A 51,790-nucleotide genomic window follows, 5' to 3' on the forward strand; every position below is an offset into this window, starting at 1 on the left:
TCTTGTTGAGTTTATTAAGTTCAGGACTTAATGTTGAAACTTTAGTTTCAAGAGCAACACATTTTTGACATGAGGAAGAAGTGGGTTTTTAAATATATTTCTTTAGAACTTTGTTATGGCTTTCCAAAATAAAAATTTCATTTTTCTGTTTTAGGAAAAGTTTGGAAAGNAGCTTAGCATATTTTTGATGTAAATTATTGAAAGCATTTTGTAACTCATCATATGAAAAAGTATCATTTGGTTCAGAGTTACTAACCTCCTATTCGTCATTTGAATTGTGTGAAACCATCAATGAAATATGTGATTGCTCCTTAATTCTGAGTTCTGCATTTGAACCATCATCTTTATCTTCTGATATAACATTTGTTCTTCTACGCTTCTTGTCCTTCTTTCTTTTGAAAGTATGATACTTTTGTAGGGTTGGACAAGCACATTTTAGATGATCTGGTTTTCTACATATTGAACATGTAGATTTTTGCTTTGATGTTGATGCTTCACTATTTGTTGTAGACCTTTGTACTTCTTTGGCTCCTGTATCCTTTCTAGAGTGTCCCAAATTTCTTTCAACATTTTTCAACTTGACACTCTAAGGAATTCTTTTTCTTCTAGAGCCGACACAAGAATGTTTTTGGCTTTAAGGTCGTATTGCACTTTCTTCTTGTCTTCATCATTCCATGAAGATTTAGACTTTATTTTCCTTACACTGTTGACAACAGTGAAGGGTATATATGGTCCTTCTTCCATGGCATTCCATATGTCCAAGTCTTGAGATTCAATAAAGATCCTCATTCTAATTTTCAAGAAATTATAGCACTCTCCAATAAAAGCTTGGAGGGCGGTTGATGTTGGAACGTTCTCCTAGGAATGATCTTGAGGCCATCTTGATATAGGATCAGACTTGAGAATATCTTACTCAAATATAGCTATGACGCCAATTGTAAGAACGAGGTTGCAACTAAGAGAGGGGGGTGAATTAGTTGTACACGATTACCGTTACTCGATAAACAAAGAGAAAACACAAACTTATACACCGTTTAATCAATTAAACACAAATATAATCGATTAACTCATTTTGTTATTAATCGATTAACTAAACACCTTAATTGATTATCTAGTTCTTGTTCAATGAACACAATTTTCTTTCAATCTCCAAGATTACCAAGATTCAACTGAACTTATATGCACTTATTCTAGAAGATTAAGAACATTAAATTCACAATACAGAATATGCAATTAATACAGAATTATATGCATGTCAAGTTAAGTAAATCATATAATGCGGAATGTAAAATATAAGGGAAAAGAAGAATGAGACACAACTTCTATCTTGGTTCGTTTGCGGGTCCACTTGCAAACTACATCCAGGCCTTCCCTTCTGATCTTGGGAGATTTTTCTTCACTATGGAATCTTTAATATACTTTTACAAACAAGCTTCCAATATAAGACACAAGATGCTACTTTCTTGATCTCTATGAACATGACAACCTCAGTTTGACCTCTCTCTCACCTACTAAGATCTCCTATCTTTTCGCAATTAGGCCATAACAAGGTATCGCTCAATACCAAGAGCTTTTGCTTCTCGTTAAGACACACCTAACAACAGTTAGGATTTTTCCCAAACCTATTCTCTATAAATAGCGATAACAATCACACCAAGAGAATATATTGTTTCTTTGTCTAACAATTCTTTCAAGTTATGTGTGCACCTCAATGTGCAGATTTAACCACTCTTCTTAGAATCTAAGAACCTTTCTAAAAGATCTCACAATTACATAACATAATGTGATATGCAAGGTTTCTTTAACTAAAGATTTGACAATTAAGCTCAATGGGTATCTTGTAAAGATTCACCCTTTTCTGTTTCTCAAAAAATCACTTTGAAAATCTCTCTAAAGATATGAAAGTTAGAGCTTAAGATTTTCTGAACAAAATGTGTAATTTGTTTATTTCAAATATATGCTCTAACTCTATGAATCAATATTCACCTCAAAAATTGAAGTAATATGAAAAACATGGATTTATATACCATTTTGTTTTAAGCTGTAGTTAATCGATTATACGTAAACTTAATCGATTAACGGGTTCTTGAAAATACCATAAAATAGAAACAATAACAACCCTTAATCGATTAAACCATTGCTTAATAGATTAACGGGTTCCCAAGAAATCAATACTTAATCGATTAAAATATCTCTTAATCGATTAACGGTTTTCTAAAAAGATATTTCAATGACGAATGAACCTCCTACATGATTTATAAAAGTATGATGCATGTCTTTGAATGATGTATGATTTAAAAACTCTTTTTAAATTCATTCAAAAACAAATGATCATGTATGTATGTATCTGCAATGAAATCATGTATTTATGCATATAAGTCTCATTTTAGTTATGATTGATTTTAACTTGTGAGACTTCCATTGGGGTTCATCCTAGCCTACACTCTTTATATGCAAACATCTTAAGACCTAATAAAGATATAAAATACTTAGCCTCTATATCTTCTTTTGAATACTTTGCCTTGTACGAACTTGATTCTTGACTTTATTTGATACTTGTTGTTTGTTGATTTGCTTATCCCTTCAAGCTTGTCGTTGATCATTAATCATGTTGCCGATCCTTGTCTATATTTAACTTTGTCTTCCTTTCTCTTCATCAAAATATATGTGATGCACACTTGCACACATACTCTTTCTCATTCATGCATGTTTGCATCTTCATCAGTATGGTAGTAGTATCTCCAAGAGGTTGGGCAAATGTCTTTCAAACAACTCTTGGCGTACGACTTTTCCATAGGGGTATGTCGAAAATCTCATTATATTACAATATGATCACTGTCCTATGTTGCTTAGGTGTGGCGTCCAGATTGATAACATTCACAATCATCCCTTCAGATTTTAAGCAACCTAGTCTACTTATGCGGATTACTTCAGTGTTGTCCAAGAGGTGTGGTTATAAGTTGATAATGGTGTTGTAGACGGACTTTCCAGAGTTAGAGGACTCCATCATGTTTAACAAGGAGATCATTGGTAATGTCTTCTGCTGGAAAAGAAGAGTAGAGGCTAGAATTAGGGGTGTTCATAGGTGTCTTGAGGATTTTGATGATAATGATCAAGCCAGACCAGAGATAAAACTTAGGTGGGAGTATAATATCATTTTGCGGCAAGAGGAACTGTTATGGTTTCAAAAATCTAGAGAACATTGGGTCTAGTTTGGTAACAAGAATACAAATTTTTTTCACACCCAAACCATCGTTCGATAGAAGCGTAACAAAATCCATGGTATTTTTTTGGATGATGGCACCTGGTGCACGAATTTTGATTTGATGCGGGAGGAATCAAAGAGGTACTTTGAGAAGCTCTTTTGTGAGAACATTCAGGCCATTAGTGAGAATTGTCAAGTTCATATCCCTTTTATTTCTCAAAGGGGGTTGAAGCACTAACAACACTAGTAACGAAGGAGGAGGTCACTAATGCTATTATGAGCATGAGGTCCTATAAAGCTCCTGGTCCGGATGGCTTCCAGCCTATATTTTTTAAGAAATATTGGCAGTGAGCGGGTATATTTGGAAGGTTGTCTCTGATGCTTTCAATTTTGGTTTCTCTACTACTTGTGTTGTGGAAACTCTCATTGTTCTTATCCCCAAGGTTAGTAATCCCACCTCGCTGAAGGAATTTCAGCCTATTAGTCTTTGTAATGTTGTTTACAAGATTATTATAAAGGTCATGATGAATAGGTTGTGCCCTTTCTAGGATGACCTTGTTGGTCCTTTACATAGTAGCTTCATTCTTGGCAAGGGATCCTATGTCACCGTACTTGTTTGTCCTTTGTATGAAATAGTTGGCTCTTCTTATCTCTCACAAGGTGGTTAGTTGCATGTGGCATTCTATCCAACTTTCTAGGGGTGGTCCTTCTATCACCCTCTCCTTTTTAATGATGATGTTTTTTTTTGTTTTGAAGGCTTCCAATTCCCAAGTAAGGGTAGTTTATTCCACCCTCTAGGATTTCTGCCATGCCATAAGCTTCAAAGTAAATGTGGAGAAGATGAAGTTTACTTGTTCAAAAAAATTAATAATAGGAGGAAGAAAATTTTTATGTGTTTATGTTCTATGTGGGTGGTTAGCAATCTTGGGAAGTATCTAGGGATTACGCTTATTTAGGGGAAGGTTAGTAAAGAGGTTTTTGATCCAATTTTGGAGAAGATCTAGAGGCGCATGGCTAAGTCTGTCATTTCTTCTATTACTGTCTATGCTATGTAGGTTATGTGGCTACCCCAATCTGTCTGCAATAAAATAGATAGGATGACGAGGAATTTTGTGTGGGGTAGTGATGTTAATAAGAGAAGTATGAATTTGGTTCGGTGGGAGGTTCTCACAAAACCTAGGAGAGATGTTGGGCTTTGGTATAAGAGATTCTAGATCTGCAAAAATTTCCCTTCTTGGCAAGTTGTACTGGAACATGGTTAGCAACAACAATAAGTTGTGGTGTAGTGTTCTGCATGAGAAATAATTGGGCGAGACTTCCTTGTTTCATGCTCCTCTGAAAGCTGTAGTGTCTTATATTTGGCGAAGCATTATGAAGGCTTCCAATGCTCTAAAGGAGGGTTTTACTTTGTCTTTGGGGAGTAGGAACAATCTTTCTGGTATGATAATTGGTCTGGAACAAGTAGAATTTGCAACCTTGTCAAATTTGTTCACATATCAGATACTGATCTCCAAGTTAAGGATCTTTGGTTTGAGGGTACTTGGGACTTCTCTTGTTTTTACATTATGGTTCATTCGGAGGTCACTGATTTTATTAGGGGTTTCTACTCGTCTAGTAGTCTTGATGATATTGAAGGCTAGATTTGGGAGGGTTCTGCTACGGGTTCTTATACAACTAGGTCTAGCTACTAGTGGCTTAATAAAACTAAAAATTTAGATGAGTCCTTGTCAGACGTTTGGCGACTGGTGTGGCAGTTAAGGACTTTGGAAAAGGTTAAGTTTATGTGTTGGCATGGTCTTCATGAGGCTCTTCCTTCTAATGATTTACGTTTCAGAAGGCATATGACTTCAAACCCTATTTGCCCGAGGTGCCTTACTTGCGATGAGGAGATATCATGCATCTTTTTCGGGACTATCAGGAGTCTTCTTCTTTATGGACTCGCCTTGGTTTTACCTCTAATGCATTCTGGGGGCATCAATCCTTTCAGGGTTGGATGAGGCGAATTTCCACCACAGTCATGGTCTCCTCTTTTTGGCTGGCCTTTGGTGGGTATGGAGATGGAGGAACAATTCCATTCTTGGTGATGCTTAATAGAATGTTAATTATATGGCTTGTAATACACATCATGACTTGTGGGAGTGGCGCAATTTAGGGTGTTCGGTGACTTTGGAGGACAACCCCCTCCGACTAGTTGGAGGAATCTAGAGATGGATTAAATCAAGCTTAATGTCGATGGTAGCTGTATCAAAAGCTCTTGTATTATGGGTGGGGGTGGTGTCTTTCGAGATCACGCTGGTCGTTGGCTGGTTGGTTTTTCAGCAAACTTCAGAGAGGGTTCTTCCCTATTAGTAGAGCTTTTTAGCTATGGAACAAGGGTTTTCTCTAGCTTGGAACATGGGTTATATGAACTCATCATGGAGAGTGACTGTCTCGAAACTATTCATATTTTCTCAGAGGGGACTCAGATAAAGATTACTTGCATTTTGACAATGGTCAATTGTGTTCAATCTTGGTTGGGCCATGACTGTGTAGTTGAAATGTATGTTGTTGGAGAGGTTAACTCGATGGGGGACTGCTTGGCTAAAACGAGTTCTCACTATTATGTTGAGTTCAAGACCTGAATGCTGTTCTGGCTGCTTGTCAACCTATGTTGATACATATTTCTCCTTTGTTTTTTAGTTTTGTTTTTTTGTTTCCAATGCATTAAAAAAAAGTGAGAGTATACAATTGTGAACTAAGGTGATATTAGGTAGAGAAAAAATGTATGTAATGATAGTGTATGAGTTTTATAACTGTCATTGTATCATTTACGATTCATATTTAATTATTATTGACTGTTAAAAATTTAAATAAATGTTGGATGATGTAGTAGTATATAGATATTACACTCTATTAGTTTTATGAAAAAAAGGGGAATGATACAATTTTTTGGGAAAGTGAATAAAGAGTGTGACACAAAAACAAAGGCAAAATTGAAGAAAAAAATAGGTAAATGATGAAGATATTATAAATATTGAATGTAATATACATGTATTATTAATGTAAAAATTTATTCATAGTCATTATATCATCCATTTATATTTTTTTTTGAAAAGTCATCATTCATTAAATATCAGTAGTTGATAATATAGTGACAATGCATAACTCTTATACATTATCAGATGTATAAATTTTTTCTTAAAAAATATTTTTATTAGAAGATAAACTTCTCCTATATTTTTTTTAGAGAATCCATTTTTATCCAAAACCTAACCAAACGATTATAAAAATATCAAGTAATTTTTTTTAATTACATATCTCTATTCTAAGAAAAAAAAATCTAAACCAAGTGCATTCTAGCTTAAGCATCGCATTTTTTAAAACAAATATTATAAAATTGTTTTTCAAACAAAGTTGAGTATTTTTGCTCCAAAATATTACCATACAATAAGACCGAACAACGAATCCTGTGTCTTACAACCTCACCTCATTTTTGCGGCCATGACTTCACTAACTTGTCTCCACCCAACTCACCCTCTCTTTCTTTATAGCGGTCCTCTCCTCTGCGAACAGCCCCCGCTCACCATTCCCAGCCGCTTTTATAATCTTCCTTCCTCCCCCAACTCGGTTCTCTCATCCGCGAACCGCCCCAGGCCTCTTTTAGCTCCTCCGCGCGCAGCTGCCAAGTTTGGTTCTTCACCCGCACGTGATGAACTCGCTTCTCGTAAGTTCATCACTCCATGGAACCCTATGTTTCCAATTCACCACCGCTTTACTCTATCACTTTTTCTTAACTCAAAGTTCACATTAGTTTGGAAAACGATATACGGAATTTTATGGTTACCACGGAATTAATAATTTGGGTAATTTGGGGATGCCTGCTCCTCATAGCAAGTGTCGACCTTTGGTCTTTCTGGGTTAGCTGAACCTTATGAAACTAGACCAACTAATTGTCATAAATCATTTAAGGAATTTATTTGGCTTTTGAGAATAACTTGTTTTTTCTTTTGTAATATTTTAATTTATTTCAATAAGCTTAGAAGAAAAGCTTATGAAAGTAATTTCTTATTAGCTTATTTCAAAAAATAAAAATTATTGAAGAAGCCATTAATTAAGTTAGTTTACCAAACATGTTCCTTTTTATTAACTTTTTTGTTATTTTTTGGTGGATTTTTAAGCTGGTGATCTCGAATTTGAGGCGCCTTTGAAAATTGTGGAATATCCAGATCCAAAACTGAGGGCAAAAAATAAGCGCATAGCTACATTCGATGATAATCTGAAGAAGCTTGTCCACGAAATGTTCGACATAATGTACAAGTACGCTTTTTCAATGTTCAAGTGTTATTTATCCTCCTTTAGCCCTTTGGCTTTGTTTGGTTTTATAGAGTAGGGTTAATGTGTCTTTCTTGCTATACAGAGTAGAAATTTAGTATTAGCAATTTGTTCACTACAATGTAGAACACATTGTTGGCCATTAAGGACTAACACTTATAATAAGTCGCCTCTTTGTTCATTGTCTTGACTCTGATTTTGAAAAGGATGATACTATGGTGTTGTTTAGGGTTGGAGAGTTTTCATTGGTGATTTATCTGTTGTCCCATTAATCAGGACAAGGGAGGTTGGAAAGGCCATTGTAGAGGAGGAAATTTTCAAGATTTTGTTTAGTTTGGGGAGACCGGGAGAGATAAAGCTCTTATTCTTGATGGCTTTACTATTTTTTGGTTTGTTTCTTAATTGTTAGGATGTCATCAAACCTGACTTTTAGGGCATTTGATGAATTTTCCATAATGGTTAAATTGAATTTTCCATGAACTCTACTTTTACCTCTCGTTCCCAAAAAGGATAGGTCAGATAGATTTAAGGATTTCCATCCTATTAATTTGCTCTCTAGTGTTTAGAAGATCATACGAAAGTGCTAGCTTGCAGGTTAAGTGAGATACTTTTTGATAAATCTCTGATAATCAAACTGTTTTTATTCCTGGTAAGAAAATCCTTGATGCTCCTCCCATTGCTAACGACGTGCTGGATGACGCTAGATCCTAGAGAAAACATGGCCTTGGCTTTAAGTTAGACTTCGATAAAATTTATCATCATGTTAGTTGGTTTTTTTGTTGCTAAAGTTAGAGATAGCAAAGAGTTTGGTGCGAGATGGTGGAATTAGGTCATGAAGTGTTTATCTTCTTCCACATTTGCGGTTATTGTGATTGGGGAACCTAAGTTATGGTTTAAGAATTTAGAGAGAGAGGTTTGAGCAAGGAGATCCTCTATCTCATTTTATCTTTGTTCTTGTGGTTCATGTGCTTAGTGGTTTAGTATCTAGAGTTGTCCACAACAATTTATCTCCTTTTACATTTTAACTCGACTTTCTCAAAACCACCTTACAAAAATTGAATATTTTTTAATAGCTGTATCTTTGAAGGTGTCTAAGCTACTTAGGGGTGTCAGCTAACTGTCGGAGTCATGTCCCACAGTTGTCCAAGCCGACAAAAAATGGTTTTTAATTGGACATTGAGAGAGGGGTGTCTGACATGTTGTAACTTGTACCAGTGTCGGAGGAGTGTTGTGTTGTAGACATGTAGAACATCAGACACCTCAGTAAGCAGTGGTGTCTGTACATCCTAGTTGGACCATCTCAAAGCAATTAGAAAGCTAGGCTGTAAAGCTATTGGTGTATCCATTCCGTAGAAAATCACAGAGTGGGAGATAATGAAGAGAGTCCCAAGGTCGGTGGAGCTCAACATTAGAAGTTAGTAGCAAAATTGATATACCTGGAACATACTCGATCCAATTGGGCATATGATGTTAGTGTTGTTAGTCAGTTCATCCATGTTCCAAGGGTAATACCTGGAGGGTGTCGATAGAATTCTAAATTATCTTAATGCTACCCTTTGACAAAGATTATTGTCCAAAAGTGGTGGAAATCTATCCATGGGAGTATACACTAATCAGAGTCAGTCGTCTACCCTTTACTTATTACATGTTCTTGGGTTGAAATTTAGTAACATAGAGGAGCAACAAAACCATCTGAAGTTGCTCCATGACCATGATTCTGCCATTAGTATAGCTCATAACCTGGTGCAACATGACAGACGAAAGCAATTGAGATAAACTTTGATTTAATCAGCAAGAAACTGGTTGGTGGATTGATTGCCATATCATATGTTTCTATAGGTCTTTAACCAGCAGATATGTTAATGAAGGTGTTATGTCCTGAGAGATTTTATGATCTTACTAGCAAGCTGAAATGATAGATATCCATTCAACAACTTGGGGGAAGTGTTGTTATATCTAAGTTAAATTTACAATATTTCGTAATTATTATATATTGTGTAGTACTGTAGTTATTCGGAATGTTATCCCCTTCCTTATTTTCTACTATTTTGTTGGGATTAGTTGTTTATTCTCTATTGCCTATATAGTTATATCCTTTGTAAGATTACATTCATTCAAAATGATATCCATATTTTTTTCTTTGAAGATTTTATGTAGAGATTAGAAGGTTGGGACTTGGGAATCTCAATGAAATATTGAAATCATTATGGTTTATCGTGTTCAAAATGAATTAAAAATAAAACCTAACCTAGAATAACTATAATTAGGCACTTATAAAGAATCCTTCCCATTTACTAGAATGTTAACAATATTGACTGCCTCCCTTTTCCACAGAACTGATGGGATTGGTCTCTCAGCACCTCAAGTAGGAATTAATGTTCAACTTATGGTATTCAATCCAGTGGGTGAACGTGGTGAAGGAGAGGAAATTGTTCTTGTAAACCCAAGAGTTAGCAAATACTCAAAGAAACTTTCGTTCTTTTATGAAGGATGCTTATCTTTCCCTGGAATTTATGCTGATGTAAAGGTATCAAACAGAAATCCTTTTTTATTTTATTGCATTATCTTAACTTTAGGTTTAGGGTGAGTCTTGACACAACAGTAAGGTTGCTACTTAGTAGCCAAAAGGTTATGGGTTCAAATCCTGGAAACATCCTTTTCACTTGCAGGGGTAAGACTGCGTATATCTACCCTCCCCAGACCCCACTAGGTAGGATCCTCTTGTGCCGAGTCACCCTTTTATCTTAACTTCAGCTTTTCTTTCCTGCTAGTTAGCCACATTTGAGTTTTACTGCCTTTACTCAGTTTGAAATGGTTGAAATATCATCACAGAGATCTCATTCTTATTTGGTTTATTTATGTTGTATCCTTTCCTTTCCTAGTTTCCTTAATTAAGTTTAGGTCACTGATTCTGTTATGATGAATCTAAATTCCTATTCGAATCATTCATGTAAATCAAGTTACTCTCTATCTAGATTCAAGTTGGTACCAGAACTAACAATGAGGGATTGCATTTTTATTGTATTCGAACCCAAAGTTGATCAAAGTTTTAGTAATTCTCTCAAACCCTTCAGTCCATAAGTAACCTTATTCAGCATGCATACCAATGTTTTATCCTTAATCTCAAATCTAGGAGGTTGCAGCATGTAAATCGATTTATTGAATTGAACCGTTCTTTTTCTTTCCTCTATTTCCTCCTTTATCAAACAAAACCTTAACCATTTCATTTGGTGCATGTGAATTTTTGTTTCCAGTTTCCTTATTATGCAAATCAAGGTTAGACACTTAAGTGCTTGTATTGATGTGCTTCACTGTTGATATTTTGAGCAATGCTCTATCCTCCTTCTTGAGAAAGTAAATACTAACAACTGTACTGCTGATGGTGTTTTCAGTATTTATACTCTTTTATCTTACTTAAAAAGTCTCATTATTGTGGCTTAGCGACCAGAGTCTGTGAAGATTGACGCAAGAGATATCAATGGGACAAGGTTTTCGGTCAATTTGTCTGGCCTTCCTGCCCGGGTATTCCAGCATGAGTTTGATCATCTACAGGTCTGTTTTTCAACATGGATAATTAAAGCGTTTCTGTTTTTCATTGAATTTCTTTATTCATATCTCCAGTTCATTTAGTTAGTGCATCTCATTATTCATCAACCTTCTCTTTCTTGGTTCTATAAATTTCTTCATTTAATGGTATAGCAGAGTTTTTTAATGGCAAAACTTTTAACTAATTTCATGTCACTACCTGCTGGTTATCCACATGGTTAGATTTAAATCATTGTATCTGCAGGGAATTCTTTTCTTTGACAGAATGACAGAAGAAGTTCTTGATAGTATTCGTGAACAGCTACAGGTTAGGAAAAACACCCATTTTTGTCATTCTGTAGCTAGTTAAAATTCCTGATATGCGATGATTTGATTATTTCAATTATGTTTAGTAATGCACTATGAGGTGAAGGAGATCAAATCTGAAGTAATTGCTTCCTATAGTCTAATTTCTACTAATGGCACCTCTTTTTTTTTCTGGATAGAAAACCATTGATAGCAACATCTCTCTTACTTAGCTGGAGTTACCTCCATTTTCTACTCAGTAAAAAATATAAATAGGAAAGAAGACTGCTCTTTGAAGAACAGTATTCCTTAACTTTCCATTTTTACAATTTCCTATTGACATACTGTTACTCTGGTAGGAGATCTAAGGATGTTAGTCTTAGTGTTAGTGGGATTGGGATTGGGCTTGTACACCATGTTATTACTTATTGGATTTAAATTACACCCCTACATTTAATGTCTCACACCCCTGATAGGACAAGGGTAGTGAAACCCCCTATCAAACACGTGTATGTTAGAAGTAAGAAGGGAATGAGTTAGTTTTTTGGTTTTAGAAGTTAGTTAGTTAGTTAGAAAGGGAGGGAAATCCTATAAATAGGATTAGCCTTGTGTTTTGAAGTAGTTTTTCAGTTAGTTGAGTGGTAGAGAACTGATTTAGGAAATCAGTTACTCAAGGGATAGTTCTCCATTGTAATTCAAGCTTCAAGCTTCAAACTTTCATATTCAAGGAAATAAACACAGAATTCATTCAAGATCCCATTTTCAGATTTTGAACTTCATTGTTTACCTAAATTCTACAATTTCTTCACTCTTTCTTTCTTTCTAAATTACCAATTCTAACACTGGTATCAAAGCACCATCCTCGTGCCCTGGAAAACATGATTCTGCTACACTATTGGCTTATGGTATCAACAAAGAGGAATGGCTAGATCAGCGGAGGATTGGATCCAAGAACGAGAAGAGATAAGGCGTGAAAGGGAGGAACAACGAATCAGGCTGGAAGTGAATGAAGCAAGAACCAAGAGATTGGAAGAGGTAATTGCTCAACTTACTACGAGAACTAGGGTTCCCAATTTCTAGGAAGAAGGGAGTGGAACAGGGGGGAACATGAACTGCCTGAATTTCGTGGAAGAGAGAGATGGAGGAAGTTGGAGATTCCAATCTTCTCGGGGGATGAGGCGTTTGAATGGGTTCAACGATTGGAAAGATATTTCCTCCTCAAGAATGTCACGGAGGAAGAAAAAATGCAAGCTACTTTGATGGCGTTAGAAGGAAAAGCACTCAGCTGGTACTATTGGTGGAGTAGATGCAATCCCCATTCATCTTGGGAGGGATTTAAGATAGCTGTAGTGAGAAGGTTTCAACCTTCAATGGTTCAAAACCCTTTTGAACAGTTGCTGGCCTTGAAGCAAGTGAGGTCTGTGGTAGACTATATTGAGAAATTTGAGAAGTAGGTAGGAGCTCTGAGGGAAATTGACCCTAAGTTTGTCGAAGGAATCTTCCTAAATGGTCTAAAAGAGAAGGTTAGAGCTGAAGTCAGGCTATATGAACATTCAACTCTCTCTGAGGTAATCCAAAAATCCCTTATGATTGAAGAAAAAAATGTAGTTTTACAAGAGAAGCAAAATCCTAATTTCTATTCTAGAAATCCTAGCTACTCTAGGAGCACTTACCCCAGCAGGTTAGTCACTATTGAAACCAAGCTTGGGAGGAAAAGAAGGCTGAACCACCTTCTAGTAGTAGGGCCTCTGTTAATGCACCTTCTCTAGCTAGTTCTAAAAATAGAGGGGAAGTGTTCAAACATCTAACAGGAGCTGAATTGAAGGAGAAGAGGGAAAAGGGTTTTTGCTTTAGGTGCGATGAACCCTACATCAGGGAGCATAGGTGTAAGAATAGACAATTCAGAATGATCTTGTTAGAGGAGGAAGAAGATGGTGATGAGTTGGATCTAGGGGATGTGATGGTGACCAATTTGCAATCTTTGCAACTATCCTTATGTGCCATGGTTGGATTGACTTCTACAAAATCCTGGAAGGTAGCTGGGAGATTGGAGGATAGGGAAGTTGTGATTTTGATTGACTGTGGAGCCTCCCATAACTTCATCTCCTCACAGTTAGTGAGTAGTTTGAATTTAGTAGTGCAACCTACTCTCAAGTACATAGTTGAGGTGGGGGATGGTCATAAGATTCAGTGTCGAGGCAAGTGTGCAACATTGAAGTTGTTTGTGCAAGGGCTAGAGGTAGTCCAAGAATTTTATTTGTTTGGGTTGAAAAGAATAGATGTGGTGCTGGGTTTGGAATGGTTGGCCAGTTTAGGGGAAGTCCAAGCAGATTTTGGGAAATTTGAGCTAACTTTGAGGAAGGGGAGCACCATCCATCAGATCAAGGGGGATCCTGCTTTGACTAAGACTCAGTTGTCTCTAGGAGCCTTTATGCAAGTCTTCAAGGAAGAGGGAGAAGGGTTGATGATACATTGCAGAGAACCAGATAGGGCCAATGTTCCTTAAACATTTATTCCTACTGAAATTATAGAAATGTTGAACCAGTTTGAAGTATTGTTTGAGGACCCTAAGGGTCTTTCTCCCAGGAGAAGGCATAATCATGCCATCCATCTGAAAGAGGGGGAAAACATCCCAAATTGGAGGCCCTATAAATATCCTTACTACCAAAAGACTGAGATTGAAAGGTTGGTATTAGATATGCTAATGGCAGGGGTTATAAGACCTAGCATTAGCCGTTATTCTAGCCCTATCATTTTAGTCAAGCAAAAAAGATGGTGAGTGGAGGTTTTGTGTAGACTACAGGGCTTTAAATAAGGTTACCATCCCAAATAAGTTCCTCATTCTTATTATTGAGGAACTACTAGATGAGTTGGGGGTGCTCAAGTTCTCTCTAAGCTTGACTTGAAATCTGGGTACCATCAGATAAGGATGAGGGATGAGGATATTGAAAAGATTGCTTTCAGAACTCATGAGGGGCATTATGAGTTTGTTGTAATGCCTTTTAGCCTCACTAATGCCCCTTCTACTTTCCAAGCCATGATGAATGAGGTGTTGTAGAAGTTTTTGAGGAAATTTGTGTTAGTCTTCTTTGATGACATCCTGGTTTTCAGTAGGGATCTTCCCTCACATGTGAGGCACTTGCAGCAGGTATTGGAGGTCTTAGAAACTATCTCTCTTAAGGCAAACAGAAAGAAACACTTTTGCTCAAAAGATGTTAGACTATTTAGGCCATATTATCTCTAGCCAAGGGGTGGAGGCTGATCCTTCTAAGGTAGAGGCTTAGTTCTTGGCCTAGACCTAAAGACATCAAGGGATTAAGGTTTTTTTTGGGTTTGATTGGATATTACAGGAGGTTTGTAAGAGATTATAGCAAAATAGCAAGACCCTTGACTGATTTGTTGAAGAAAGATAACTATAGTTGGACAGAGCAGGCCATTCAAGCATTGGAAGCATTGAAAGCAGCTATGACTAATCTACCTCTACTAGCTGTTCTAGATTTTTCTCAAGTGTTTGTAGTAGAAACTGATGCATCCAGTAAAGGCCTAAGGGCAGTCTTGATGCAAGGGGGAAGCCTTTGGCTTTTTGGAGTCAAGGGTTATCCATCAGGGCTTAACAGAGGTCTGTCTATGAGAGGGAGTTGATGGCAGTGGTGTAAGTTGTGCAGAAGTGGAGGCACTACTTATTAGGGAGACATTTCATAATAAGAACTGATCAAAAAAGCCTCAAGTTTCTCAATGATCAGAAGTTATTCACAGTAGAGCAGTTTAAATGGGCTGTAAAACTGTTAGGGATGGATTTTGAGATCCAATACAAGCCTGGGAAAGAGAATTCTGCAGCTGATGCCCTCTCAAGAAAAGAGATGTATTCAACTATCTCCTTTGTATCAATGGCTGATTTGGAAGGGTGGAATCAAGAAGGGGAACAAGATCCCAAGTTGAAGCAAATTATTCAGGAACTCCTTATATCTCTAGATAGTCATGAAGGGTTTGAATTTAAGGGAGGAGTACTGTTATACAAGGGCAAGCTTGTGATCTCCAAGGATTCCAATAGAATTCCTTTGATTCTGAAGGAAAGTCAGGAGACTCCTTTTGGAGGACACTCAGGATTCTTCAGAACTTATAAGAGAATAGTTGGTTGTGTCTATTGGAAGGGAATGAAGGCAAAGATAAAAAAAATTGTTGAGAGGTGTGACATTTGTCAAAGGAACAAGTACTCTACTTTGACTCCAGGAGGATTGTTGCAACCACTCCCTATTCCAACAGAAGTATGGATGGATATATCAATGGATTTTGTGGGTGGATTACCTAGAACCCAAGGTAAGGATACCATTTTTGTGGTTGTTGAAAGACTCACAAAATATGCTCATTTCTATGCATTGGGTCATCCTTATTTTGCAAAGGAAGTTGCTATGGTGTTTATGAATGAAGTAGTGATGTTGCATGGTTTCCCTACCTCTATCATATCAGACAGAGATCCTATTTTTATAAGTCAATTCTGGAAAGAGTTGTTCTGATTGGTTGGAACACAGTTGAAGCTCAGTATCTCTTACCATCCCCAAACAGATGGTCAAACAGAGGTGATCAGTAGGTGTTTAGAGAATTATCTGAGATGTTTTACTGTGCCAAAACCCAAACAGTGACTGCACTTGTTGTCATGGGCATAATTTTGGTACAATACCACCTATCATGGGTCTACTGGTATGACACTTTTCAAGGCTCTTTATGGAAGGGACCCTCCTATGTTGATGAAAGCTGGGGAATTCCCATCCAAAATTGAAGATGTTAACTAGATGATGCACCAAAGGGACCTCATTTTAGGGGAGCTCAAGCAAAATTTGCTAAAAGCACAGGATCAAATGAAGAGACAAGCTGATAAACATAAAAGAGTTGTAGAATTTCAAGAAGGGGATTGAGTGTACTTGAAGATACAACCCTATAAACTTAAATCTTTGGCTTCTAGACCATGTGCAAAGTTAGCAACTAGGTATTATGGACCTTATCAAATTGAAAGTAGAGTAGGTCTTGTAGCCTACAAGTTGGATCTCCCTAAAGAAGCTAAGATACATCCTGTTTTCCATGTATCTTTGCTAAAAAAAGCCCTAAAATCTAACCAGCAACCTCAGCCTCTTCCCCCATTGCTGAATGAAGAGTATGAGTTAGTGGTAGAACCAGAATCTGTGGTGAATGGGAGAGAAGATTAGCAAGGGCAGGTTGAAGTGCTAATCAAGTGGGATCAGTTGCCAAGCTGTGACAACTCATGGGAATCTGCTGCTGTGATTCAAGAGAAATTTCCTTCTTTTCACCTTGAGGACAAGGTGATTCTTTTAGGGTGTATTGATAGGACAAGGGTAGTGAAACCCCTTATCAAACACGTGTATGTTAGAAGAAGTAAGAAGGGAATGAGTTAGTTTTCTATTTTTAGAAGTTAGTTAGTTAGAAAGGGAGGGAAATCCTATAAATAGGATTAGCCTTGTGTTTTGAAGTAGTTTTTCAGTTAGTTGAGTGGTAGAGAACTGATTTAGGAAATCAGTTACTCAAGGGATAGTTCTCCATTGTAATTCAAGCTTCAAGCTTTCATATTCAAGGAAATAAACACAGAATTCATTCAAGATCCCATTTTCAGATCTTGAACTTCATTCCTTACCTAAATTCTACAATTTCTTCACTCTTTCTTTCTTTCTAAATTACCAGTTCTAACAACCCCACTCATTTTCCTAAATTCTCAGATCCTAATTCACTCACAAGATACTCTTCACTGACCTATCTTACTTTGCTTCCATTCATTCTTTTGTCAGGATTCATGTTATTTTTTTGCTTGTCTGTTTCAACGCGTGACTAAAGTCATGGAAGAAGGAAAATTTCTATGTAGATATGAAATACAAAAGCTACATACATGAATATAGTCACGGAAGAAGAATGTGGTCATGTATGTGGATTTGAATTTTCAAAACAATCACCAAAGAAGAAAAATTTCCTCCTTCCGTTCGTATGTAGTTTTGAAAGTGAAATCGACATATGTGACCGAAGTCACAGAAGATGGAAATCTGTATTCATGAAAACAAACAGATAGAAAATAGTTATGGCTCATTGATGTTTGCTTCAATCATAATGTTCATAAGGATGGGTAAGGGGTTTATGAGATTAAAAATAAGAATGGAGTGTGAAATGTAAGTTTAGGGCTGTCAATATTTTCTCGTCTAGTATAAATGGTATTTGGTTAGTGTTTTATATCACATTTTTAACCTATCCATAATATTATTGGTTTATTGATTCGGTGTCGCACTGCAATTGCGGCGGTCACTGCAACCACAATATTGCGGCCGTATCACCTATTGTGGTCCGCAATTTGAATCACTGCCATAACTATTTTCAAGGCTTAGAAATACGTTCTTCCTTGTACTCCTTATATACAAGAAGTTTAGCTTCGGATCCTTGGCTGTTAAAAAATTTGCACTCTCATTCTTGTTAACATGGGGGTGTTATATGCTAATGCAGCAAAGGGAATCTGAAATGCGGTGCCAGTTGTCATGTATCCTATATACTCCATGAGGCTCTAAACCAGTCCAGATTAAAACTTATCAATTGTATATCTCTTTTTCTTTTGTCAACTTGGCTTCGTGTGTTTTCTATACCAACCCCAACTCCAGTTTTTTCAAATCTCTTTTTTATGAACACATGAGTCCATTTTTAGAAAAAGTGGTTATTAAAGGTTTTCCTCAATGATTACAGGCCTTAGAAATGAAGTATGAAGAAATTACTGGATTTGGAAGCCCTGAAAAGATAGAAAATCACAGGAGAAGAAAAGTTGCTGCTGGCTTTGGGAAATCATGATCAAACCTGCTTCAGTCTGTGCATCAAGGTTTTTCTGATGATAAATTTCTCTATTTCCCATTTGCGTTTATTAATGTATGCATTGAGTTGAAAACTGATTCTCACTTATTTTGCAGGTCAATCTTTATGCAATTTCTAATTTGAAGTCTTCCATAAAAAAACATGAAAGTAGATTGTTACAGGTGCTGCATATGGTTGTGGATATGTTATATGTTTGAGATGTATAGAAATGGCAATAGAATCAGAACCCATGGGCACCGCCCAAACTGATCCGGATTTGATGGGGAAAATCCGTTTTGACTGAGTTCGAGTTTTTTCCCCAATATGTATGGGTTCAGTTTGTATTGATCTGGTTTGTATTGGTGATAACCGAACCCACCCCACTTATATATTTATATATTAGTAAAGGTAGGATTATATACATAAGGGTTTTATGAAACTATATACCCTTATGTATTTGGATTCGGAACCCGAAACCTGATGGGATGGGGATGAGTTCATTTTTTCAACCCCAAAGTGTTCATGTCCGGGATTAAGGAAGGTACAACCTCTTGCCATTCCTAGAGACGTATCATATATAAAAGTGAACTTTAATCACTCTCTAATAGGTCTCATTTATTTGTTAACTGTGGTTTAATTTATTGTTTCATCCATATGCTACATATGTATTTCTGGGTGAACTAATCCTTTATATTTATTGTGCATCAATTCTTTGTGAGGTCCCTTTTGTTACATATGCTTCCAGGTTGATTATGAGTGACATGTAGGTCGTTATTTGTGTGGAAATGGTCATGCCATTTGTTGTAAAATCATGAGCTCAAGATGTATTTGATTTGTAAATTTTAGTTAATAAGAAAATAAGCTATGAAACATTTATGGGAGATAAGGATAGGAGACATAGGATGCCACAATACTGATAGATTCTTAAAATTTTAAGATATGTGACTTAAGATAAAACAAATTTATCAACTATTATTAAATAAATTTCCAACTAGATGTTTCATAAGTTTAACATTAATCCTTTATAGAGATGGTTGTTTCTCGATTTTTGGTTATGCGATCTCTTTACGAGTCGCTACTATGTCATTTGCGGTTTAAATGTGAAAAATTCAATTTAAGTCCAAATTAGGATAAAATGGTCTTCTCTATTAGAGTTTGAGTTCCGGAGTCGATTAAGGATCGTGAAGGTATTAGCATCTCGTCTATCCATACTAAAATGGTAACCTAGCTAATTTTGCATGGATTAAATACCCTTAATTTATTAAAATTAGATTACTTAAAATAAATATTTTAATTTTTTTATTTTTGTGTCTTACAAGAGTTAATCTTGTTCTTACGTATCCCTAGGTGCAATACGGAAATTAAAGCTACGTAGTTCTAGTTTTAAAAATAGGTAAGTTGGTTTGACTAAAATTTAAAAATTTATTTGAATTTAATCGAAGTGGAACCAATAGACAAAGAGTCAGCATTGATTGTTTATCATCTTCTCACTTGAATAGATAGCAGAAGTAGTACAAGTGACTGTGGTTGACTCGAAGTGAGGAGAAAAAATCAATATGAGTTGTACCCTTGCTATTGAATCCCATAATAATTAAAACATTTATTATTATTATTTTTTCAAAATGAAGCTTAGAAATTTGTTTGAAGTGAAATTAATAGACGAAGAATCAACATTGATTACTTACTTCCTTCTCATTTCGATAGATAGCAGAAATAGTATAAGTCACTGCGACTGGTTCTCGGCTCGAAGCGAGAAGAAAGATACAATAAGTTGTAACTTCATTGCTAAATTCTAAAATAATAATTTACTAAGAATATTTCAAACATTTACTTAATAATTTTTTTCTTTAAAATGTAAGTCATGGTTATTATTTTCAAAATAAAATTTATAATCATTTTAATTACAATGCCATTAGAGAAATCCTTTAATTCCTATTACTTAAAACAAATAATATGCTAATGTAATTATAAAATAGTATTATTACTGTAATAGTTAATATGGGCATACTCAGGTGAATGAGTTTGTTAGATTTATAAAAACCATTTTTGGGCATCTACTTAATAGCTAAAGCTTATAAGAAAGTTGGTCTTTTTGACATATACTAACAGGCCCTAGTCTATCAAGCATGTATACCAAAATAAGCATCAAACAATGACACATTAAGCTTAAAAGCCCAGTGTTAAAGAAAATGTTATTATATAAAAAAATCAAACATAACTTCACTATCAATTTAGCATGTGGAGCAAATATTCTTGAATATGTCAAAGTAAACTCAATGGCGTGGAGCAATGTTTACTGTTAGGTACTCGTGAGGTAAGAATACACCTAGAGGAGGGGGGTGAATAGGTGTAGCGGATCACTAATCCCGCTTTTCCGATATTTGCTCATAACACAAAGCTGCTGTAGTTAATTGATTATCAACATGGTTAATCGATTAAAGATAGTTGTGTTAATCGATTATATAGGTTGTTTACTCTTTGAAAAATCGATTTTCTTTCTTTGAAAACAGTGATGAGTCTTGATCTTTACTATCCTAATATTGATTAGTGATTATCAACAGATTAACATCAATTAGTAATTAATCACAAAATGCAAATAAACTCAGAAAGCAAGTAAAGACAAAAACATAAAGAGATAGGGAAAGAGAAAATGTGCTCGAGGATTTTATCCTAGTTCGTTTGCGGGTCCACTTGCAAACTATATTTAGGTCTCCTGGTTGATCTGGAAGATTTTTCATCACTATCAGAAATGTTATTCAATTATAATCACACTTCCAATAATCCTACCAGAAACTTCTTTCTTGAAACCGATGAGCCACCAAGCTCGGTTTGACCACTATCTATGCCTACTTGGATACAACACCGTTCGCACAATTTGGCCCCAGCCGAAACTATTGCTCGAATCAAGACACCCTGTCTTATGAAGACGACCGATTCTCAACTTGTGATGATACCACACACCATGAGAATTATCCTCAAATTACAGAAAATTTGCCGAGTTACTTTGTCGACAAAATTGTGCGGATATAGACTATGAAACTGGCTTTATAATCCTCGACAAAAGATCTCACAAACTGCCCTAAAAACTAGATGTAGAAATCATGCAATGTCTTTCAACTGAATGAAAATGTTAAGCCCAATTGAAAGGACTTTCTCTCTTTTCTCTCTTAAGAATGTATGCAAGAAAAATTTCTCAAAGAATCAACAACATAGCTTCGAAAACTTAAGCACAATGAATCTTTTCTTTTTTCTTTTTTTTTGTTCTTTTTCTTTGTTTTTTGAAAGTATGAAAAACTTCTCTTTAAAAACTCACTTGTTCAGTTTCAAACTAACAACTTTTGTTCAAAACTGACTCAACTGATATTAATCGATTAAATGGCAAGTTAATTGATTAACATGTTTCTTGAAAACAAATTTTCAGTTATGACTTAATCCTTTATAAACTTGCTTAATCGATTAATAAGCAGAAACCCTGGGAGGTTAGCTACTGTAACTCCATTTAATCGATTATGCCTTTTCTTAATCGATTAATGAATTTCACTAGGACTTAACCGATTATCAAATGAGTTGATCGATTAATATTGTTTAAAAATGGCTTTTCCTAACTATATGGTAAATATCCTACATGATGAATGAACATGCAACATGATTTTAGAAATGATTAAATCCTTTATGCACAAAACCATGTATGCTTAATGCAAATGCATAAATATTACTTATCATATATATGTTTATAGATGTGATGCCTCATCCTATATGATTTTCATTTTATATTTTTTGTGAGACACTTCCATCTTGGGTTTACCTAACCCATACTTAATACTAGGCAAACATCTTAGGAATCTAGAATATAAAAAATAATCCTAAGTTCTATGACGTTGACCTTGAGTTTTCGGTATGTTGATTGATGTGATGTCCAAGTCTTCAAGCTTCCATATAGCATTTTGTCTTCATCAAAACTTAGTAGGTTGGTTATAATGGCATCCTTTGACTATTTGCCATTTCAATCTCCCCCTTTTTGATGTTGACAACACTGAAATAGTTCCTCTGTTTGATGACTTGAAGCTGGACATAATATGTTTGCAAAAGTTGAATCAGAATGCGCTGCTCCTCCTCACTTTGTTCTCCTCCTCAAACCATGTAAGAGATAATGCTAGGATAGCAACATGATTATTTGCGGATGCTCACTTCAACCTGCAAAACTGCTCAAACAACACCTTTCTCCCCCTTTGGCATGATCAAAAAGCTATGACCGATTATGATATTAAAAGCCAAAAGCAAGGAAAAATTTGTACAAAGTTTACTGGTCTTTATCGATTAAGTAATCAAGGATAATTGATGAAGCAATCTAAAAAATACTTGATCATGTGCACAAAGTTTAGCATTAATCAATTATTATATGGAGTTAATCGATTATTCAATAATAAAAAACAGACTATGATAGTAATTTATTGCGAGATATACCTATTTGTGTAAGTTTGACATGAATTTCATAAAATGATAAATGATTGTGATTAAGACAATATTCAGATCATATTAACCATTCAATAGTAGATATACACATGTAGATACAATCAAAGGCTCACACAATAATTGAAAACATAATCCACATTAATAACAAAGATTTACGAAACATAATAAGAATAAGTGTAACAAGTACATAAAAGTTCAACAGAAAAGACAGCAAAATACAACCAAAATACAACCAACATCAAAAGATAATCTCCAAAGCAAACACACACACACACCCTAACACTCTAGAAAATCCTATCTAGGCTAATCTTGAGGAGGTGGTGGTTGGGATGAGCCATGTGTAGCACGCACAATGGAGATGATGCGTTCAAGGTCTTCGGACAATCTCTATTGCCATGTAATTCCTCCTAGTATGAAAATGTTCATCAATACGCGCATTGAGGCGTTGTTCCATAACATCCAGGTGAGCAAGCCCAAAACATGGTTCGTGAGGCTCAACGTATGCCTCGGTTGGTTGTTTCTCGGGGTAAGTCTCACTAGGATCCGCAACATTATCTGCATTTGGCAAATCTTCATTCACTCTGGCATTGTGATCTTCTTGATATTTCCATTCATTACCATACTTTTAAATGCCCATCTTGTGAATAAGATTATCACCAACAAGATGCTCTCGGGAGTTTGTCATGATAGTGTCCACATCTGACCTGTCAATCTCATAATAGTTAATGATACAGGAGATGAATATCCCATATGCAAGCAACCTTGAAGAAGATGAAGCTATGCCCTGCATAACTTTCAAGATTTCCAAAGGCCAGTTCACCGCAATGCCTTCCCTTATGGCGAACATAAGCTTGAGATCATTGATTGTGAGTTGAGCGTGGTAAGTATTCATTTGAACTAATAAATATGCAATCAAGTAGTATAAGAGCCAGTTTTCAAGAGACAATGATCCTTATCTTTTGAACCTTGGCTCTTTTTGGCTTTATCATTGTATTTTTCAATCTCTTTTTGTTTTTCTATTTTTTTTATAACTAATGTTGTATTTGTAAAGAGATTGAAATTTTTTCACTTTTCCTTTTCAAGAAGCCAAGCCCACCAATTTTCCCCCAACTTATTTTTTTCAAATACTTTAAAAATTCATGCTCCCATAGTTAAAACTTTTTGTTCTAATTTTTGTTCATGAGTTTGTTTGAAAAAATAATTCACTTAGTTTGGCTCAATGGGGCTGATCAAAGGATGATCATATTCTTGGTTAGACGTTTTGGCCATTTTTGGTTCAACTAAAGAATAAACATGCCTTAATTATTTCATATCAATCTTATGCAAATAAGAGAACTAAAGACTAAAACAAGTTTGATTAGACAAAACAAATGGTGATTTCACTCTTATTCTTATTTTTTCAGAATCTTGGTTTTCAAAATTTCACATTTTCATAAAAGTATCTGAACGAAATCTTGTGTTGAATAGTGTTAGAGTTTCTTTGGATTTTAAGAGTGAAAAGAGATTGATTTCTTACATTCCTTTGATGGAGTGCACTATAGATCTCTAATACATAAACCTTGCATTAATCTTCACTTAGAATTTAGGATTCTTGTGAGATTTTTGTCCTTGGGTTTGTTTATGAGTTTAGTTTTCAATTATTACGTATAAGGTGCATATTACTCAGAGTGAAAACCTAGCTGAGGCTAGGTATTGAGTTTTCACCTTTCCGAAGGTCTTGGTTGAGAGGAATCAGTTGTTGGGGCTATACCGTGAGTTGGTGTTGAGTATCATAAGATATGGGTAGGATGTCAAAATGACGTGAGAGACTCTAGGGCCAAGGTGGGAGCGTTTGCAAAGTCATTGGAAGTGTGTTTGTAACGTATTTTTTTTTCTATAGTGAGGACTGAATGTACTTTGCAACTGGACCCGCAAAGGAATCAAGATTAAATTCTTTGGCGCACTCTTCTATCCCTTTATCTCTTTAAGTTTATGCCTTTACTTGTTTTATTATTGATTCTTGAATTTTCTTATTGATTCTTTATCTACATATTATTGATTTAGATACCATAGACCAACATTTGTTGTGCCTTCCAAATATTTCATTATTCTTTTTACCGCAACAAGATGTGACTTTTAAGTTTTTGATTGATAATATGCACAAAGATAGCCACTAAAAATAATATCAGGTCTACTTTTAGTAAGATAAAGAAGGTAGCCAATCATACTTCAATACTTTGAACTATCTATTCATTTTCTAGCTTCATTAGTGTCGATGTATGTTCCTAAACCCATGAGCGTGGCAATTGCTCTACATTCATCCAACTCTAAACGTTTCAGTAGATCCCTACAATATTTCGATTGAATAACAGAAATGTCATCCTTGAGTTGTTTGATTTGATGTCCAAGAAAGTAATTCAACTTCTCCTTAACGGATGCATCATCTTACCGAATTTACTACACAACAACTCATTAACAAAACCTAAAATAATATCGTCTACAAAAATTGAAACATATAAAGTATGATGGTCTATTTTCTTTATGAGTAATGTAGTATCAATCGTTCCTTTGGTAAAGAGTTTTTCAATTAAAAAGCTTGTTAGATGATCGTATCAGGCTCTAAACATCAATGTTATACATTTGAATTTTTTAAGCATGCAATAAATTTAGAGAGATTACCAACTTTACCAATACCAATGATTTTTTTATTGTTGTTCTCTCCATAGCTAGTAGAGAATTTATCTATTGAAAAATGAAAAGTTTAAATCGCCTCGTATTATGCCTTGAACAACCATTGTTATGATAATAGATTTTTGCTTATGACTTTCAAGCACTCCTACAAAAAAATTAAAACGCAATTCTAGGTAATTAAAGTGATTTGGGTCCTACAAGGTTAGTATATTTCTCTGACCATCTATATTTGCCGAATGATATACCTTATTTTCTAATATAATAAGTATTATGTGGATGACCAACTTTATTATAGTAAGAACAAGTAGGTAGATGCTTATGTGTCCTAGATTTTATTTTAAAAAGATGATTAGTATGGTTACTTTCTTTATGAAACTTTATAGTGCTTCCTATTATTGTTTTTCCTAAGACATTCTTATTTTTAGCCACATGACTATTTGCATAGCCAAGACCTCTAGGCTCTGTTGAATGTCTTTGAAATTTTATAATCTTGTTTAAATTGTGATTTCTCTTGTTGAGTTTATTAAGTTCAAGAATTAATATTGAAACTTTAGTTTCAAGAGCAATACAATTTGGACATGTGGAAGAAGAATAATTATTCTTGAGACATCCTACATCATTCTTTAAAGTGTTGTTATGACTTTCAAAAATAGTGATATCATTTTTTCTATTTCATGCATATTCTATAAAGTCTAACATATTATTCATATAATTCATTTAAATAATTATGTAAGTCATCATGAAAATGTATCATTTGGTTCAGAGTTACTAACCTCATAATCATCGTTTAATTTGTGTGAAGCCATCAAGGAAAGATGTATTTGTTCCTCAATTTTTAGTTCTGCACTTGAATAGGCATCATTGTTTCAATAGGATGTTTTATATTTTGGGCTTCTTGTCCTTATTTATTTTGAAATTATGCTGCTTCTATAGGGATGGGCAAGCACCTTTAACATGCTAGCGTTTTCTGCATGCTGAGCATGTGGAGTCTTGCTCGGACGTTGATGCTTCATTATTTGTTTGGGACCATTTTACTTATCCGATTCCATGTATCCTTTCTAGAGTTTCCAATATTTCTTTAGAAAATTTGCAACTTGACACTATAAAAAATTGTTTTAATCCTAGGATCGAGGTTATAATGGTTTTGGCTTTAAGGTCATATTGTGCTCTATTTTTCTCTTCATTGGTCCATGAAATTGTTGATTTAGGTTGTTTAACCCCATTAAAAACCATAATAGGTATAAATGGACCAACTTCTATTGAGTCCCATATAACTAAGTCTAGGGATTCTACGGATATTTTCGTTCTGATTTTCCAGAATGCATAATGTTCTCCATGGAGGTATATTAATATCATATCCTTCTCCTAAAAACGAATTAGAGGCCATCTAAAGGATTAAGATCTTGGGAGTATCATACCCAAACTAAGCTCTTGTGCCAATTTTTAGTATAAGATGACAATCTTAGGAAACCAACTTAGTTCAAATTTTTTGAGATAAAATGTCCTAATTAGATTATATATTTTGTCCACCTCTTTTCCATGTCTTTGTGTAAAGTTTTTAGGAGACATCAAGAGAAGAAAAAATCGAAAGAATAGTCAAACCAAGAGGTACCCACATAAGCCAAAATTGATGCACACAAGGCAAGCTATATGCTTAGCCTAAGCATGGACCAAAAATCATGAATCAGCTCCCCAAGCAGCTTGGCATGGACCAAAGGGCCACCCAACAAGACATGGCACAAACTTGGGTCGGTCAGGCACAAGCATGACACAGTCATACTCAAGCTTGGCACAAGCCAATCTGCTCAAGCAGGAAGCTCAACATGCACCAGGCCAATATTATAAAATAACATATGAGTAATGAGATCTTACGCAAATTGTTCATTCTTTCTCCTCCAATGTTCACTATAGCCAAAAACCTAGAACACCATAGCTGCGTAACTTAACAACAAATAAAGATCACATTATTAGTGAAGAGAGAAATAAATGAGCTAAAATAAGACAACAATTTACCTTATGCTTGAAGAGAAAAACCAAAAATTGATAACTTCACCATAGCTGCATAACTTAACAACAAATAAATATCACGCTATTAGTGAAAAAGGAAATAAATGAGCTAAATTAAGATAACGATTTACCTTATGCTTGAAGAGAAAAACCAAAAATCGTTAACTTACTTGAAGAGAGAAGCTAAAAACAAAAGAGAAAAAAAATGTATCTTATGGAGAAGAAGAAAAATATGAGAAATAATAAACTGAGTGATATGTATTACTGTGTGAGGTTTGATTTTGAATTTGAAAATATTATCGCTCACTAAAACAATCATTTAATAATGCTTATTGAACAAGTATTGTTAAATACATGAAGCTTTAACAACGCTCGTTTCAATAAGCACTGTTAAATATAACACATTTAACAACGCTTACTGAAGAAGTATTGTTAAATATATAAAGTATGACTTTTAACCGCGATTGCTTCAATAAGCGTTGTTAAAGTTAAAGATTACACTTTTAACAACACTTTCTTCAACAAGCGCTATTAAAAATAACACCTTTAACCATGTTTATTGAAAGAAGTGTTGTTAAATATATGAAATATGACATTTAACAACGTTTGCTTCAATAAGCATTGTTAAAGATAACAAAAGATAATACATTTAACAACATTTTCTTTAATAAGCGTTGTTTAATTCTCTTTCACCTCACATTTAACAGCTTTCAACACATAAGTGTCGTTGAATGGACGTTGTTAAATATCAATTATGTCGTAATGAAAAAAAGGTGAAGATTGACATTTAAATGGAGGAAAACATGAGGTGGATGTTGTGGTGACGCAATGGAGGGTTGTATATGTGCAAGAGGCAAGTGCAATGGATGCGTATTGGTTATGAAGTTCGATTCAAATATCCCTCTACTCTATTTCACCATTTAGTAGAGTGAAAATAATTAATTAACAAATTAAAAGGTAAGAGTAAACAACGATTGGTAAAGTTCTGCTAGATATCTAAGTAAACTAAAATGTTAAAAATTCAATTACCAGAACTGACACTTGTTGGTAAGGATATCCACACATCTCATAAAGATTAATACCTCTTCATAAAAGGAGAAAATACATTTGGTTATACCAATAAATTATAACACATGACTGAAGGACTATATACTCAACAACAAAAAATATGAATGCAGGTATACATATAATCAACACGCTTCCTCTTACATTTTTGTGAAAACGAATATTATATTGCCAAAAAAGTGTGGTGACTTTCAAAACCATTTTGAGGTTAGTCTTCTCCTATCTATTACACGCTACTACTTATTTGTTCGCTTATATGTAATTCATGTACGCCACATGCCAAAATATATAGCATATTTATTGTGACATTTCAGTGAGATAAATAGTATAGTTTTATATTTTTTCCAGACGAATATCATATTTATGAATAAGACGTTTCCAAAATTAGTAATCTTGATGGATATGGTTCCCCAAGATGTAATGAAATATTATATCGAATATTTATAACATAAAAATTATACCAAAAAATGGGAATGTTGATCATAAGTAAACATTAATAGGAATGTAGGTCGTAGTTAAAAATTAATAAACATCCAGAAGGATTATTGTAATTTTTGGAACAGTGGAGTAATGAATATAATTTTTCCTAAAAGACAAAGCTAGAAAGGAATTTGTTTTCATAGTCAATTTTGAAAGAAAGTAATATCTATATATTTTTAGTATAAAAATTTATATACATTTAATATATCATTTACTATTTATTTATAATACTTTTATTAAAAAATCAATGATAATTGAATATAAATAGTAAATAATATAATGATATAATGGTTGCATAAATTTTTTCTCATTGTCAAAATCCACGTGCCACAACATGCAGAGCATGACCTGCGGAGAAAAGTATAGTGTCAATTGTAAGAACTGCTAGGAGGACAGAATCTGAAACTAGGTAATGATAACAATTTTTTTTATACCAGTACTATTAAAAGTATTCATTTAATATGATGAATAAGAAATTAATTTTTTGTACCGAGTATCTACTTCTCTCAACATGTATCTTTTAGAAAATCTAAGAGGTTTCAGACTACTAGACAATAATACATTTGTTTGTAACGTCAAGGCAAAGCAGGTTGAATTTCAGAAGGATCGTGAAAGAATAAAATAAATAAAATGGACCGCTTATATTTGGATAAAGCCACACGATTTTTTATTTGTCTATCTTTTTATTTCATAAATTTCTCAAAATAGAAATATTTCCTCGTAGAAGAGATTAGAATTTTTTAGCTTTCCTAAGTTAGTAAGCATTTCATTCCAAGAAAAGGAAGAACTTTAATATAGCTCTAAAATAGTAAGTACTGTAACTAGTTTTCTTAGCCATTCATGTATTGCTTTACAATAATTATACAAAATTATTACTCTCTCAAAAATCGCGGCACAAAACTGCAATCGGTAACTTCTCTTTCCACATTTCTCCATTATCCAGAATCCTCTTTTCCTCACCATTTCCTCGTATGATTTCCAATCTTCAATTCTTCTCTACAATTTATTTTGTTTTTGTTTCACCACCACAAATTCAATTTCGTTTTTTCCTTCTGATTTTTTGCTTGCTTCAATCTGTTGTTTTTTGTTCTGTCTATTGTTAATGGAAGTATTGTAATACCAACAAGGCTTTAGACTAGTAGTATAATATTGACCAAAAGTTTCATGGTTCGATTCCAAAAGGAGAGAGGGACAGTTGTTGGGAGAAGCAGTTACGAACTTTGAAGGGATTAGTTCAGTGATAACCCTGATTATATACCAGAAAATTTAATTATTGTGATTGCTGGTTTTTGCAAAATCAGTTTCTTCTAGTTTTATGAAATATTTGTTCAGTCATTTATGCTTTTGCTGAAATCAAATTATGAAGTATAGTTAATTCAGATATTACATTTTAGAGTAAGGACCTGGTTCAAAATTTTTGCATGCACCAACTTGGTTCCTGGAAATTTGAAATGCACAAAATGGGTTAAACTAGTCCTTTTTAGTATTCCTTATTACTTTTGTTACAGACTATTTTGACTCGCATTCTTGATCTTTGAGCACTGGTTTGGTTTTTTATATTTTTGGGATCAAATTGATACACAATTTTTTTTAAGAATGAAAGTGAATATTTATTCTACATTTTAATTCTTGATAAGAAGCTATATTCCTGTTGGTGGTCTTACAAACCAAGAAAACTCTTTGAAGAGAAGTAGCAAAATAAGAGTAATCGCAATGTTATCTGACTAAATTGTAGTTTGCATTGAACTGTATACTATTCAGGGAACCACATTTTGTACTTGTGTAATCATTTTAGAAAGTACTACATTTCTTAACCAGAAGCATAAAAACACAGTTATTTCTTGATGCGGTATTTGGTGCTCGGAGACCAACTGCTATCCTAATAAAACCATAGTTACTCAATCATTGTTACTATATTGTTGACATTTTGAAACTTATCTAGTGGCTACATTCTTTGTGGTGTATCTTGGAAATAAATGTGTGATTTTGACATTAGAATCATTGTTTTTCTAGCAGAGAATGCAGCTCCAGAATACCACAGATACAACCAGCCTTAGCTATTGGTTAAATTGGAGGGTTTATCTTTGTGCATGCTGTGTTTTATTGCCTATGGTTCTTGCTATTCTTGTAATATGGAAGTATGAGTGTTCAAGGAATTTTTCATCCTGCAAAGAAGAAAACCAGCAAGACACAAGCTGCACTTTGTCTGGTGAAACATGGAAACCATGCCTTAAAGAAATTCACCCTATTTGTTTGCTAGTTTTTCGAATTATTGCATTCGCTTCTCTTTTGGCGACGCTAATTGCTAAACTTCAAATCAGTCGTGGCACCATATTTTATTATTACACTCAGTAAGTATTTCCATCTTGTTGACTTCTCTCACTATTTACTTGGTTTATAGGTCCTATCATGATCATAGTGGTGTTCCTTACTTGGTGATTCATTTTCCTAGTTTTAGTAAAGCTATACTAGTGAAAAAGTTCTTCTTTCTTATTTCAGAAGTATAATTGGATTCAGAATCATTTATTATTTTAAGCTTTCTTGTTGGTTTCTACTCAGTTTTATTTCAGTGCTTCTCTTTACCATTTTCTTCTAACTTTTGGTTGTGGTTACTTTGGATTTTTTGCAGGTGGACCTTCACCTTAATTACAATTTACTTTGGGGTATGGCTCTTAATTCTTCGAAGAAGTCATCAATTGTATAGCTCCTGGTCATATATCATATTATACCACATTGTGATGCTTATTTCAGACACAAATATAGTACTCATGTAAATCAATGTTTAAATTGCACTCCTCAACCGCAATGGCATCGCGACCACGATTACATCCGCAACCACAAATTTGAGTCTCATTGTCTGAACTCTGAAATTTCTTTTTGTCTTTTTGTAGTGTGCGTCTATGCTATCAGCTTATGGGTGTTATCAGTATAGGAAATCAAGAAGCACCACCCTTCATGCTAATTATGCTAGAATAGACACTGAGCAAGGGCCAAACATGCCTCTTTTATATCAGGATGCTACAAATCAGGTTGCTACAAATCAGGTTGCTGATCCGCAAGTTGATATACATGAGAGTCGAGTTGCAACCATTTGGAGTTGTATCTTTCAAATTTTATTCCAGGTATATGCAGAAAGTCAACAGTTGTAGCTTATAGAAAAAATAAATATTGTCCATTGAAAATCAAGCATTTCTCTGTTATGTGTTTCTCTTTTCTTTATATGTTGAAGAACTCACTATATTTTATTCTCTTTCTATGTGTGGTCTAGTCTTCTATTCTTTTCTCCTTCACTTTCATTATGTCTTTTATCATGTATTTTATTTTAGCCTTCAAAGTTGTAACGCAATTTAGCCAATCTTGTTAATCTGATTCTGATATATGTTATGAATTAGTTTGCTAAATTTAAATAGGTTAGGATTGAATGTAGATTCCGTTGTGGACCTTATATCATTATTTTAAATAAACTGGATAATATATGCCTGAACTCAATTTCCTTTTTAATCATGTCAAGAATTTAACATCCATTCATGTTGATCTTAATATGTTCAATTTATGTCCTTACACAGATGAATGCAGGATCAGTGATGCTCACAGATTGCGTTTATTGGTTCATTATATTTCCATTTCTTACCCTGAGGGATTATGATTTAAACTTTGTGAGTAGCAACCATCCGAAGATTCCCATACTTCATACTTCTCTCTTTTGTGCTACAAATTAAATGTTTCTGAATTTTCTTTATTTTTTTCCTAACCTAATGAGTTTATGTTATGATTGAACTTAGGGCTCGTTATTATATAAACAAATCAGGCCTATGGTGAGTCATTTCAATTGATCCATGGGCTAAAAGAGTTAGTGCTGATATATGTTTAGCCTCTCCATGGAAAGGCTATTTTCGAAGAAGGAACATGTCATAATTCAGTTTTTATGTTGGGAGTTTAGCAATATAGTTGTCAGAATCTAAGGCTCCGCCTTCAGTTTGCATTTCAAGATGATAGTTCATGACATTATGTATAGATATTTTTTATAAGCAGTTTTTCTTGTGGTGAACATGCTTTCTTGCACACTACTTTTTTTGTGTATCTCGGATCAATAAATTCTGTGATCATCAGAGAAACTAAAATAAGGTTAGTGGGTACATAAAGATTCAATTTGCAATGAATTTTACATCCCATATCACTAAAAAATTTAAATAGAGAATGTTATGAATTTAAAACAGAATAATGTAATTCCTAAATCGTGATGAGATTTGTTATTATCTGATGGATATGCTAAATAATTAATATTAGAATGCCTGTACTGAAAATGTGACTATCTCCTTCAGGTATACGCATGTTGTTGCCAAACTTCACCCTCGGTTGCTGTATTCTTCATTACAATAAGAAATAATAACCACATATTAAGTAGATTTATAAAATTGATTTAATAAGATATGTCGGTCTTGATATCATTGGTTGTTCTTGAACTGAAATCTTTTGTTCTCTTACCCCCTTCATTTCTGATGTTATCTGTTCTCTCATCATTCATTTGAATGATTTAATCTGATCAGTTTTGTCCAACTTGTGTAGATGACAGTCAACATGCATACACTCAATGTTATTTTGCTCCTTGGAGATACAGCTTTGAATTGTCTGGTGAATATTTTCATAATCTTGAATATCATTGTATGAAGTAATTGCTTAAAAAGACTGACGTTGCATTACTTTTACCTACATATTTCAGCAACTACCCTGGATTGGGATCTCTTACTTTGTGTTATGGACCGGTGTTTATGTCATTCTTCAGTGGATTATTCATGCTTGCATCTCAATTTGGTAAGTTCTGCTATAATTCAACTAGTCAGAATGTGCAGATACAATAGTTTAAGTAACAATTGTGGTGATTCCCTTTCCAACAGGTGGCCTTACCCATTTCTTGATTTGTCTTCACCCTACGCTCCATTATGGTATGTATATCTCTCTGTACATATTTGAATAGTTTCAAATCAAACAAGAAAATCAACAATACTAAATGTACATCCAAGGCTCTCATTGCATCATACTGCATATATTTATTTTTCCGTTCATACTTGTTGGAAATGAGAGGGTGAACCTTAGCGCAGTGGTAAAGTTGCTTGCCTTGTAACCAAGAGGTTACAAGTTTAAATCCTAAAAAAGGCTGCATATATATATTCTCCTAAAATCCTATCAAGTGAGAGTCTCACCCTTTTTTTGCTTGTGAGAAGGTTGCTACATTTTCATTTAAGTTTTTTATTCTAGTAATTTTTCAGTTAAAAGTAGAACAATGGAAGAAAATGAGAAGTTCGTTCAAAATCTATTTTTAAGTCATTACAACAGAATTATTGTAGAGGGGGTGAGTTTGGCGTAATGGTAAGATTGTTGCTTAGTGACTATGAAGTTAGTCACATTTCCTAATCCTAGAAACCTTCTCCCCATTTGCAGGGTAAGGCCACGTACATCTATCCTCCTCGGTTTATAATAATTGAGAGCCTCGTGTACTGGGCCACATTTTATTTACTAAATATGTCATTTGTAGCATGTGTCTAGGATTGTTTTTATTTCCATGTCCTCTTTTCTTTTTCTCCAATTATTTAAACTTTACAAATGTCTTATCCAATTTGTCCTTTTCTGAACTGCAGTTATTTGTTGATTGCATTGTTGCATATTCCATGTTATGGCTTCTTTTGGCTGATTGTGGAAATGAAACATTATTTTTTGTCAAAATGGTTCCCTTCCTCTTACCAGTGCTAAAGATTGAGCGCAATCTGTGTTGGGTCCATTTAGAGCTAGTTGCAGTTTTGCCTGTGCCAAAATTGCATCCAGCTCTCCCCACTGCAAAGTGGATGGTGATTTATGTTAAATGCTCATGGCTCAAACAAATTATGGAAACTCAGCCAATACAGTGAACCTTCCAGAACTGAGTTTAGTTCTGCTACCATTAAAACTGCTTCCCAGAGCATAGAAGCAGAATTTTTCAATTGCATAATCAGAACTATAATCAATCTGTGGAGTCAAGATTATGAACTTGTGCAATTCTTCAGAGTTCACTTGGATGACATATGTCTGTTATTACTGAATACCTCATGCATATATAGTTGTTTTGTATAAGATGTCAGATTATTATTATTATTACAAACAAAATATGCTGGAAGTTAAACTCAAGAAAGACCGTTAAAAAAATGCTTGTAAATTCTGATGAGAGAATGGATTTGAAAAGGTTAACGTTGGAACATGTTTGTTTTGCTTGTAATTTCTTATTTTGGGAGACTAAAAAAGCTGAAAAGAAAAAGCAGCATATCTGCACTAGTATTGCAAACAAAAGGTCACTAGCCCTGGTACCACTTTTCACTCACAAAGGAAAATGAAATACAACAGTTTTCCAGATCTAAAAAACTAAAATGACAAGTTTATCTTATATTAGTGATATATTTTGATACGATGACTACTTATAAGCTATTATGTTTCTATTTATTATTAGTTAATAAAGAATAATAAAGAGCCAATATGTTCTGTTTCTATTCATTGGGTAATAAAGAGCTAATATGATTGTTAGGAATATTTAACCTATGTTAAGAGCACTTATATGACTTATTATGCTATTTATGTACGAATTTATTTTTTCTGCGTCGGTTTTTTTCTCCATGTTGTATAAGTTATGTTCCTTCTTGATGACACATTTCTTATCTGCATTTTTTGGCTACATAACCAACAAATTGGTATCTAGAGCTATAACTTGAGGGATCTCTGAGTACAAACACAAACCAAAATCAAACACAACCAAAATACTTTATCTATTACCTTCTATTGTCAAAATAAATTTAGAAGTAGTGTCTGCTGCATTTTCACCTCCAGTGTTTACTGGAAAGAGTTATCATGTGTGAGCTATTAGAATGAAAGCTTTCTTGGATGCTAATGATCTGTGGGATGCCATTGAAAAAGATTATGTTATTCCAACTCTTCCAACAATTCAATATGATTGCACAAATTCAAAATGAGAAGCATATGAAGCAAAAAGAGTCCAAAGCAAGAGCATGTCTATATACAGTTGTTTCAACCACCATTTTTAAGAGGACAATGATACTCAAAACAACATGTGAAATTTGGAACTTTTTTATGCAAGAATACGAGGAGATAAAATGGTCAAAAGGGATGCCAGTGATGAATTTGATCCGAGAATTCGAGATGCAAAAGATGAGAGATTCAAAAATAATCAATGAATACTCTGATAAACTTCTAGCCATTGCCAACAATGTAAGACTCATTGGTATTCAATTTTCTGATTCTAGAATAGTTCAAAAGATTCTAGTTACACTTCCTCAGAAATATGAGGCTGTAATTTTATCTCTAGAAATGTCTAAGGATATGTGAAGCATTACCTTGGCAGAAGTGTTGAATGCATTACAGACACAAGAACAAAGAAGATTTATGAGACAAGAAGGATCACTGAAATTGCCTATGTTTCGATGAAGATAAGGATTCATTGAAAGCTTGAAGATGACTCAACAAATCAACATGTCATGGACTCAAGGATCTCATATCTAGACTAAGTCTTACAAGAGTCATTTTTAGAGTCATAGATATGTGTCTTAGATATTGAGTCTAGGTTAGGTAAACCTAAGTGTAATTCTCACAAGTCTTAAAAATAATCAAATAATTTAGATGAGACATGTCATCTAGATTATTATATGTTCATGCATTAATCATATATGTTATTTATGCATCATAGGCATAAATATTGCTAAAATATGTATAGTTGATAAACATAACATATAGGTAGTTTACCATTTTACCATTTAGCTGAAAAATGTGTCAGTTAATTGATTAAGGAATGAGTTAATCTATTAACGTGAATTCGGTTTTAACAGATAACTGAATACCTGAAATCAGTTATTCTCAACAACCCGTTAATCGATTAAAAGGGCACTTAATCGATTAACTGGGTCTTAGAAAGATTTTTTATATAAACTTTGTTTTTAGATCTTGCACCATACATCATATCGTTCATTTTAGAATTGCTATGTTGCATATTTTTCGTGCTCATTTGTGTCATTTAGGCAGAGAGAAATGCATTGTGAGATAGTGAGAGATGGTATCATTTTTAGGGTTTAATTTTGATCTAATTGCATGTGATTAATGTGTTAACATTTGCTATCTTCTTTTGCATGATTCTTGCATTTCTTTAGAAGAATTCTAGGATAGAAATTATTTGTTTTCGCACATTAATTAACTCATACATATTCATGCTCATTTGTGAGTCTTGTATAGGTTTTTAGTCGAGATTTAATTGTGATATTTTGAGCTACATTGTGTTTGATAGTACTCTGTTTTTTGTACTAAGATTTAATAAGGGAAATCGTCTCTTGGTGTCGTACCACCAAAGAGGCTCAATGAGTCTTCACCAAGACTTAGAGGTCTTGAGTTTAGAACGTTTCTTGGTTGGGGCTAGATCGTAAGAAAGGTTTTCTTAGGCGATTAGGTGAGTCAAACCAAGAGATTGGGTTCTTGGATTCAAGAAGGGAGCATCTAAGTTTGTGTATTGGAAGTGTGCATGTAAAAATACATTCATTTCAATATCAGTGAAGAAAATCTCCCGAGATCAGAAGGGGATGCCTGGGTGTAGTTTGCAAGTGGACCCGCAAACGAACCAGGATAAAATTCCTTGTTGCGGGCTCTTTCTATCCTTAATCTCTTTAATTTCAAGTTGTAATATTGCCTAATTTTAGTTGATAATTTGGATACTGTAAAATTGCCATATTGAGTTTAATTATGTTCAAGTATATTTGCTTTATCTGATTATCGGTGAGTGGCTGAGCAATAAGCCACTTCACAACTTGATGTTTTATGTGAGTTAATCGCTGTTTTTTGTGAGTTAATCGATTAAGACAGAGTGTTAATCGATTAACTGAGGCTTTTTCCAGAATAAGGCTTTTGTGCAAAAAGCGGTAATTGGTAACCGTGACACCAATTCAACCCCCCTTCTAGGTGTGTTCTATCCACTGATACCTAACATTTCCCTCTTAAACATTTGGTCTAGCGAAATTGTGGAGCTTTCTTTGAAAATGCATTCATGGTCCCCATCATAGTCCCACTGTGTTTTCTTTTTCCTCAACTTATCTGGTTTATCCTAGTGTAATACCTTCGAAAGATCTTGTCTAGACAATATATCTCCACCTACCTATGCAATAGTCCAAAGTTGTCAGTTCCATCAAACGTTTCAACCTTATGGAGTACAACAATGCAACACACTTTGGATCAGTGCTAACCATACATGTGTTACACCCTTGCACCCAAGTTAATACTAAAGTCATTTCCTACATGTCTACCAATGTTGGTGTTGCACCTTGTGTCCATGTCAATGTTCATGTTATATCTTACATTAAAGTCAAGTAGTGTACGTGAGTTCTTCTGGATTCTCTACAAAATAACACCCTTTTGTCTTATGAGATATGGATAAACCACTTCTCATCTTAGATGATGTGATCCTCCTTAGCAACTATTGAGATATTTGCAACACTTGTCTCAGAGTCTATGCTGCACCTTATCTTTGACTTGGTTCAAATCCAATGCTTAAATTTATGGGGTTCTAGATCTTACACAGTCATGGTGCCCACCATAGTTCCACTGTGTTTTCTTTTTCCTAAACTCATCTGGTTTATCCTAGTGCAATGTCTTTGGAAGATATTGTATAGCCAATATATGTTCACCTTCCTATGCAATAATCCAAAGTTATCAGTTCAAAACTTTACCAGATTGGATATAAAGGATATGTGAAAGAGTTTATAAATGGAAAATACTCATGGAACCATGGACTAAAAATTTTAGTTCAAGAGGTGGTCTTTTACTTATGGATCTTTGCTCTTCTAATGCCTAGCAACAATGGGATTCCCCAACTTTTGGAGTGGCCCAAGTCATGGATGAGTAAAATAATATTTGATAGTCTAATTGTAATTTTTATTTGGAAAAATTAAAGGCAAAGACCAAAGGGTCCTGACGAGTGATAAAAATTCGATTTGCTAGACGCAAGAAGCAACTCAACTTTGTTACATGTTTGGATGTAAGCACCCCCCTTTTCAGCCTCACGAACTACACGTAAACATCTCACACCTTATCCTCGCCTATCCCTAACTTTATGTATGTTGTTCACCTATATATTGAGCTTTGCAAGCTACACACTTGCTACTTTCAGTGCTCTTGAATGCATAAGAGATTTTCATTATAATTTGAGTTTCACTTTACATATCTCACACTAAGATTCACTGAAGTTTCTCACTCAAATTCCAAACAAAAAATTACACCTCATCGTTTGTTTTACACTTTCCCCTCTCCAAATCCTATGGTGATTCCTCTTAATACAAAGAATGAAGAATTCTAAGAATTGCTAAGGATTTATAGTACCCACAGACATTTGGTGTCAATCTTGTCAGACAATTAATATCAATATCACATAATGCTCTAGGTTTTCCAGACTTTGTAAAAGAACATAAAAAGTTTTCTGAAAAACTAAGTAACTTGAATGCCAAGATATAAAAGTTTAATTTACGTTGTATACAATTGTATATGAAAGTGCGTATTCATTAATGAGACTTAGGATGTATTATATATACTTTCAAGAAGTCCTTATGCCCTTTCCAAGAGATATAAATCATTTGAGAAGACATTGGTTCATATGGAAGATGTTGGTTCAGTTTGAAACTCAAAATTGTTGCAACAACACTAGATAATTGGTTACTTAGTCACAATAATTAATTACTCAATCTTACTATCGATTAAGGTAACCAATTACTCGATTGGGTAATAGACCACTCTTCTTTACTTTTTTCCCAATAACCTCTTAATTTGTATCAAGTCACTTGCTACTCTGTTTCTAGTAATATGTCATTCAGATTTCTAAAAGTTCATTTTAAAATATTTGAAAATCATTTGAATCCTAGTTTAAGTTTATAAGAATGTTTTGAAAATCATTTCTAACAGCACCGTGATATAGAGAAACAATAGAATTAGAAAGGAAGAACTTAATCTTGAAAGTAATAAAAGATCTTATTAGTTGTGTGCTTCCTTTTCATGCATCAAGTCATCAAAATTTAGCCGAGGTCTAGGAGAAGGCTCTTCAGCACAATTTCCCCTAATTTGATGATGACAAACCAATATCTTTTGATATTTATTTCTTGATTGTAATAATTCAATTTTTGATTGCAAAAGTTATGTTATCCCCCTTGTTAGGTATCAATGACATAATACACCTAGAAGGGGGAGGGTTGAATATGTGTCACAATTCCCACTTACCGCTATTCACATCGAAGCCTTATTCTAGAAAATCACTCAGTTAAACGATTAAATGACTAACTTAATCGATTAAATCACACTTAACAGACAGTTGTTGGATGGATCAATTACACATCCACTTACAAATTATATAGAAATTATATAGCAAATATATTTGAATATAAATGATCTTGATATGACATAGTTACTATATTCAAATTATCAACTACAATAGGCAATTAAAAACAACTTAAAACAATAAAGAGATAAGGGTAAGAAACAGTCTGCAACAAGGTTATTATATTTGTTCGTTTTACGGTCCACTACAAAACTACATCTAGTCCTCCCCTTCCGATCTTGGGAGATTTTATTCACTAAAATTGAAGCCAATGTATATTACATACACACTTCCAATTACAAGACCTTGAACGCTACCTTCCTGAATTCCCAAAACCTCTACCTTGGTTTCACCTCACTTATCGTCTAAGAAAACCTTTCCCACAATTCAGCCCTAACCAAGAGTATGTTCTAAACTCAAGACCTCCAAGTCTTGGTGAAGACTCTCTATATCTCGTTGGTGGTACGACACCAAGAGACAATTTTCCTTGTTACAAAAAGCACAACAAAAACAGAGTAATGTGAAGCACAAAATAGCTCAGATGTTACAATTAAGAACAAGCTATAAACCCTATAAAAATCTCACAAATTATTATGAATATGTATAAGATCAGAATCGTGTAGAACATGTAATTTCTACCCTAAGAAATCTCTAAAAGAATTGAAAGAATCATGCAAGAAAGATAGAATGATGAACGCATTTAATCACATGCAATGGATGACATTTTAATCCCTAAGCATGATCTCTCACTAATCTCACATGCAATTCTATCTGCCTATATGGCATACAATGAGTATGAAAATATGCAACTTAACAATTCTAAAAATGAATGAATGAATGAATGTATGAAGCATGGTCTAAAAACACACAGTGCTTCCTCATACTCTTTCATCAATCGATTGACACTCATCCATTTTTTATCCATTATCTATAAAAGAATTGACAAAAAAATATAATGAGCATAAATCCCTAATGCTTGAGTTAAGTTCAACAAGCAGAACAAATACATTATTATGTAATTGAAAATAGGGGAACCCTAACTCATAATGTAATAGAGTGAAATAGGTCAGAAACCTATCTCAATACAAGCTAAATGAGTGAAATCACTTTCACTCATTTATAAGGAAAATATTTATAACTCAATACAAGCAAAATATAATGTAATTAAAAAGGCAAATTTTTATAAGGAAAACTCACTTTCAATTTGGTGTTGAATGAGTGAATGATTTTGGAGGTTCATTTTCGGTTGAACGAACGAATGATTTTCAAAATCGATATTAAATGATTTTTATGTTCAATGAGCGAATGATTTTCGAGGGTGATTTTTTGTGTTGAATGATGATGATGTTAAATGATTTTTGAGGTCGATTTTAAGAGTAAATGAGTTTCATTGCTGAGTAAATGAATGTTGGAATTGCTAAATGTGTGAGAATGTGAGGACATTTAAATTTTCTATAGTCTGATAGCATCTTCAATAGTTCTTAATGAAGAAAGCATTGTAAATTGGACCTAATTAACAGTGTCACCTACAAAAAGTGATGTGGAAGACTTCTCATTCAAATATAGTGAAGGTAAGTATTCCATAGTGCAACTTGAATGAATCATTGTGGAAGATATATTAAATTTCTTTAATAATAATTTTTTAATGAAATTCAAATTAATAATGATATTATGACATTCGATTAATTTCAATTAATTGAATATATTAAAAAATTAATAATAATAATAAATAACATTCAATTGATAAAAGAAATTTGTAAAGGAAATAATTACAATTAATTAAAACCTGATAGTGTATCTATTGCATGTGCTTAATTGTTGAACATATCGATAACACATCTTTAAAATGCGATGTTGTATAGATAAAAGAAAATAATATAAGAGGTAAGTATTCAACAGCGCTTCTTGAAGAATGCGCTGTTGAATTTAACTTAAACAACATCGTATCGTTAAAAAATCGTTGTTGTATATCTATACAATAACGCATCGTTAAAAATTGTTGTTGTATATCTATATAACATCATACTATTAAAAAAGCGATGTTGAAGACCATAATTCGTAATTCTATAAAGTTAAGCATGCAACATAAAATAACCTAAATGCATATTGAACAGTTAGAAATAGAACATAACAACAACTTGAATGCATAAAGAAATACAAAATCACAACTATATGAACACAACTGAATTTCAACTGAATTTATATATTGAATATTAATTATAGTGCACTGTTATAGAAACATATATTACGTACACCAAAACATATACAATACCTATGTTATACATTGACTTCCGTAAATTACTCTATAGTAATACTAAATACATATTGTGACCAATCTTCCCTAATCTGGATGACTTGGTCATCTGTGTATGATTTGCCAACAAACTTGATTCATCAGTTGACCACTGCTGAATGATCTCCTTCATGAAGTTAAGCACATAATAGCCACAATCTTTATCATTTGTTTGGTAGGGTCTATAATTAAAATAAATTAAACATATAAGTATAACCTTAATTGAAATATAAATACATTATACATATAATAGTTTGAGATGATTTGTGTCAATGCCATTATATGTTTCCATTTGACTTTTTGCTGTGATTTTCTAGAACGAACACAACCTCTGTAAATTTTCAGCCCTCTAAACAATACAAAATCTACTTAATTACTAAATAGCTAGAAAAGTGAAAGTGTAACTAAAAGCTTAATTGAGTAGTCCACTTACATAGTAAACATTTCTCTCATACCGGTGTACTGGTTCGGATCACAATATGGCAATGAGTCAAAGTAGTATATTTCTTCTTCGATCCGATTAATGACAACCAAAAGCCAATGTCGCTTAACAAAATATATTCACATGGTTAGGACATATTAAGCACAACAAACATACTAAAGACAAAAAAATACAAAAGACAATTAAAAAATGCTCATTCGGTATTAAAAGGTGCAAGAGAGTGTCTGCAACTTTTTTGTCTGTTCCCCAAACTTCCTTTTGTCAGTACCACTCCACACCAAAGCAGTAACATGTGGGGATATGAAGATCACCTTCTTCTTATCTTCCAACACAAAATTTGCAAAGAAGTACTTAATATATATATACATACAGAAGTTGCACATCCATTGATGTTTATATACATCTTGGACTTCATCGACAATAATGTATTCATGAACATTATGCCTGAAGACTTCCTTGGCAAATGATATAATCATTATATAATCTCCCAACTTTTATACATGCTCAAACAGCTGAGTATAGTAGGTGGTAGTCTTCTTGATGCTCACATCCCTCGTAGATGGCTTCGAGCTCACATCCCCCATAAATGGCATTGAGCTCATATCCCCGTAGATGGCTTAGTCTTTGGGTTGTTACTGGGGTGGAGTGTACATTTTCCTTAAATATTCGATATAAAAAATATCAATTATAGATCAAAATATATAATATGAGTGAGCATAGGGTGAAATCATAGCTTAGAAGGAACTACTTATACAAGGTTTATTGGCGAAGCCACAAAGGTTCCTATAGCCCCTCCAACTATGAAGATATCCTCATCGATAGGAATTGGTAGCAATGCATCATCATCAATTGCAACATCAATCGAGACCTTCACATGATGGTGTGGGATACGTGCATCATGCAGCAGAGCATCGACTGAGTTGTGCACTTTCCCGACACCCACCACTCAGCTAGATGGAATATCTAGGAAAAGTATGCAAACACTGATTCCCTATATGTTAGTTAAAACATATAATTAGTTTACGACTATAAAGTAAATGACATATAAATTAAAATAGTTTAACTAAATTACCTCAAGAATGATAATCAGAATGGGAATGTTGTAAGTAGTAGGTGTGCAAATCTCATTGATGTTTGAAGGAAAAGTGCCGCTCAACTTCCTTCACCTTCATTGATTGCTCCAATTCGTTGAACCGTTGCATGAGGATGTCCAATTGATTTTGAACCTGACTCATTTGGGTTTTGGTTGCATGCTTTGGATAGGGTACAAATGTTTGCTGACTAACCCCAAATTTTGCACCCTGGATACGACCAAGGTACTGAGGCAATCCTAGTGCCTTCACATGATGGTGCTATGCCTCCTTTTCCTGACAAATCAAGAAAAACATAATGTTAATTAATCCCATTTTGATAAATAAAGTATGGAAATCAAGTATAATTAAAAAAGAAGCACTTACAACACGGTTTGCTTCTTCTTGAACTTGTTCACTATCGATGACATCATTCTTGTTCTTACAGGCATCCACCCATAGAACATCGAGTTCTACTCCATATGGAGTCAAATGTGCATCACTTTTGTTTTTCAGCTGCCAAAACATAACCAATAATAATATAATTAGATATATGGATACAAAACATAACCAATAATGTACTTACGAATTAACAATACTTACATTTTTTTCTTCAATTCTTCTATACCCCGCTTGAGAAGCTCGGATGCATACAAAGGCTTAGATGCCCTCTTGTAGTTTTAATGACTTACTTTCTGCAAAAACAAACGACATTAATATCAATAATCATATATATGTATATACAAAATCATATATAAGAATAAAGTCAATACAAAGAAGATGATTTTACCAAGAAAGACTCGTCTTGTTTACATGTAGTGACAAAACTGTCCCAATCCTCATCTTCAATGACATTTGCATATTTCTTTGGAGGTTTAAGATTGACATTGCTATCAGCATATCAAATACATTTTCCGGCTTCAGTTCTGAATTCTTGGAGAGCCTTGCTGGTTAATTTAAGGATATTATCCTTATACTCCTCACCAACATCAAAAGTTGACTGAAATTAAAACACATAAATACATATAAATTGCATGAAAGCACAAACATTGCATGAATACACAAAAAATACATATATATTGCATGAAAACACATAAACATTATATTGCATGAAAACACATATACATTATATTGCATGCAAACACATATACACACATTACATACAAACACATATATGTAAATTGCATGAAAATACAAAAACACACACACTGCCTAACCACGACCTTACTGCCTAAACACATACATAAATTTACTGTTATTTCATTCTAGATATGCTCCTTCAAGACATTTAACCTAACATGAGTCCATTTGCTAAATGTTATCGACACATTTTGCCTAACCACAACCACAATCTAGCTAACAAATGTGCTTCCGCCCTTCGAGTTTAATGGTTGGCCTTTTGAGTTCCATTGAACTTCTATTTCACTTCTTTACTTCTTGCATGGATGATATTCTTCATGGAAGTTATTCCATGGGGAGTTCATTTATGGACAACGATTTGCTTGTCTTATGGAGTCGGTGTAGCTTCGTCACCACTATGATAATCATGATCACCAATTTGGTAAGCCATTGATGAAGTTTTTTGAGGTTTTCTTAGATTGTGAGGGTTTCTAAGAATATGATGTTTTCTATTCGATTAAGTTTGAGAGCGTAGAGAGAACTAAATCAACTTTTAGATATTTAAATGTACTAACCATTTAACAGCACTTTCTTTAGAAAGCGATGTTGATATGACATCTTCAACAGTGCATATCAAAGGATGTGTTGTTGATATAACATCTTCAATGACACATATTAAGGGATGCATTGTTGATATTACATCTTCCATAATTATTACGGGAGAAAACGCTGTTAAATATCCAGGGTGAATCCAGCTTTTAATAGCTTATATTAATAACACATCAATAATGCTTCCATGAGTATGCACTGTTAAATAGATTCTAATTGATAGTGTTATCTTAACTATGCGTTGTTAAATTGAATTCATTCAAGCCAGCGCTTAATTCAACATCCAAATTAATAGCATTTTCTTAAACTTACGTTGTTGAATAGATTCTAATTAATAACTCTATCGTAATTATATGTTGTTAAACTGAACTCATTTAAGCCATCACTTAATTCAATATCCAAATTAACAACGTTTTCCTAAATTTCAGCTGTTAATGGATTTAAATTAACAACTATTTCTTGAAGTTGTGCGATTAAATTAACATATTATATTAACAATAATTGTCAAGTTACAATGTTACTTTTGGTTATTGAATGTTGCCGCAAAATACAATGTTGTCAAAATATAAAAAAATATGAAAATTAAGTGCTGTTAATTTGTTTATTGTGTTTATTAATACGGAACTGTCAAAATACAACCATCCAAATAAATAATAACAAACTAGAAATTAACATCCAAAATAATTGTTCATTCTTCATTCAAAGTACTAAAGTTCGTTGTTGCCAAAATACTGCCAAAGTAAAATGTTCATGATAAATTAAAAGATAAAAGAAAAACAACAAAAAATAAATTAACAAAATAATTTGTTCAAAGTGTCCCTGATCAGTTGAAAAAATCACTCCCTAAGTGAAGAATAGAATTAAGATATTCCACATTATCAGGGTCATCGTCTCCTGTAATCGTTAAGAATTGCTGAAAAATCAAAGATAAAAAATTAGAGTTTCCTATTGCAAAATAATATTCAAATATTTGTGGTAAGAAATTAAACATAGAGATTGAAGATTATTGCAAAATTGACATACACATTCTTTTTTAGGAATATCATTTTTTATATTGTTTTTAATAAAACTTCCATTTTTATTTGTGCCTTGTATTGCTCTCTTTTAGATTTCTTTGTATTTTCTTCCTCCTATCTTCTTCTTCTCGGATGCCATGACTAATCATAAAAGGAGACAATGAAGGAGACAATCACTAATTAGTCAAATACAAGTACAAAAAAATTATAAAAAGAAACATAAAATAGTCAATAGAAACACACTTACTGATGAAACAGAACAACACGTAATAAACATGGAGCGAAGCACAACATTTATAGATTCAAATGGAAAGAGAATAGTTGTCATCGTCATTGGCATATGTGGAACCAGTTAAATTTCTATGAAAACAAAGAATTTTCATAGAAACGAAGAGACGCATAAAACACTTCACCATTAATTTTTCTGATATGTATAACGTCGTATATAAGAAACAACAACATTTAAGAAAGCGTTGTTACTATGTCATCTTCAATAGCGCTTCTTTAATCATGCGCCGTCGAATAGATGTACATTAACACCACATCCTATAAATTACGCTATTAAATAGAACTCATTCAAGCCAGCGCTAACATCAGTGATGTTCAACAATGCTTTTTCAATACTGCGCTATTCAAGTTGTATCCACCTACCCAAATTGACATCATTTGTTTTAATGTGTATTGTCGATATTCTTCCGCCTCATTTTTAGCAACGTCATTCAACAAAGCGTTGTTGAATGATTATTGTTAATTATGATATCTAGCGCAGTTGCTTGAGAAGTATAAGATTGGTTTTTTATAAGTATCACTTTAAAAGTAAGAGCTTGATGATAATCTTGCTTTTAAGCAAATTCAGCCTCTGAGGCATGACGTAGACCTTCAGTAATTAGTTCATCATTCTCAAATTGAGCACAAAGACCTTCAAGTGTAGGTGAAGCACGTTTCTAGAAGAGTGTCGTCTTAAAAAATAGTGCTAGATAGAGGCACACATAAAACACCTCTATATATGACTCTTAGTTGTACTTCCATTCTTATTAAGATCTTTGTCCTTATTCAAACCAATCATTGGATGTTTTGAATAGAACTTGTAATGTACCATGCCCAACTTTGTTCATTCTCAATGGTACAACCATGAGGTTGTATCTTTGTTGGCAACTATGATCCCTAAAAGCAGTGAAAATCAACTTGTAGGTGAGCACACAGAAAGAAGTTGATGATCAATAAAGCTTCTCCATGTGTGGTTGTAAGCAGAAGTTGCTTCCACTTCATATACTTATCAAATATTAAAAACCCGTTTCCACAGGTTCTGGATCTCTAATACTCCTCCTTTCAAATTCTGACTCGGCTAGCACAAATCCTCAATCTAGAATCACATTTATATCTACTCCATCCAAGTGGGGGTAATGGGTGGGAACTTTTCAAGATTGAGGTACATTTGGGTATGCTGGAATACGTCTTTTATAAACAAATATTAGTGTGTCAGTATTTGTTGTGGGTGAAACTTGAATCCATAATCTCCTTCACTTCATTGCATAAACCATTCGTACTAACCGTCAGACCACCTTATAATACCATATATGTGAGATTATGTGCTTATAGGCAAGTGGACGGCTCGAGGTACTAGTTCATTACTGTTTCATAAGGAAAGGGAAAACATCAACAATCTCCTGAAGTTGCTAAAATTGAAGCCAATTCTGACAGTGATATTATTTTATCGGTTGTCTCTTCTAATAAGATGTACAGTTCAGATCAAGACTCATGATGGTGTTGTCAGAACTTTGGCTAATGTCCGCTATATTCCAGATTTCAAGCGAAACTTGATTTCTCTTGGCACCATAGAGTCTCTCGGGTGCAGGTATTCAACTGAAGGCGAAGTTCTAAAGGTATTAAAAGGTGCTCTGGTATTATTATAGGCTAACCGAATGGTAGTTTATATGTCTTGCAAGGATCTGTTGTGACAGGTTCAGCAGTTGTATCTTCTTCTATGCCTAATAACGACGTCACCAAATTATGCCACATGCACCTGTGCCATATGAGTGAAAAAGACATGCATCTTCTGAGCAAGCAAGGTCATCTTGGTAAACATGGCAACGGTAAGTTGGAATTTTGCTAACATTGTGTTTTTCGGAAACAGAAAAGGGTTAGTTTCTCCACTGCAACTTACCGTACCAAATGTATTCTTGATTATATTCATTCTAACCTTTGGGGGCCTTTGAAAGTTCCTTCCCATGGAGGATGCCGCTATATTATGACCATCATTAATCATTTTTCTCGGAAGGTTTGGGTTTATTTTCTGTGGCATAAAAATGAGACCTTCTCCACTTTCAAGAAGTGGAAAACTCTTGTTGAAACCCAGACAATGAAGAAAGTGAAGAAGCTCAGAATAGACAATGGATTAGGGTTCTGCAATGGTCACTTTAATGAGTTCTGCACAAATAATGGTATTGCTAGACACCAAACCATTCCAAGGAATTTGGGTTGTTAAAGGATTTAAATTAACAACGATTTCTTGAAGTTGCACTATTAAATTAAAATATTATATTAACAATAATTGTCAAGTTACAATGTTACTTTTGGTTATTGAATGTTGCCGCAAAATAGAATGCTATCAAAATATCCAAAAAATATTAAACATTAAGTATTGTTAATTTGTTTATTGTGTTCATTAATATGGAACTGTCAAAATACGATCATCCAAATAAATAACAACAAAATAGAAATTAACATCCAAAATAATTGTTCATTATTCATTCAAAGTGCTAAAGTTCGTTGTTGCCAAAATACTGCTAAAGTAAAATGTTCATGATAAATTAAAAAGAAAAGGTAAAGCAACAAAAAATAAATTAACAAAATAATTTCTTCATAGTGTCCCTGATCAGTTGAAAAAATCACCCCCTAAGTGCATAATAGAATTAAGATATTCCACATAGTCAGGGTTATCATCTCTGTAGCCATTAAGAATTGGTGAAAAAACAAAGATAAAAAATTAGAGTTTCCTATTGCAAAATTATATTCAAATCTTTGCTATAAGAAATTAAACATAGAGATTGATTATTATCGCTAAATTGACAAACACATTCCTTTTTAGGAATATTCATTTTTCTATTGTTTTTAACAAAACTTCTATTTTTCTTTGTGCCTTGTATTCTCTCTTTTACATTTCTTTGTATTCTCTCTTTTAACCAAAATTCTTCCTTAAGGAAGGTTGATATTAAAGAATAAATAAATTGCGGAAAGTAAATAACAATAAATAAAAGTTTGTAAGTTAGTTTCATCACTTTTGTAAATTAAAAGGTGTTTTCAACAAATAAATTTATTGATAACACTTTACTATTTTACAATTTACATCTCTTTCAAGATTCAATTGTAGTATAGTATATGGTTATGTCGAACCACAAGGAATTGCCTAATAGAATGAATCATATGAATATTTCAATGCACAAATAATGAGTTAAACATATTTTGATCATTTTGAATAAGGAAAATATTTCTCAACTTCTTATGAGTTTGAACTACTAAGACAAGTTCTTATGTTTTACTTTGATTAACTCCAAACACCAAGTTCTAAAATCCTCCTTTTAGTGTATGTCCTAAAATGGTAGAATGATAATCACTTATATTTATTACTAAACAATATTACGTCCACAAAGAGATTAGGTTGTCTAGGTTGTCACACCCTAATCTTGGCTACTCTAATATTGAAGTAGTAATGAATATAAGATCTTAAGAAAAGTATGCTTAACTTGGCAAATAAACTTAGTAGTACAACTACTTCTTAGTTTATTTGTTAAGTATTAAGTACTTCTCAAACAAATAAAATTAACCAAAGCACCAACTTGAATGATTAAAATTCAAATCTTTTAGAATATAAGAAGAAGTAGAAATACATAACATATTCAAAAGAAATTGTTAGGAGCATGAGCCATCCATCCAAGGATTGGATGCTTTGAGTTCCAAATGAGATTACGAAATTGATTTTTTATCTCATTTGCATTCTCCTTTTCTCCTCTTGAATTCTAAACTAAAATTACAAACTTACTTGAATAAAAGCTCTAAAAACTAAGAACAAGAAGACATAATTGTAGAGAAGAATTTCTAGTGAGAGATATGGGAATTTTGATATGAAGTATTGGATTCTGTTTGCTCGAATGGAAGGTGCCTATTTATAGAAATTCTTTCTGGACCGCTGAGCTGCTTGTCAGCCTCGCTAAGCAGCTGACCAAACCCTTCAACTTGGGTTTGGTCCCTTGATCAAGTAGCTTTGTCACCTCCTTACGCTTGACTCATCAAAGCTAGTTGTGAGCTATAAAACCAACGATTGTGAGCTACTCTGAAAAGCCTATGATGGGCTACTTGAGGTGAGTTCATTGGTGACTTCATGGTTTGCTTGATGGTTAAATCAAGTCTGGATGCACACCGCTTAGCACACCTGTTGCACCGCTAAGCTGCTTGTTCAGCAGCTTTGACTGTTCTGACTAGAACGTAGCCTGGTGCTTGCTGATCTGGTCAAGAATCTGGTTCTTTGTTGAGCTGCTTGGTTGGACCGCTAAGCTGCTTGTTCAGCAGCTTGGGTATGTGCCAAGCTTGTGTCTGACCGTGTCAAGCTGAGTTTTGACCATGCCAGGACTAGTCTGGTCCTAGGCTGAGCGGCCAAGTAGGTCCACTTAAATGCTTGCTAGAGTAGCTTGGTCCAGGTCAGGCTGGTGTCCAGGTCAGGCTGGTGTCCAGGTCAGCTTAGCGTGGCTTGGTCCACGTTTACCTGCCTGGTTGAGCACCTTGGTTTTTGACTTCTTTGTCTTTTGGACCATGAGTCTTTTTTCTCTTCTTTCTTCATTCTAAATCCTAAAAATACATAAAAAATAAATATACATACAAATATACAAGATTGTGATATTTTATACAAAAAATATTGTTTTAAGTTGGTTTTTCTCAATTATGCTTAAGATAAGTGCCATAAAAGTGTATGAAATTTAGGTATGTTTGGCACTTAT

General features: G+C 33.9%; 2 protein-coding genes across 7 annotated transcripts; both read left to right on the forward strand.

The window, feature by feature from the left end:
- The first annotated feature begins 6,626 nt into the window (after nucleotides 1-6,626).
- On the forward strand, nucleotides 6,627-27,165 carry LOC109341481 (peptide deformylase 1B, chloroplastic/mitochondrial). Of its 2 annotated transcripts, none has more exons than XM_019579405.1 (7): nucleotides 6,627-6,908; nucleotides 7,363-7,501; nucleotides 9,851-10,043; nucleotides 10,958-11,068; nucleotides 11,307-11,369; nucleotides 18,077-18,206; nucleotides 27,154-27,165. In XM_019579405.1, the coding sequence occupies exons 1-6, from the start codon at nucleotides 6,686-6,688 to the stop codon at nucleotides 18,176-18,178; spliced, it is 831 nt and encodes a 276-aa protein (XP_019434950.1). In that variant the 5' UTR covers nucleotides 6,627-6,685; the 3' UTR covers nucleotides 18,179-18,206; nucleotides 27,154-27,165. The 2 variants fall into 2 exon arrangements, with proteins under 2 accessions (XP_019434950.1, XP_019434949.1); XM_019579404.1 differs by lacking the exon at nucleotides 27,154-27,165 and adding an exon at nucleotides 18,295-18,610 and having other exon boundaries at nucleotides 6,628-6,908.
- A 2,413-nt stretch (nucleotides 27,166-29,578) lies between these two features.
- Nucleotides 29,579-35,125, forward strand: LOC109341482. Of its 5 annotated transcripts, none has more exons than XM_019579409.1 (10): nucleotides 29,579-29,681; nucleotides 30,887-31,224; nucleotides 31,503-31,536; nucleotides 31,765-31,995; nucleotides 32,440-32,529; nucleotides 33,440-33,505; nucleotides 33,594-33,685; nucleotides 33,769-33,816; nucleotides 34,510-34,972; nucleotides 35,020-35,125. In XM_019579409.1, the coding sequence occupies exons 2-9, from the start codon at nucleotides 30,893-30,895 to the stop codon at nucleotides 34,619-34,621; spliced, it is 1,005 nt and encodes a 334-aa protein (XP_019434954.1). In that variant the 5' UTR covers nucleotides 29,579-29,681; nucleotides 30,887-30,892; the 3' UTR covers nucleotides 34,622-34,972; nucleotides 35,020-35,125. The 5 variants fall into 5 exon arrangements, with proteins under 5 accessions (XP_019434954.1, XP_019434955.1, XP_019434956.1 ...); XM_019579410.1 differs by having other exon boundaries at nucleotides 30,890-31,224; XM_019579411.1 differs by having other exon boundaries at nucleotides 29,586-29,690.
- Nucleotides 35,126-51,790: the final 16,665 nt, after the last annotated feature.

Source organism: Lupinus angustifolius, unplaced genomic scaffold (genome assembly GCF_001865875.1).
Source record: "Lupinus angustifolius cultivar Tanjil unplaced genomic scaffold, LupAngTanjil_v1.0 Scaffold_468, whole genome shotgun sequence".
NCBI lineage: Eukaryota > Viridiplantae > Streptophyta > Magnoliopsida > Fabales > Fabaceae > Lupinus > Lupinus angustifolius.

Excerpts from the sequence above, each read along its gene's own strand:
- LOC109341482 (XM_019579406.1), top strand. The coding sequence starts at position 29,714 with ATGTATTGCTTTACAATAATTATACAAAATTATTACTCTCTCAAAAAT. Across the intron at positions 33,686-33,768 it reads CATGCTTGCATCTCAATTTG|GTGGCCTTACCCATTTCTTG; the intron begins GTAAGTTCTGCT and ends CCTTTCCAACAG. Across the intron at positions 33,817-34,509 it reads TCACCCTACGCTCCATTATG|TTATTTGTTGATTGCATTGT; the intron begins GTATGTATATCT and ends TCTGAACTGCAG.
- LOC109341481 (XM_019579405.1), top strand. The coding sequence starts at position 6,686 with ATGACTTCACTAACTTGTCTCCACCCAACTCACCCTCTCTTTCTTTAT. Across the intron at positions 7,502-9,850 it reads ATGTTCGACATAATGTACAA|AACTGATGGGATTGGTCTCT; the intron begins GTACGCTTTTTC and ends CCTTTTCCACAG. Across the intron at positions 10,044-10,957 it reads GAATTTATGCTGATGTAAAG|CGACCAGAGTCTGTGAAGAT; the intron begins GTATCAAACAGA and ends ATTGTGGCTTAG.